A 72089-nucleotide genomic window follows, 5' to 3' on the forward strand; every position below is an offset into this window, starting at 1 on the left:
ATGAGCGACGGTGCGAGTCGACAGAACCACCCCCGCACCCCTTACATCAAACGGTCCAGCGCTGGCATGATGTATCGTAGTGGCCGTGGTGCTCTTTCAGAAAACAGTCCATCAAGAGGTTTATCTCTGCGAGAGATGAAAGCACCGAGCTGCCAAACAAGAGTTAAAATGAGGGGCAGTCACGGAGGTCAAACCAGGCCCTCGGACCACATATTTATACCACTGCACCACAACGTGGTCCTGCTTGATCATAGTGTGGTGGGAAAAAAGTACAAGAAAATAATTGTCGTCCCCCTTGTGGCGTGCAGATGAGTTAAGAATAGAATAACGATATGCTAATGGTTCAAGTGCAGTGATTTATCACCGCGTGTATGAGCAAATCGTCTTGGCACCATGTACGAGTCAGCTTGACGAGCCCCAGGTTTCTGTCCGAGAACCATTATTGGAGTCATACACGAATAAAGGGCGAAAAAGAAAAGCAAAATAAGCACTGAACTGAATCTGGCCTGGCTCTGGCCTGGAATCACCTTAATGCTCATTTTTCTCCATGACAAACCGCGTACATCATCGTTTCATTAGAGTCACATATAATACAAAACGCTGTGCGTCAAGTGATTCAGGTTTTGATAAAAAAAAAAAAAACAACATTTTTTTAAACAAATCTCTGCGAATACATCTTGCACTACTCTGTGCACCGTGTCCGTTGGCACTTTGGACTCATGTACTCTAAGAACAATAAAGTGCGAGTTACCAAGTTGTTTAGGCAGCCAGTGAGATCGCACAAGAGCTGCTCAGCACTCCGTCATACAGCTGACATTTCCCTGGCAGGAAGCAGGATTCCTTAGACATGAGGAAATCGTTTCCTGGTTGCCACGGCCGACATTTTGTCATCACGTTTGATCCTTGATTCTAATTTCAATCCAATAAGCCTTGATTATCGTCATTACGACAGTGCTGTTGAGCTCTTAGCGCTCGCAGTAGTTCCACCTCCGCGGGCAAATCGCAGGTTTGTATTAACGGGTTCGACCTGATACGTTATCGTTTCTATAGTAACAAATCGTTCATATGACGTGTTTAAAATAAACTATAATTGATGACACGGTGAAGCCTTCTGTAAGGAGACCCATTCGTCCATTTTCCATACCGTTTATAATACACAGGGTCGCGGGGGAGCCTGGCGCCTATCCCAGGGAACCCGGGTCACAAGGCGGGTGACACCCTGGACGGGGTGCCAACCCATCACAGGGCACAATCACACACACATTCACACACTACAGACACTTTAGAGATGCCAGTCAGCGTACAACGCACGTCTTCGGACTAGGGGAGGAAACCGGAAGAAACCCCCAAGCTTTACACACACAGGGCGGAGGTGGGATTCGAACCCAGAGCCCCAGATGTACGGGGCAAATAGAAGGAGTCTCCAGTGTCAGCCAATGTCTCTAATATTTCTGGAAAGAGTCTACACAAGCTGCGTTTCTTTCTTATTAACTTCAGGATTGAGGCTAGTAAGAGAACAGAGTGATGGTTTTGAGCTGCTCTAATTTAAGTGATGACTTGTTTCAAGGACTTCCACAACGTTAAACATAACTATAAATGGATAAAAAAATTGTATGCACTGTTTTAATAAATCAAAATAGTTAGCAGAAGAGGATCCCTTTTCGAGTCACGAGTTGTCATCTCAGGGAGTTTTTTTTAACCACTGTTTTCTCTGGATTGCTCGTTTGGGATGTAAGTCAACATCCGTATTTCTGTAAAGCTGCTTTGAACGACTCACTCGAATCAACTCGGGTTTCTTTCATCCGGAACATGATCCATCCATCCATCCATCTTCTAAAGCGCTTATCCTTTTCAGGGTCACGGGGAACCTGGAGCCTATCCCAGGGAGCATCGTGAACAAGGCGGGGTACACGCCGGACAGGGTTCCGGAACATAATGTTGAAAGCAATTTTGTTGGCGATTTGTTTGTTACTGCATGTTTGAATGTCTTTAAATTATTTGTTTTCATTCTCTTGTGTGGAAAAAAAAAAAAGAAAAAAAAGTGAGCCTGAGATAACATACTTGGCAGTCTAGCTCAGAATAAAAACATTTGTATTCATTTGAAAACGAGGGAGTTGTGGGCGTCAGCATTTAAGTTGGCATGAGGCAAGTGGTCTCTGCACTATGTTTATTTTCGATGGCTCTCGTGATTGTGCGAACGGTTTCACTCGCATCTTCTACCGAATCGTGATTCATCCCCCTGCAGCAGCTTCGAGAAGACATCATAACATCCAAACCTATACAAAAGAGATCATCATTTTCGAGAAATAAACACCGTCCCCCCCGACATATTTCATAAATACCAACGCGTTCTGCTCCGAGCGAGCCAGGCCGTTTGGATTCTAAAGTAGCGAGCAACAGCAGGATGAGGATAATGAAGTGAAACAATAAAGGGCCTCATTTGGGGCCAGAATGGGCTAGAGCAGAGGAAACATGAGACTGGATTTATGACGGAGGTCTGAGGTGAAGTAGCAGCAGCAAGTTCAGCCGGAGCGTCGATACGTTGAGTTCGAGTGCACCGAGTGTACAGTAACAGAGGAATCTCTGAGGAACGTACACGGGAAGCACCATGGGAAGCGAAGGACTCATGAGCAAGGGGAAAGGAACAACATAACAACATTATACACCAGAGAAGAAGTTCCAATCGTATACTGTAGAGAGAACGATTTGGGTTAGGTCTTCGCTTTGATGTTAACGTTACGCCGCGTATTCCTTTTCCTGCTAAAGTATGATGTCATAGCGCACGTGTAAATGACAGTTACATCATTTGCATGATATTGCATTCATAAAACTCATGACATGTGGTTAGAGCAGTAGTAGAAAGTGTTGCTGAGTTATATACACTATATGGTCAAAAGTATGTGGACACCGGATCCTCGCACCCATATGTGGTTCTTTCCCAAACTGTATAGAACGTCTTCGTATGCTGTAGCGTTGCAATTTCCCTTCACTGGAACTAAGAGGCCCAAATCTGTTCCAGTATGACTCCAGTATTGACCTGGTCTGTCAAGGACGCGAGTGTCCTGCACAGAACCCTGTCCCCAACCCCACTGAACACCTTTAGGATGAACTGGAACACCGACCGCACCCCAGATCTCCTCATCCAACATCAGTACCTGACCTCACTCTGAATGTTCACAAATCCTCACAGACAAGCTCCGAAATCTAGTGGAAAACCTTCCCAGAGCAGTGGAATGTACGATAACAGCAAAGGGGGACTAAACCTGGAGTAGGAGGACGGTCAGGTGTGTACATACTTTTGGCAATATAGTGTATAAGAAGGCTCGCTAATGCGAGATTACTCTGTCAAGTTTGAACCGTTTATTTATTTCAATTACGCACAAGAATTGAATGAAAACTCGTCCGGCTCAAGTCCATGAATTATAACAGACAAGACAGACAGGACAAAAGTAATGGCGCCGTATAAAAAGACGAAGAGTTAGCGTGTGTTTACGGTAGCTGACGCGCTGCAGTGTCCGAGTTGCATTACTGGAAGGTTTAGCACAGGGCTCTCTGCAAGCTTTGTCCTTTTATGGAATATTGTGGGCGTGGCTAAATGCAAATCGGCTGTGACGTGAATGCGCTTGGTAATTTATGGCTGATTGGCGTTTGGCTAATCGGCTGATCGGCTGATTGGCGTTTATTGATTACGAGACTTCTGTCGAGTTGACATTCACACGCAACTTTGAGGCCCAAAACAAGGCCCAAAAAACGTCAACAAACGTTCACTCTTTTTCTTAGTAAATTACCAATTAGGGACAATTAACAAAAGTAGACCTCCAAGAGAGTATGACAGTTGACATATGTGGCACAGAATATTACAGATATACAACTGCAGCAAATGAAGTGTGCAAACGATATAAATATAACTATATAAATATAACAATGACAATAAATACCTCTTCTATGAGGTAAAATCCTCTCAATACCCAGGAACTTAATGTCAGGCAAAGAATGTTTGGCAAACTTAACGTGACGATAAATTGTAGACGTGTCATCCGGTCTTCTCATGGCACTTGTATGTTCAGTGATTCTTGTGCCTAATTCACGTGTGGTTTTCCCAAACATATAGTAACGAACATGAACAGATGATAATATAGATCACACATGTCCTCTTGCAAGTAATCAATCGTCTAACCTTGTACGTCTTCGATATATACGGGGACGCGTAAACGATTTACGTTGGACGTATTTAGTGTGAGAAGTACAGATGGAAGATGGAAAATTACCCTGGGCATCAACAAGAGGAGTCGGAGAAGAGACACGAGTATCCGCATGAACAAGTTTATCCCTCAGACTAGAACTCTGGAGAATGTGCCAGTGACTTCATGGACTAGAAAGTGCGAGAAAGTGCTTACTGAAACTGTCCCCTTCATGGTTAACTCTTTTGACCTTATGTGACCCCTTTACATTAAAACGCATGCACTGCTGCTTACACCATTACAAAAACCATATGTTTTTCACAAGATCAGTTCCCTCTTCACTTACTGTCTAAGTCTCGCATGTTACGGAAAACCTTTACGCCTTTTAGAAACCAACTCCCTCCTGCGCTTTATCTCAGAAATCTTTTGGCGCACACACACATGCGCACACACACACACATACACATTTCACACATGAATTTATCGCAATAAACACGGGTATGCACATCCAGTCCATCTTTCGCTCCTCGCCCAGAAGAGGTGGAACTGTAGGAGGAGGGAGATGAGCGAATCCATCACGACTCAGGCCGTGCAGGGTCAGCGGCGCAGAGCCGGAGCTTCTCACCGTGCCTGGCACCTGCTGGAACCGAGCAGTGCTGCAAGCCTCAGGAGACGCCTCCAGAAGAGAAAGTATGCCTGAACACTCCTATTTCACAGTGCTCTCTCTCTCTCTCTCTCTCTCTCTTTCCATTTCTTTCAACTGAAGTCTGACATAATTAACAGCTTTAAGGCAATGCACGTAGTAGGCTCCTCCCTTTATTCTGTTTGAGGTCTTGCTCAGAAATGTTTGCACAGATGTAGATCACCGTGGTGTGCCGTAAATCGTGTAAGTCGTGACATTTTGATTTAAGTGGCTCCAAATTAGATTAGGTGGTGTGTAATGATTACAGTAATTCACTGTGTGTTAGGGAGCACGCCGAGCTGCAATAAACAGCACCAGAGTACTTTTCTATACTTTCCAAAGCAGAAGGCTTTTTAACAACCTTATTAATTATTATGATGATTTGTAAAAAAAAAAAAAAAAAAAAAAAAAAAATTCGAACGCCAGCATGGAAGCACATAGCCGTATCTTTGTTTAGTGGAGCTTTTTGACATCGCTCGAACCCCAGACTCATCCCGCTTGTATTTCACCTCGATAAACATGAAACACGTGCCCTTTTCTTCCCTTGTGTGACATTCCTGTGCTGTAAATGCTGAACTCCAGGTTAATCACCTACTAAAATATTGAAGTCAAAGCCTCAGAGCACGTTTAAGCATGCTGGGTTTTTTGGTTTTTTTATACCTACAATGTGGTTAGACGTTGGAGATCCTTATGTGCAATCAGACTACTTTAGATTGTTTTCAATTATGTGGGCTGTATGGGAAAATATATCACGATACTGAAAGACATTTCTATAATCCCCTATATATATATACTCCCTATGTATAGAAACGTGCCTTTTTCAGGAGACGGTATTTTAAAGATAATTTTATAAAATCCAAATAAGCTTTATTGGAAAGGGTTGAATAGTTGAATAGTTGAGTCAGTGAATGCAGGCTGTCCAGTCCCTGAGGCAACGAAGCATACATTTCCATCACCGTGCTTCACAGTTGGTATGAGGTGCTTCTCCTAAAAAACTGTCTTTGGTCTGGGCCAAACATGTCTACTGTTACTGTGGCCAAACAACTCTATCTTTGATTGGTCTGTCCAGAGCACATTATTCCAAAGGCCTGGTCTTCGCCTATATGCTCAATGGCAAACTGTAGTCTTGCAGTAATGTTCTTTTTAGATAGCAAAAGGACGCCTCCCATGCAGGTCAAATTCGTGCGATCTCTTTCCGATTGTAGAAGCATGCACTTAGACACCAACGGTTGCAAGACTTACTAGCAGATCCGGTGATGAAATTTTGCCGTTCTTGGACACTTCTTTTTGCATCAGAAGGTCTGCTTGTTTAAAATCCACGCCACTTGTAGATGATTTTCCGTACGGTGGAATGATGTCAAATGGATTTCAAATAACTTGGAGGTCTTTTTCTATCCCTTGCCATGCTCATAGGCATCCACAACCTTTTTTGTTTTTTTTCTGAAGGAACTTACAGAACTCTTTAGATCTAGGCACGATGACACCACACACCTCAAGAGCAAAAGGGAACACCATATGAGAGGGGTATAAATAAGACAGGTTCCACCTGCACTCCTTAATCAGGTTCTAATCACCGGCACCCGATCTTCAATGCCGAACTTACTTTTTCCATGTGACGGATCTGTTCTTTGTTCATTTAAATCGCGGGAAATACTGCAATTTTCTGTGTCATCGGATAGAGTGTATCACCGTCATTAATAGGTTTCAAAGAGGATCAAGTGCTTGCCTGTCCAAATATGTAAAAAATCAAAAATAATAAATAAATAAATAAATGAAACCAACAATTTCCATGGGTGTACTTCTTTTTTTTTGTCCTTTCTTTTACATGACTGTATATAACCACCTGCCATCAAAACGGTAATGATGTCTACAATGTAAAAAATGGTCATACAACAAATTCATCCTAACCATGTGAAAGGTTTCTGATATGATTTGTTCGTGCTGAACAATTTACATCCCATGATCATTTGGAAGCAAGCTTTTAGAAATCTTACGTACTTTATTTATGTATAAATAAATCTCACTAGCAGGAGAAATATCATTTTTATAAGGTTTCTTAGGCCGAATTTTGCCCTTTGATTAACATAGAACTAATACAAAATGTGATTAGCTAGCATCCTCGCTAATGACATGAAGAGATGAAGGACCTAAAAATCATTTACTTACAATACTTACAATACATTTGACTAATTCATAATACACTTTAAATCTATCAATCACCACTTGTATATTGTCTGCTGAATGAATAAATGTAAATGTAAATGTAAATAAATTTGCCAAATAGTTTCGAAGTGGCCTTGTTACGACAGCGTCACTGAAAGGAAAGAAATGAGAAAGAATAAGAAAACTTGTTTTTCTACTTCCTACGATCTTCAGGGAATTTGGATGAACATGATTGAACATGGAATATTGGAATCATTTCATGTTACAGGGTTGAATGCATGAATGAACTGAAATGCACATTTCTCATCAGCTATAATGGACAACCTGCGGAACTAGACAATTTCAAGACGTTTATTCGTCTGGATCAAGCGCCTAAGTTGTCGTGAAGGACGTTACGGCGTGTTTAAAACGTCACACACTCGTATTTTTCAGTGTAATATCAGTGTGAAACGGGTGACGCCTCAATCGTGGAATCACCCTTTAGTGATTTTTAATGAAACATCATCTCCTAATGATTTAAAGCTTTGAGTGATCAGCACTGCACTCCATCAGAGCTCAGACGATGCTGCCATTTTCTCCTGGTCTGGCACAACCAGTCTTCATGTGCTCTGGTGTGAAAAGGGTGGGAGGAGAAGTGGGGGGAGGTAAAAAAAAAAAAAAAAAAAAAAAAAAAAAAAAAAAAAAAAAAAAAAGGGAAAAGTGTGGAAGAAGAAAACATTAAGTCTCATTCCAAAGAATTCTACAATGCATTAGGTCATGGGAATCTAATCACACTGTGCTCAAAACTTTGAAACGATCCAAGCAACGGGGCCTGAACTGAGCTGAATAATTGGTCGCTCGAAGCTTGCCTGCATCCGTAGAGAGAAAGGATGATAAATATGAGGGGCAGAACCCAAATCATAGAATTTCATCCTAGCAAATGAGCTATCCTCGATGACATGTCCGATCGCTCCGGAACGAGTGTGTTTGGCGTCTGGGAATTTCATCTGACGAACGAAAAGAGCGAGTGGCGCGTGAAGAATGGCCGCAGGCGGCCGCCGTGCTTGTTTTTGTTTGTCAAAATTCAGAAGTGGTCCTGTTACCCTGGAGGCGGCTCGTGTTTTCCATGTAGCTCAGCCACTTGGCAGGGCCTGGATCTCCGGCTTCCCATTCTGTGCCCCCCCCCCCCTCCTCCTCTTCCTCCATCAAAGCATCTCTTTTCCCCCGTCATTCCCTCCTACTGGAAGGAAAAAGTGCACAGGCCGCAGTGGAGACAGACTGACTGCGCAGGCGGCCCGGCAGATGCACCGAAGATAAGTTTGTGTTCGTAAGTCGGGCCGCGACCCTCGGCGGCAGGACATTAAGCAGATCCTGTCAGATCCTGCCTCCCCTCAAAAACACCCACTCCATGCACCAACTAAAAAACAAAAAAAAAAAAGTCCCCTCCTACTCTCAACTGTATCTCCATCCACGTCCTCCAAACATCATAGCCGTGGGGAGGGGGGACAGACCCATGGAGCCGTCGCTTTCCTCCTTTCAAGCCTCGACACACCTCCTCCGTCCACACAATGACGGGCCGCATCGCTTCCTCTCTCGCCGCTGGACTAATGGATCGACACGGCCGACAGCGACGCCGGAGCTCGGCTCAAATCCCCCCTAGTCAGCAGTTTCTCATGGCTCTACCTCTCAGCACGGGCAAACCTACGAGCCGTCTGCAAAGCTTTCCTTTACTTTGACAAATGTAGAGAAGCTTAATGGGTATATCCAGCAGGAAAGGGAAGTCTCTGTTTGAGGGCTTTGTCACTGTTGTACACAGCCATCATTCAGCATTCCTTGTTGACATGACATCATGTAGTGCGAGAAAACACCGCTACTTTAACGTGGCACGTCTTACTCAAAGGCTTACCACCAAAAAGTAAATAAAGATCACCTGGTTGTCTTCATGTACCCTGATTCTCAGCTAATGTGTTCCAGAGCGTAGTGGTGCACCAAAGGCCGAGGCGTTCCCGATGACTTCCTGACTCGTACTAAAGAGCCGAAGCCCGCTGGGGGCACAGGACGAGATGAAAGCACTGGCAAGACTCGAAATGCCAAGGGAAAATCAACTTTGAAGTCGGCCTAATTGGCCTTTCGACGGATCCGTCGGCTTGATAGAGTATATTCGCGGGTCTGATGCAACGTGTGAAGGAGCTATAAATCAATTTTACATTCAAAACACTGGGAGGAAAGGTCTCGGAATTGGTTTAAAGATTATTCTGTCCGTTTTTGTTTTTGTCGTTTTTTTTTCCTCGAGAAATGAGCAAAGCACTAAGGGCTCGTCATCTTTTTTCCTTAATGCAGCACAGTCATTTGAAGAACATTATTTATAGGAAATTAACCAGGCGAAGTTTGCTGACAGAAAACAGGAAATCAATCCCAAAACAGAGCAAAATCGTGACTTGGCAACTTGACAACTCTTCCTTTTTTTCAGCTTCTAGGCTGTAAGACTGTTAAAGCGAGAGCGGATGTCGTACAGATTTATAACGTACTCTTTTCCCAAAAAATTCCTATATGTATCATTTCTTTTAGGACATAACCCTTGGACTAGCATATTTGTAGCCGTTAAAAATCGATGGTAGTAAAACCCTTGACAGGAGCTCTTTCGTGTAAGTGCAAAGGCCTCAGCGTACTCGGTGCAGAGACGATGTTCAGCTGGCTTCCCCGAACAATACGACACGACCGCAGAGCTTATCGTGTCACGCGTGTACATGCAGACGCTAGGCTAATCTGCAGACTGCATAATAAAACCTGCGATTGGCGCATTCGGACCTGGCGTCAGATCCAAAACCGTGGAGATTATTATGCTTTTATTTTCACGCAGACTTCATATCACGCTTAGCCACCTCTTTAAAGCCTGTGAAATCTTTCCGACGCCAGCCTTAGTTCAGCTACACTCAAGCATCTATCACCTTACTGCTTAGTGAATGGTGTTGGTTATAACTCTTCCAGGCTTTTCCTCTGGGTGGTACCACTCGAGTGCGAGTACTAGAGCCAGGCCACTCACCCTGGAAATGAAGGATGTGGGTAATGGATGTCCATTTAAGTGGCTCTCGTCCCACTCAGAGTGTTAGGAGTAAGTGAGAACGGAACGGCTTTCGTGCCGTAACACTTACCTATGTACAGTGAACCGTGGCATGAGGGGTTTGATTTATTTTTCACTTTGCTAAGCTAAGCCTTGCTGCATTGTATATCACCTTATATGGTAGCTGCTCTTACTTTTCTTTCCTGAGCTCGATTTATAACCCAGCGCACGTTCATGAAATCGGCGTCGTTTGTCTAATTCCTTTCCTGGAGCTCAATACGGAGAAATGAGAAAATGTGTAGCTAAACACCACCACCACCGCAAGCAGTGAGAACGTATAGGCCAAGATGTAGAGATATGCCCTGCTATTTGTATGCTGACTGTTGAAAGGATGAAACGAAGCAGACCGGTTATATGAAGTAGCCAAGAGAGATTTCAACCTCTTGAAAATGTTCTATGGCTCCAATCGTTCATACTCCGCATTCCTTACGCCGTGGCATAACTAGTTCGGATTACAGGCGAAAGACATGCACTGCTGCTAAAACCTGGCGTTTCTCACCTTTTATTACACTTTCTACCACACACTGTACGTAGCTGTCGAATCCTGGAAGCTGATTGGTCACACGATAATGAAGTTAGACAGTATGTTATCGTTTCTATAGTGACGGCTGATTCGCCGGGACTTGTACGCTGGGCGCGCCACATGAGCGAAATCTAATTAAGGACATGATGTTATAGGGAAAGAATCAACTTCCTGTGGTAACAGTAACTCCGCGTCGTCGCACCAGTCCGTTGTTGATTCGTTTTCCTAAACCAGCATACCAGGGTTGTGTTTTATTCCTTCCTTACAAACAAAAATGACAAATAGCAATTAAATCAGGAAAGCTACATCTGTAAATCTTTGTCGGGACGTTTTAACTGCTCGCTGTCGGATCCTATCGCAACACTAAACAAGTGCTTTATTAAAGACGGGAGCACTCGGAGTGTAAGCCTGTTAATTTTATAGATAAAGGACTCCTAGACAGCACTAGTGCTGAGCGTAAAACATAAATGTGTTACGTGTCACGAGCGCCTAATTAGAGCGATGAACGTTTTTGACCTATTAGATTAGATCTAGACTGTTTTAACTAAATAAATGTCTCAATTCATTAAAAATTTTATGATAGATTATAGATTTATAGAATTGTAGATTATTTCTTGATTCACTTATACCTCATGGTCTTGTTATACCTTTGACCATGGTAGATTAGAGTAAGAAAAGAAAAACAACGACACGAAACCATTCGGCATAGTAATGACATTTAGTCTGATCACTTTGATCAGATATACGTTTCAAACAGCTAGGCGTAGAATACAAAATCTGGATCCTGGCATCACGTTCCCTCCTTTTCATGTCAAGGAAAGACGAGAGCATCCTGGGATTATTCTGATGGACTGAAATTTGTTTAATTTTGCTCGCTTCTTGCTTTATGTGGAGAGATTTGCAATGTCTGAAATGTCTTGTTTCAGGGGATGAATTACGGCGCTCTTGAGAGATTACAAAACGAAAACAGCTCTTTTCGAAAACCTGCTTAGAAAAACATTAGGGATTTTGCAATTCTCTCCATATCCCTCACCGACATGTTCCAGGTGGAATATCGTCCATGCTCGATTGTTATAAATGTCTTATACCAGAGCGCTGCTGAAATCTCTATTCTGATTGGTCGGTTCGTTTTCTATAACAGCAGCTCTGGCAGTAAATGGCATGATCGTTGATACGTTGAAACTTTCTGTAAGGAGGGGTTTATTGAACATTTATGGAAGGAGTCTCCAGTGTCAGAGGTTTGAAACAGTCAATGGTTTAACCCTTTGCTGCATGGTGTTGCCAGATGGCAACACTTAATTGTTCTACAATTTTTAGAGAAGCAACAACACTACTATTACTACTATTTTCCTATGTAATGTAACTGGAAAAGGTGGTCTTTTAGCCTTGGCATAACAATAAAATACTATGTCACATGACCAGGAAGTGCCGTTTGCACTTCCTTTTCTTTAATCACATGGCATGGTGAAGGTCATCGTCAGAGGGCTCTCAAAATTGGATTATTTTTTCATCTGAGATTAAAGTTAACATTTATGTTTGGTCCTTTAAACAAGTTGATATATTTTGAGCGTTCTGTTAAACGGTAAAATGTAATCGTTGCCATATGGCAACGTCATGCGAGAACTGAACCGTAGTATGTGCAGCATGAATTTGAAACAGGTCTACATAGCAAAATAAATAAATAAATCAATAAATCAATCAATAAATACATTAATAATAGACACTCGGCTTCTCTAATAGTATATTTAATTATTTTTTCCCCCCCACATTTAAAGTAAGAGTTGTAATTTCAGACATTTTGCAACTGCACCTGCGTTCAAGAGAAAGAATTAAAAGATACTTCACCCAAAACATTTCTGAATCAAATTTTTGTATGTATTTTGAGTGAATAATGTACTTTCTTTCTAGAAGACAGGATTTTTTACATGCTTACTAGGTGGCAAAAAAACAAACAAACCTGTGTAACTTCTAGTCTGGAAAATGCAGTATTTGGAATTATAACCTCATACATTTTTGTGTTTAACATTTTTCGAAATCAAAAATTGAATGTAAAATGTAATAATCCGTGCAGTCGAAAGTCTTCAGAAAAGAGGAGTTTCTCGGTAACATGACAAGCTGCATATTTATTTATTCATTCATTCATTTTGGTTTTTAATGAACTTTGCAGTTTATAGGCCTCACTATAAAAAGATCAAAACGACAACAATAAATCAATCAATCAATAAATAAATAAATAGCAAACTGTCGTGGTATAAGAGGAATGAAACGCTTAATGACGTGGCGTCATTGTAAAAGAATCCATTTTCAGGGAAGTAACGGCGACTTCGCTTCATCTTGAAACTGCAAAGTATTCAAATGAAGTGAAAAACTAAGAACTAAGCAATGATTACGCGTGACGTGACGTGACGTGACGTGACGTGACCTGAAGCGGATTTACAGTTGAAATGTTTTTGTAAGAAACAGCGAGAAAATGTTGCCAAATCGAGATAGACTCTTACCCAAAAAGACGAGCGGTTCAATCTAATCGAAAGGCGCTTCAACAACGTATTAGCTTAGCTTAGGGGTGTGCACACTTTTGCAACTAGGTTACTGTAACTTTTTTTTTTTTCATTTTGCCTAATTTTCCCTAAAACGTTTGATTCATTTTCATCCGCTGTAATTTCGCATTGCGGCTGGAAAGAGTTCTGACACGACTGATGTTGGTTTCCCAAAAAAACCCTGCCGTTTTAACAGGGGTGTGTAGACTTTTTCATATCCGTTGTAGACAAGTAACGGCATGTTTATCTAACGTAAAGAATTTTCTACCTTTTCTACGCCTTTTTTTCAGACCTTTGGCTAATTCTTGTCAGCTCCAGACCGGTGTCTAGCCAGCCTACACCTTGATCTAAGGGAAAGGCAAACACGAGACGACAAGCTGAAAATGCCATGTGTTGACATTAACATCCGCCACTTAGACGTGCTCAAATACGGCCTTAACCTATTTACTCCGTGCTTGCTGCAATTTAATGTTTAATCCCTGATTAAGCTTCAGACAACGCTAGAAAACTGGAGTATTGTGTAGACTACCACGCTCTGTGTGTGTTTGTGTGTGCGTTTGGTGTGTTTGTGTGTGTGTGACCTCTACTGTACATACAGCTTCCTGTCACATCAAAGAACGTGCAAGAGCGTCTGCAGGTAATGGGTCACCTAAAGGTGAAAACCAAGAGATTGATTGGCTGATCCAGTGACGAGGGAACGGGCTCAACTGGTTCAGACGCCTCTAAATAACATTCGCTCTAGGATGTTTGATTTCGGTGTGATCAGAGATCGATGACTAAAACGATCTGGAAATGAAATGAAATGATCTTACGTAGACGTAGAAGACGGTGAGACCGGCGTTGAGTCTAGCGGAACTCCATATAAAGGTGCCTCCGTTAAATCAAACAGGGCCTCTCTGACTTATGATGGATGGCTGAGTAAACACACACACCAATCACATGGGAACGTGAACCACGCCGTCTAAGGGAGTTGCCAAGGTGGAGGCGTCTGGCCGGATTTGTGTAAGGCTTTAGAACTGGGTTCGGTTTGACAGATTTCACACCTAATCACTTGATAAGTGAAGCGACACCTCCCATCGTGCTAAAGACTATGAGAATAAAGAATTTCACAAATAATCCAAATGATTTCGCAGTTCCAGGCGCATGCACGTGTGTAAAAGTGAATTTACTAAAAGCATATTTTTCCCCCCACGTTATCAGTGATTATGAGTCCGTACAGGATTTCGATTTATCTGCGGCTTTTTTCGATATTGGCGAGTTTTCTTTGGCGAAATTGCAATTGCTTGATCATCTTTCGCGGTGATGTTTGCTGGTAAATGAGACCTTTTAAGCTGTACTCATGTTCGACGCAAGTGAATCGAATTTCCAAAGAAATCCGTGGAAAATCGCAAGCTCCGACGAATATTGCCGAGCTTCCTTGATTTTGCGTTCATTTCTGTGAGCGTGAAATCCTGGAGGGACTGGATGATGTGCGAAGCTGCATCGACACATGATACATGACACACGTTTGTTCTCGCTGTAGACAAACTGAGCCACATAGAACAACCTTTGTAACAAAGATGTCTGCAGATTTCGACATAAAGGAGGACTCGCGTTTTGTTTTTTTTTTCTCTCGCTCTGGTGCGTCCGAGATCTATGCGGAAGTGAAGCTATTTTGTGAATAAAGACTTACTTTGAGAGGGTTTTTTTGCGCACAAAGCATTCGTATGGCTTCATAAAACTGGGATTTAAACCACTGGAGTCAGATGGATTGCTCTTACGATGCCTTTGTGAACTTTTTGGAGCGTGAAAGTTTTGGTTACTGGGCTGTAAACGGAGGGACAGAAATCTCCCAGGTTTCATTTCAAAATATCTTCAATTGTGTTCCGAAGATGAACGAAAATCTTACGGGTTTGGAACGACACGAGGGTGAGTAATCGATGTCAGAAGTTTCGTTTTTGGGTGAACTACCCCTTTAACATTAAAATAAAAATGAATCGTGTGAAAAAATCACACGTGGGAAAAAAAAAAAAAAAAAAAAACCCCCGTGTGGAAATAAATGAATTCAAATGCACGCCCTACATGTGAGTTAAATGAATTGTGTGAGAAATCCCATATGCACATAAAATTTGGGGGGCGGGTCATGGGGGGGAATCCCATCTGAACAATGTGTGTGACAATAAATGAATCACGTGCACAGATATGACGTGAAGTGTCTAGAACTTTTTAGAAAGGGGTTCGTTTGCAGAGAATAGCACTGTATTAAATACAGATGATGTATTAAATGACGTCCACCGTCTTGTGTGACATCCTCCAAACACTGTCCTATTGAATATCCCAAATACTGAATGATTAATTGCATGGGCTCCTCTAGAAATCCGACGGTGCTGTGTTCCCATAGATGTTGTGGTTGCCGGTAAACAGTCGTGAGCCTGCGCTAAAACACGGGTTGCCATCGCCTGAGTCCCATCAGCCCTCGGGGACCACACAAAGTGTATTTACACCTCACACTTCTCCGCATAAACACTGCTGCTTATTAATTGAGCATCACCGGAGAACAAACGGTCGCTGGTGCTCCTGGGATTTGGACACCTCGGGCTCCTTGGAGGGTTTTTTTTAGGGGGGGGGTTTTCCCAGCATGCTCTAATTGAGTGATTCCAGTGAAGCCTACGTGTCTGTCTATCTCCCCGAGGTTATTATCAGAGCGTCTGTCAGCCACGGCTCCAGAGCGGCTCGCGAGGAATGTCCTCTACTCTGATTGTGGGTACTGGAGTTTGGAGCTCCACAGAGCCACCGAGCGTCCATCTATCACGCGTCTCAGCAGACCCCTTTTTAAAAAACAATCACTCTCTAAGTAGTGAAGAGGTGCCAGAGCTAATTATAAACAAATGGTGGATGCTCCGGGGACGTGGGACCAGCTGCGGTGAATGCAGGGAGCTGATCCGGGGGGGGGGGGTTAGTGTTCTGCTGGAGTGTTCTGGATGATGGAGTATTCGATGGGCTGTGAAAGTGGACCTCACACGGGGACAGAGGACTGACAGGTGTTTAGGAGTGCGGCCAAATACAGACAAGAGGACACCAAGTGGAAAAGCGAGGCCAGTCAAACAGAAGAAAAGAGGACGAGTGACGTGCCAGAGAAAGACTCAGTGAGACATGCATACTGGACGCAAAATTTGGCTAATATGGTTTTAAAATGCCCCAGCTAACACACTACATATAAATAATTTAGTCGTTGGTTTGTCCACCGATTACGACTTGTCACTTGTAACCTAGTGGCTAGTTTCAAGTCTAGTCATTTCATCACCGTTTTCCCTCATTCCTAATACACCGATCATGACCTGCTCACTATGTGGACTAATTACCATCCCGAATAGCTGCACCGAGGTCGTCATTTCAATAGGTTATTCACATCTAGGAAAATTATGAACGATGCAGGAAGTTTCATTTCAACATACTCCTTGTAGTGTAAAACAATCTGCTGCTATATCCTATGCAGACAAACAAGCTTAAAGAAATGCAGACAGTTATGGGCATGCAACTACTCGCAATAGTCAACAAAAGTAAATATTTACGTTACCTATAAGTTACCAATACGGACGACTATAGAGTTATGTCGCTACCGTGTGACTAGTACCGATTCACAGTGTTGTGGGGTTACGGTTCCACAGTGTGATTAGTAACAAGGGGGGAATGAAAGTGTGAAAGTGTGTGTGGTTGTCACACCGTCCAGGGTGTCCTTCGCGTCAGATCAGGGATCAGCTCCAGGCTCACCGAGTACACTTACATTTACAGTATTTTGGCAGACACCCTTATCCAGAGTGACTTACATTTATCTCATTTATACAACTGAGGGTTAAGGGCCTTGCCCAAGGGCCCAGCAGTGCTAGCTCGGCAGTGCTGGGGCTTGAACTCCTGACCTTCTATTCAGTAACCCAGAGTCTTTAACCACTGACCCACCACTGCCCCGGTAGTAACTACTCACAACCTTGTGATGTTTCATTGTCACAACATGCCTAGTATATATTCACAATATCGTGGAGCTACATTGCCACAATGTAACTAGCACCAGTTCACAACATTGCGAAGTTACTGTATGTTGCCACAACGTGACTGGTAGCAATTCACAACGCTGCAAATTTGCATTGCCACAACATGACAAGCAGCGCTTCGCGACCGTGAGAAGTTATGTTCCTACCATGTAACTAGTACTAGTAATAAGTAATTATGTTGCTACGAGGAAAGATTTGAAATAAAAACTTGTGGCTACATAACGATGGAGGAAACGTGCCTACCTGGGTAGCTTATTGTTTTTTTTGTAAGATCCTCTAGAATTTATGATGATATAATATAACTTCAAATTTTTAGCTTTGGCTCGAATTTTCACAGGCGGATTAGCTAAACCAACATTAGCTAGCTGAAACACAACCGAAGATGGATTTTAGGTTAAGCCGTACATAAATATGTAACGACAGAACACCTTTTTAAAAATACTGTGAACTTGATTTATTACTAACAAACCTTAAGTAACATTAGCTAGCTAAGAATAACTTCTTGGATATAAAAGGGGAGTTAAAATAGCATCGAGCACAATCAGGGATCATCGATGATGAATCAATCAGGGACTTTAAATGCTTTGAAGATAACATATTATTGAATCATTCTTTCATCCATTCCATATTTTTTCCCCCCGGTTGTTAAACCTACTTGTCTGCTCGACAATTAATAAAAACGAATTTAAAAAAAAAGAAAAAAAAGACAGAGACAGAGACAGGGAGAGAGAGAGCGAGTGAGAGAGAGCGAGACAGAGAGAGAGCGAAAGAGACAGAGAGAGACAGAGAGAGAGATACAGTGAGAGAGAGACAGAGTGAGAGAGGGTGAGAGAGAGACAGAGAGAGAGAGACAGAGAGACAGACAGTGAGAGAGAGACAGAGAGAGAGACAGTGAGAGAGAGAGACAGAGAGACAGACAGTGAGAGAGAGAGACAGAGAGACAGACAGTGAGAGAGAGAGACTGTGAGAGAGAGACAGTGAGAGAGAGAGACAGAGAGACAGACAGTGAGAGAGAGAGACAGAGAGACAGACAGTGAGAGAGAGAGACTGTGAGAGAGAGACAGTGAGAGAGAGAGACAGAGAGACAGACAGTGAGAGAGAGACAGTGAGAGAGACACAGAAATTAATAGCTCAGACACAAAATCTGCTACTGATAGTCTGCACCTGAATATCCCGAGCTATCCTGCTCCCATTACCACACTCTCTAATAGCGCCAACGCGTCGCATTAATGCTATCAACCAAATCCTGCTCCATCTCCAGCCCTGTGCCTTTGTGTGTTACATAAGCTAATGACAAAAAGTGTATTATCTTTGATGTTTGGGCCCACAGTGTGGGAACAACCCGAGTACAGTGAGCTAGACGTTCTCCAGAGCTAGATAAAGTGCTCCGTCTTCCTCCCTAGAAAAAACAACAGCATGTTTAAGTGATATCTACTGTAGCTCTGCAACTCTGCCTGGACCAAAGGCCCAGGATTTATTTCGGTGTCCGTGGCCCTGTTATTTTCCTTGCGAATGATGAATCAAAGAAGCGGGCGTCCCACCAGAGGAAGTGTGGGAGAGACAAGTTCTGCCCTTAACTGCACATCCAGCGGACCTCGTGGCTTTTTTAGAATTCTTCCCTCTGATGAAATCGACTTCCTCCGCTTCATGTGTCCCTCCCTGCGGAGCGAAGAGAACAGGGAGGAGACTGGTAGTTCTGGGGAAGGCGTCGGACGAAGCCAGGCGTGAATTTATACACATAAAGTGTATAAAGAGTGTGTCATGCGCAGGAATGTGTAGGAGAACGAGCTCCGGGCCTGTGTGAGTATTGTTGTAACCCCTGAGGTTGTACGTTTCCATCGTTGGAACTTGTGTTTGGGATGGTTATGGGTTATGAGTGGGTGTGTGTGTTTTATGTGTGTGTGTGTGTGTGTGTGTGTGTGTGTGTTGCATTCTGATGTAATAGCTAGGAAATGTGATATCGAGAATGGTTAAGAAGCCAGACGTGTCCTCCAGGCCCTACCGTCCTCTTCACCTCAGGAGGAAAGGGTTAAGTAAATGTTAGTCTGGTGATAAAAGGTTCTTAAAGGAGCCATCGTTCTTCATGGTGCACTGGGCCTACCAAAAAAAAATTCCACCGGGGCGATGATGTCATCAGATTCTACATCATTCCAACACCATCATAACCATCATAATCTTCATCCGTTCTGAACCTCAGGAACATCCTAGCAATTTCTCTCGCAAAGAGAGGAAAAAACGTTGTTTTTTTAATTAAATGTAGCTATATCTAAATGAATAAAAAGTTCTTTAATAAATAAAACGACGGTAACAGTAACTCCACTTAGCGCTCGGGCGACGTCGCCCCACCCCATCGTTGAGTATTTTCCAATAACAGCATGCTTCTATGTTTTAAAATCCGTTCATTATTAGGCTTAGATTATGTGGCGCGTTCGCCATACGAGTCCCTGTAAACGAGTTGTTGCTATGGAAACCACTGCTGTCAGAGCTGCTGTTAGAGAAAACTTCTGACCAATCAGATTCAAGAATTTCACCATGCTGCAGTATAGGCGCGATGTTGTACGCTTATTGAATCCTATAGTTCCAAACCTCAAAAAAGTGTACCGTAAATGTGTCTTTTTTTATTATTATTATTCTTATTCTTATCGTCCACCAAAATAAATTTTGTCGTTTCAATAAATAAATTGAATTTTTAAAAATAAATTTCGTCGCTTCCTTAAACCGAAAGGGTGGAGCTGGAGGTGAGTTTCAGTTCACAGGTGAGAAGGGTGAAAAATGCTGGCGTGCGTTTAGGAAAACAGCTGAAATGATTTGGAGCGCCGGAGAGAGCCAGCTGTTGATTTAGTGTGATTATGAGAGTGGTGTAGAAATGGGAGGGCAAAAGATAAAGTGTGTATCTACCGTCAAGGTCAATTGGCCAGGTGGTTCTGGGAGCGCAGAGCTGGAGAAATACTCTCAGAAGGCTTGGATTGTGACCAAAAACAAGCAGCAGAAGAGGAAAACATCACACTGAGATATTCTGAAGGAAACTTCAGGAAGCCGCTTCGACACCACTGGAACTCAGTGGTGTAGAGTTGTTTGAGTCCTTCTAAAAATACACAACAACAACAACAACAACAACAAAAAAAAAAACAGATTTCGGAGTAAAACAACAGTGATTTACGTCTGAACGTCATGTCCTACTTTTATTCTGTTCAGCATGTTGGGTATCTGGGTAGGATTATATTAAATACATTAAACCATGAACGCTTTTTTCTGGAATTTTCTTTATTGTGTTGTTTTTTTATATCGTTATTGTTTATCTTTTATACAGTAAGGTGGCCTATAAATGAAAATCACATGAACAGATCAGAAAACACAACAATAATACAGAAACATGAGCGCGAAGTCAGAAACATCTCTCAGAATATAGTGACGTGTTAGTGATTTGCTGTTTTGTACTTCATTGGCTGTTGTGTTATTGCTTTTTAACTGATGTGTATTTGGGTTTTCTGTTGTGTATTTGATTTTGCCATTGTGTTATTGGTCTTGCTGTTGTGTATTGACATTGCTGTTGTGTTTTGGTCTTGCTGTTGTGTTATTGATCTTGCTGTTGTGTTATTGACATTGCTGTTGTGTTTTGGTCTTGCTGTTGTGTTATTGATCTTGCTGTTGTGTTTTGGTCTTGCTGTTGTGTTTTGACATTGCTGTTGTGTTTTGGTCTTGCTGTTGTGTTATTGATCTCGCTGTTGTGTTATTGGTCTCGCTGTTGTGTTATTGATCTCGCTGTTGTGTTATTGGTCTCGCTGTTGTGTTATTGGTCTCGCTGTTGTGTTATTGATCTTGCTGTTGTGTTATTGGTCTTGCTGTTGTGTTATTGGTCTTGCTGTTGTGTTTTGGTCTTGCTGTTGTGTTTTGGTCTTGCTGTTGTGTTTTGGTCTTGCTGTTGTGTTATTGGTCTTGCTGTTGTGTTATTGATCTTGCTGTTGTGTTATTGATCTTGCTGTTGTGTTATTGGTCTTGCTGTTGTGTTATTGATCTTGCTGTTGTGTGTTTTTTTTCTTTTCTAATTTGTCGTTGTGATTTGGTTTTTCTGTTGTGTTTCCTGACTTTTTTTCCTCCGAATTTCCTTTTCTCGCACTTTTTTGCAGTTCATGAGTGTCGCGTTTACGAGTCGCCGTACTTCGATCCGAAATCTACTGCAGCACGTGCGACGACGTTCAACCTGAGCACAATCCTCGTCCATATGACTCCTCCTTGGAAAGTCACAACCCCCCCCCAATGAGAAGCGCTCATGCTTGTTTAAATGTTCTAAGCACATGCATTAAAATCCTCAAACTCAAACTCCCTTCCAGTAAACCCGAACTTCAGCTGAAGTGTTAACGGTCGAGGGAAAGTCTCAGGCAGAACAAGTCCCCAGCTCCTTCCCCTTCTCAGTGAGCGCAATAATAACCACGCTGGCAGAGACGAAGCTTTGGATGGCCCTGACCTTGAGCACGTACATCGTGACTCGGCCCTCGTCCGTGCCCACAGCAGCCGCCGTTCCCTCCAAAAATTCCCACATTCCCCTTCACGGCACAGGAAGAAATGACAGAGCTCATTTCCCTCCACGATGAAACGTTGTTGATCTTCACATTAACGCGACCTGATGCGATCTCGGACATGCCGAAAACGGGGAACTATTTCAAGCTATTTCCTGCTTTTTAAAACCGTACAGGCAGATTAGCCTAATTGAAGAGGGCAAAGCAGGAAGTTTTAAAGTCACATCGGTAATTAATAGGTCTCCTTGGCTGAGAGGTGTGTGTGCAAGGATTCAGGAAAGTGCTGGAAAGAATACATGAAAACAGGGTTAACGAAGCACGTATAACGCGAGAACTTCTGAGCACGGTTCTAGGTGCCGTTTAAACCCCTTGGAACTTAACATGTTCATTTTTATAGTTTTAGAAAACATACATTTGATCATTTTTTTATTAGCAGGTTTCTACATTTTGCTTTTCAACAAGCAGCAGTGAGTGTTTCAGAATAAAATACACAAAACGAACATCCAGGACATTCTAATGTTTTCCTTAAAATTATTATTATTATTATTATTTTTTTCAATTAAAAATAATTTGAGTTGTACTTTCAAAGCAACCCCCGTCCATCAATATAACAAAAATGAACTTGTCTTCTTGGTGTGATCTTCAGGAAATTCAGATGATGCAACTTCCTGTTGAACATTACTAGGTAACAGGTTTGAACGAATGCTTTGGGACTAAAATGTCCCTTTTTCATAACCTACATTCCGTAACACTGGACCTATGTTGGACGCCACATGGAAGACGATCTTTCAAGCACGAGATGTTAAACTTATTTACACGTTTATCTTTGAATTTTGATTTATTTATTTTTTTTAAAAAACATGATTGCATGCTTATATTTCAAGGTAAAGCGTAGTTATAGTGCTGTAGGTTTTGATGGAAGCGATCTGCACATATAACATATGTTGTTGTGAAGGACTTTACCTGTGTTTAAAATGCCTTTACTGTACTTTACTTTACTTTACATATTTGTAAACATATTTGTGAGTAGGTAGGACTCCTTCACACGGACCTATAAACGTGCACGTTTTGCTTATTAAGTCTTACCTTGCATCGTTTTTGGCCAAACTGCATTGCTTACACTACTTATCAGCTTATTATGTTCTCCCAGAGGGCGGCAGATGGAGGAAGATTGATGGGGAAGTCCCTAAACACCACAGCCGCTCACTATCATACTGTATAATAGCTTATGGAGCAAAAAATAGCCTCAGCGCCTCAAATCCTTGTGCCTTATTTGTAGTCGATGTGACACGAAACAGGATTATGTAACGCACGGGGGAACCATGCAAGCTCATTGCACAGAAACGATGTGGACAGGAACTTATACAGATGATGATTTTTAAAAACTAACAATAACGACTGATAGATCTGATGATTTGAACTCTGATCCACTCAGTATGAGAATCTCAGTCATGACCAAAATGATGCACGGACTCTAGTAGAGGTTTTAGCAGACGTGAGGTTGCAAATCTAACTTACAGCGTTCATGGATGTTTAAAAGCAATAACAGATCAAGCATACAGTATAAGGTTAACCTGCTTAATATCTTCTTGCAGAATTTTCTGGTTCAGCAGTAACCGAACAAACAGTATGGTTCAGTGCACGGAGGTGACTGATACCGGTTCGTTTACTTTAGTGACTCATTGAAAAAGACTGAATTGTTTGCGAACGAAACATGTCTAGACCTAAAAATCTTAAAAATGTATTTTCAAAGATCTAGAGTAATATACACTGATCAGCCAGAACATTAAAACTAACCTGGCTAATGTCGTGTAGGTCCGCCAAAACAGCTCGGACCCGTCGAGGCATGAGCTCCACAACCTCTCAAGGTGTGCTGTGGTATCTGGTTCGGCCGGCGCATCCTACAGACGCTCGGTCCGATTGAGACCTGGGGAATTTGGAGGCCGAGTCAACACCTTGAACTCTTTGTTATGTTCCTCAACAATTTTTGCAAGTGTTGCACGGTGCATTATCCTGCTGAAAGAGGCCAGTGCCATTAGGGAATGCCGTTGCTATGAAGGGGTGTACTTGGTCTGAAACAGTGTTCAGGTAGGTGGTACAGTACGTGTCAAAGTAACAGCCACATGAATGCCAGGACCCAAGATTTCCCAGCAGATCATTGCACAGATTATCACACCACCTCCACCGGCTTGCCTTCGTCTCCCATGGCGCATCCTGGTGCCATCTCTTCCCCAGGTAAGCAGCGCACACACACACACACACACCACACACACACACACACCCAGCCTTCCACACGATATAAAAGAAACCGTCATTCATCAGGCCAGGCCACCTTCTTCCATTGGTCCATGGCTTCCATGGTCCGGTTCTGATGCTCATGCGCCAATTATAGGTGCTTTCGGCGGTGGACAGGGGTCAGCATGGGCGCTCTGATCAATCTACAGCTACACAGCTCCATACGCAGCAAGCTTTGATGCACTGTGTGTTCTGACTCTCATTCGCAGTATTCACTTTTTCACAGTTTGTGCTACAGTAGCTCTTCTGTGGGATCGGACCAGACGTGCTAGCCTTCGCTCCCCACGCGCATCAATGAACCTTGGGCGCCAATGACCCTGTCGTTGGTTCAGCGGTTGTCCTTCATTGGACCACTTTTGGTAGGTACTAACCACTGCATACCAGGAACACTTCACAAGACCTGCCACTTTGGAAATGCTCTGACTCTATCCATCACAATTTCTCCCTTGTCAAAGTCGCTCAGATTCTGACCTTTGCCCATTTTTCCTGCTTCCAACACGTCGACGTTGAGAACTGACCATTCACATGCTGCCTAATACTGTATATCCCACTCCTTAACAGGTGCCAGATAATAATAAATGAGATCATCAAAAGTTATTCACTTTGCCTGTCAGTGGTTTTAATGTTAAGGTGGATTGGTGTCGATGCATGAGTGTCTCATCCTTATCAACTGAATCATACAGATCACGGTGTGATTTTAGCATATTTCCTAATCCTGAAGTCAATCCCAGGCTACACCACTGATGTACAGTACACTACAGCTGAAGTATGACATGTAAATTGATCTAAAACTTTAAGTGTCAAGATGAGAGGCAGCAAAATAGACAAAATGGATGTTTTGCTATAATCTCTTGTCCAAGAAACAACGTGACGTATAGTAATCGGGTCTGGGAATGTATGAAGGATGTCCTAATTGTGTTTTATGTATCAAATATGAGCCATTCGTAGATAACAGAGTCCTGTACAATAGCTCGCACATGACAGCAACCTTTCCTCTGCGTAAAGCATGTTTATATCAAAAAATTTGGCTTGTTGACATGAAGGTAATTGATTCAAATGGGGTTCCTACAAGTTCAGAAATTGCATTGTTTTTAAAAGGCCTTAGCTCTGACAGAAATACGCCGGAAAGTATTGCATTTGGCGGTAAGCACAGTTTCCCATAGACCAATCTGTTGAACTCAGCTCCGAGCCTCTTGGACGCGAGCTGACTGTTGAGCTAGTGGGAGAGGAGAGATAGCGGTGACCTTGCTCTGAACCCCTGCGCAAACTTGGATTACGTCTGGAGCAGTTGGAGAAAAAAAAAAAAAAACTTAAATGAACTTAGTGATTTAGTGAGGCGGCTTGCAGACGGGTTTTTTTTTTTTTTTTTTTTTAAATAATGATGGTAGGATGGGGGAAAATGAAACTAGGAAGCTAATGGGTTAGATTCTGCACAAAGTATCCAAACGCACCTAGAACAGTGACCTGTTTTGACCAACAAAAAAAAAATCTTCAACTGTCCAGTATCATGGTTTCTTAGCAGTTTGTCTGAGTTGTCTTTGGAGAATGCAGAATATTACCGACAGCCCATCTTTTCAGGCACACTGACATAAACATAAGTAACATGACACAAAGTAACATGTATTTTCTGCTTGCATGGGTTTCTAAACAAGCTTGTGAATGAGAATAGAATCTTTTCATTGACTCGAATCATTTCAGTCTGTTCAGTTAAATGGCTCGATCAGATTTGTGCATCAAGGCATCAGATTACGTCGCATGGATATAACACTCATGGACATGGCTTCCACAAAATGGTAAACTCATATCCAAAGCACTTTACACTGTGTCTCATTCACACACACACCAATGGTAGCAGAGGCGCTAACTTGCCATCGGGAGCAACTTGGGGTTCAGTGTCTTGCCCAAGGACACTTCGGGATGTGGAATCATGTGGGCTGGGAATCGAACCGCCAACCCTACGATTAGTGGACAACCCGCTCTACCAACTGAGTCACAGCTGCCAAACAGTAGAGAACACCGTCGATGAACCACCAATGTGACCAAGCCAGTGCTTGATTATCATACACGATGCTTGCTCAAACCGATTAATTCCCAAAAGGATGTCTAGACAACTAGTGCAGTTGTGGAAATGATCACGAAATTGTAACAGCGCCACCTACACCGTCGGAGCACATATACGACGGCTAATATGAAATAGCATTGAGACTTTCGCAGAACTTTCGGATGAACGAAGATAAGCCCTACTGAATCTTGGTCATGACCATACGTGCAACTGCAAATATGGTTTATGTGGTTTATTGACATAACCAGCTATAAGGACACCTCTGTATACCTCTGTAGTTTTGGAAGGTTTATAGGGTTTTATGTCAACCACCAGTTGCTTAGTGGAGAGAAACGCTGCGACTCGTTTGCATTAGCTAAAAAATTAGACACTTCAGATGTTTTCGTGGACAATTTATTATGAATTATTATTAATTGTACATAATATCTTTTTTTCTACAATAGAATATTCGTTTTGCATGTGGGGTTTTTTTTTGTTTGTTTGTTTCAGTAGGAAAAACACTACCTTTTTATGTAAATAAGCTTTAATATACCAAAATAAATAAAGAGAATAAATCTTAGTTCTAACATTTACGATAAAATAGAAATGCACTAATGGTAATATATCGACTATATCGTTATTTAATATAGAATCAGTTTACCGTGATAATTTTGTAAAATATGCAATTCTCTGTAAAAAAAATAATAATAATAAAAAATAATCATGATATGTCTTACAGTTGTTATTTTTTTTGAGGGGGAGGGGTGATAAAAGCCTGACCTGGAACATTCTTGTGAAGGACTTCTTCTTCAACGTGCTCCTTTAATATTTAGAAACAATATGAAAGCAAACTTGGGAGAAAGCTAGAAGATATTTTGACACATTCAGCCTTGTGATTTATTAATCATGACACATTTCTGCAGCGTGGACCTCAACAAATTTTTCATCCTGGTTACAGGCAAGGACTTCCACACCTCACAGATGTTTAAAAACCACATGAAAGTAAAACACATCATGTAAAAAGACACGAGTACCAAATTTTAATTCTTGTCCTCTGAACATGAGAGGAGCGAATCTCGGTCATGACGTCACGAAAAGATTCACTGAGTCAAGGGGCGTGGATCCGGTTCGCCCGCAAATACAACTCGGACTAATAAGACAAACAAATAAACGTCTGACGTTAACCTACGTAAAGTTTCTGTTGCGATAATCATGAAATTGCTGTGGGGAAATGTAGGGAAACGTAGTGCTTTGGTTTGCACATTTCAATTTTTCAGCAGCAACTCGGTGAAAGGAATGATTCGGTGTATCGCAGTGACTCATACTGATCCGTTTACCTTAGTGACTCATTCGAAAACAACTGAATCATTTACAAACCATACATGTCTAGCGATAACATCTTCCAAAAACATCTAGTCATAAAATTACAGTTTAATCTCGAATCCAGAGAACGCTTGTATTAGTTGGAACTTGGAAAGTATTCGAATGAAACAAAGTGAGTCAACATGGAATCTGAATCATGAGGCTTCTGGAACAAAAACTACCTCAGTGAAGAAAAAAAAAAAAAAATCTTGAGTAGAGAGGACCTGTCCTTGTACAGCTGAATCATCTTTGTTTTGCAACCACAGAGTATTCGGTAGTGTTTTTGCACTGAGACGTGTACCTGAAGGAATCTAGGAATGTTAGGAATGCTAATATACACGACACACTCTATGTCCATCAAGTAAAGATAGAAAGAATATTTTCACACTTGTTGGACTGGAGTTTCAAACACACGTGGGTTCAGTCAGGGGTGGACAAAAAAAGTGGACAAAAGTGTAGATAACGTGCCAAAATCTTACTAATCTTACTTAAGTTGCTACTTTTCAATGTTTTTAACTGATGAAATTAGTGGTGTTTTCATATATATATATATATATATATAAAAGTCACTTTTATTACTTAGAACTGTTTTTTCGTTGTTTGTTTGTTTGTTTGTTTTAAAGCAAGTACACTGTTTTGCCTAAAAATATCATTCATCCATCTTCTATACCGCTTATCCTTTTCAGGGTCACGGGGAACCTGGACCCTCTCCCAGGGAGCATGGGGCACAAGGCGGGGTACACCCTGGACCGGGTGCCAGTCCATCGCAGGGCACAATCACATACACACTCACACACCCATTCACACACTACGGACACTTTAGACACACCAATCAGCCTACCACGCATGTCTTTGGACTGGAGGAAACAGGAGTAAACGGAGGAAACCCCCGCAGCGCGGGGAAAACATGCAAACTCCGCACACACAGGGCCAGGGTGGGAATCGAACCCAAAATATCATACAGTTTACAATAATTACCATTACCTAGAATTTGAATCGCAGCCTAGCCAAAAATGTTAGCCACTGGAATCGATGCTAGTCTAACCAGGCATTAGCAAAACAAACAAACAAACAAACAAAAACAGCAAACGGATTTACTTAGTATAAATATAACCAGTTAATGTTAGCAAATTAGCAAACATTTACCTCAACATGATGGATTAGATTAGTCCATTAAATGGACCTAATGCTTTCTGGAGAGGTAAAGGACACAAGTCTTTTGTACAAGTCTTTATTTACTTCAGCATATTGAAACAATTTACTGAGGTAGGTCTTGGGGTGCTCATCCTCAAGTTCAAAACTGTAGATTATCCATATTCACACACGGATAGATGTACTAACGTACTAACTAACTAACTAACTAAATGTACTAACTACATTAGTACAGGTACATTCACTTTCAATAACAATAAATTCACCAAACTATTGTAATTCCTAAGTATAGTAGCAAAGTACAATTACTCAAGTTTCGTTCATCCCTGGGTTCAGTCAATTTCAATTCTTAGTCAAAAGACCAAACAGGCTGGAAAACTGAAAGGGTGGAAAAATTCTGGCAAGCTAACTTTCCTACAGCACACTGATAATGAGTTAAACCATTTCGAGAAACTGACTGACTTGTTCCCGTTCTCATTTATTATCCTCACCTGAACACTGAAAGAACTTCTGTTTTTGTTAGTGGAACTTATCAGTGCTGAGGGGAGTTCGCTTCCTCCTTTGCATTTGAACTTTTCCTCAGGGTTAGCACACACAAAACACACAGAAACCCACTACAGTCAAAGTCTTCAGAAAAAGGAAAACAGAGGTCTTAGTAACGTGGATGTCACGTACTCCGTATCATTTCTTAAGCCCACGATGGAGCCAGTTGTCAGTTGTGACGAATGCTAGGTCTTCCGCTTTCACAGAGTGAGGACATGGACTTTTGCCCTTCCTTCTTTTCCTAATGTACACCACAATCCCGTTCTGCTCTGCTACTCTGCTCTTTCTCCAAACTTTCATATGTTATACCTGTCTATTTTACAAATAACAACCTTACTATCTCTATAGACGACACTTTTACAAAAAAATCACAATGCTGATTTTTGAGTCGTAGTCATAGGGATCACGTGGAGAAAAACAACGTGAACTCAAGTAACATCATTTAAATAACACACTTAAAAAAAGAATTATGGATGTTAAAAATGAAACCACATGCCTCGCGTTGAAAATGAACACAAAAATAAATTAATAAGGTGTCAAAACTATTCAATTTAATTAGTCATGTAAAAAAAAAAACATGAAATGTATTGTCATGTAAAAACATCATGTGAAAATTAATTGTAAATCTAAATGACAGTTGAAATGAATTAGTTGTATAAAAAATAAATGAGTAATGTAAATATCACGTGCGAAAAGAAATGAATTGTGTAAAAGTCATATTTGAAAATAAGCTATTGTGTAAAAATCACATGAAAATAATCGTGTAAAAAATCAATTAACTGTGAAAAATCATGTAAAAATTAATCTTGTGAAGTTAACTTGAATTGTGAAAAAAATCACGTGAAAATAAAGGAATTGTGAAAAAAAATTACATGTGAAAATGAACCATGTAAAAGTCACGTGAAAATTAATGAATCATGTAAAAATCATGTGAACAAATTAATCTTATAAAAATTTATGGAAAATGAATTCATTGTGTAAAAAATCCTGTGAAAATATATTAACTGTGAAAAATCACATGTAAAAAAAAAAAAAAGATCTTGTAAAAAATAACATTTGAAATTAAAAGACGTGTAAAAACAACATGCAAAAATTAAAGAAATTGTGGAAAACAATTTTCACGTGAAAATGAAAGAATTAAAGTTAAAAAAAATCACATATGAAAATAAAAGAATTGTGTAAGAGTCACGTGAAAACAAACGAAGTATAAAAAACAACACATCCGAAAATTAATCAAATTTATATTTTAAAACTCGTGTGAAAATTAAAGAATTGCGTAAAAATCATTTGAGACTTAATTCATTGTAAAAAAAAAAAAACATCTGAAAATGAATTAACTGTGTAAAAATCTTACACGTGAAAATTAATTGTAAAAACTCAAGTACAAAATTTAAAAATTGTGTAAATTTTTAATCTTACATGTCTTACAGGTAAGACATGCAAAAATCTTACATGTAAGACATGTAAAAATCTTACATGTGAAAATGAACCGTGTAAAAATCACGTAAAAATGAATGAATTGTGCAAAAAATCACGTGGAAATCAAAACAAATGCATGTGAAAAATGTGTGAAACAATAAGTAAAGTGTAAAAAAAAAAGGGTCAGATTCACTTTTGAAATGTTTCTGTAAACGGTATATATATTTCCTGACAGAACTTGTTGCGTGTTGCCGTCTCTCACCTGGGCTAAGTTGTGTAATAGATGACTGAATATCAGCGCTCTTAGAAACGTGGACGAAACTGAACTCGAAGCACAGACGGCGATGTCTCTGCACTTTCTCATTTGCGTAGTAGCACTGATTCTAACTGATGGCTTGATTTGCAAGACTCATCTGAAGTGACCTACTTTGCTTAGATGCATCTGTGAAACTCCCACATATTACTGTCAGGTCACATCTGTTTCACATTTAGCTCATTGAGTGCATCGCTAATGTTACCCTAGAACCTCAATATTCCCCGAGAGCTCTGTAGTAAGTGTGTACTTTTTGCAGTTGGGCAATAATTACTTTTATGAAATGAATATTTAATGAATAATACTGCGTAGTAATGTTCATATCCACATGTTAATAGAATGTAAGTAATCAAAGGCATGAAATATTTACTGTCATTACAACGATACAGAAAAGGCAATGTAATGTGAAGGGGTGTAGGGCCATAAGTTTGGTCGTTATCTCGAGACATGTTGGGTATTGATTTAAACTTGTCTAGGATTTTTGGGATTTTTACTCCCAGGTCTTGGTTTCAATTGAGAGTTTGTCAAATTAATATTCGTGTTGTTCTTTCTTGTCACATGCACAAAGATTGACACTAAGTCATTCCATCCATCCATCCATCCATCTTCTATACCGCTTATCCTTTTCAGGGTCACGGGGAACTTGGAGCTTATCCCAGAGAGCATCGGGCACAAGGCAGGGTACACCCTGGACAGGGTGCCAATACTAAGTCATTCCTTCTTCTAGAAAACAGCCGAATCGTCGGTGAAATGCGCAAATGTTAATGTAAAAGCTTGGCCTGGATAAGAATTTGATAGTTTTCCATCTCAATCTTGACATGCTTTCATTTGGACTGGATCTTGACCCCCTTAAGACTCAATCTCAGCCATTCCTGGTCTTGGACTTGATGATGGTGGTCTAATGAGGTGGATGTGTCTAGGAGCAACAATGAACAAAACTGACTCATAAAAAATAAAAATAGCTAACTAAAAGTTTTGCATACTATGATATACTGTAGTTATTAACTGTATAATATAAGGTCATTATGTATCTACTTAACCAACTTTCTGAGAAAATCCATCAGATGTTGCAGAGGCTGAAATCTGGCAAACAGCCGGGATTTTTTTTTTTTAAACTGGTTTTAGCCACAATTTTGTTTGTCTGCCTATAACATAATTTGACAGTGTAACGTTAAGAAACCGTATATTTGCGGCAAAATGTCGTCGATGCTCGTCAAAATGAAATCTCGAAATGTCGTTTTTTCCGCCTTTGAAGGTAACCAGACATTAAAATGCTAGAACTTTGCTTGTGTCCATCTTTTCACATAACTCCTCTTTGACAACACTGCAAAAGAATGAAATGTATTCAGGGCAAAAGGTCAGCCTTGGACTATGAGCTAAGTAGATAAAAACAAGTGGTCTTCTGTCATGGGCTACAGGAAGAAATCCAAATGGTGTACTGTATGGTGAGCAGGTTTTATTGTGAGGAATACATGATTCATCATCCTAGTCCATAGCATAGGTCAATACACAAGCAGGCAGCAACAAATGAGGATATTCCTTATATTATATAAACAGAAGAATGATTGAGAATCAAAACCAGTAAACACAAAATAAAGAAATGAACCACTCTGGCAACCGTGGTATAGATGTTTAAAAAAAAAAAAAAGGAACTTATATCACAATAAGGTTTTGCGCTGAGGCAAATAAAACTCTGGGTGTAAATAAGCAAGACACAGAACAGGTGCACACATTTGGGGAACAAACCAATGACTGGACAAGGGGTGTAAACAAAGGCAGATTATACTACAAACAAAAGCCCAATTATCTCACACTTGGAATGACTGCCATGATGAGTCCATGTTCTTAGAAAATCTTATCTCCATTTCTATCCATTTCCATTCCAATCGAACAATCTACTCAAGAGCCTCCATGCCCAAACCCCTTCCAGCTTCATCCAGAGATCCAGAGATGGAATTTTTTTTTAGGGATGACTCAGCTAACTTGACAAGAAAGACAAACGTGCTTAAACTGAGGAGGTTCTGGCCACTGCTGTTGAGTGGTTTGAAAAGTTCAACAAGGCTCATGGGAGCATTAAATTAGTCTATGCACGTATATGAAATGTCACATTTCCAGCATATTCCTATCATTTAGATATCTATCATCAACACCTTTCAGCCCTGATTTGACTCCAGTGTGGTGGGAAGTTTTGTTCCAACTCCTCTGTCAGTCAGAATAGACTACCTGGGTTCAGGGAGCATCCAAGAGAACACCCTGACAATAAATCTTTACATAGGACACCGGAATATAAAGAACGTATCACTCCTAGTGACTGCCTCGCTAAAAGCACCTCATTTGACTTGGACGCCTGGGAGAAAGATAAGCCTGAAGCTCTTTATTCCTAGTTAACCTATAAATTCCCATCTCTCACTTTCTCCACTAGTGGCGACGTTTCAGCACCCAATACCTCCACATTTCCTCCGCACAATTCAACAAGTCCTACCCAAGAGGCTTTAATTTAGTAGGGTCCAAGTTCTCAGAGTTCTCCCAACATTTTACATTTAGACAATCACTCTCCATGCCGTTTCGTTAAGGACGTGGTCTGTACCTTCAAATAATCTTTAGACATCGATGGTTGTGTCAGCGTGATATCCCTTGATCCAATAGCTCTGGCTTCAGTGTACTTCCATCACTTTGCAAGACCCCAATTCCAACTAAATGTTTTTCATTCCTGGCGACAAAGACAATCAATCAGTTCTTCTAGAAATGACTGAAATTTGTATACATTTCATATTTTTCACGACTGATCTTTTGACCTGGACTGGCGACATGATGAATCAAGCCTGAAAATATACTTGGACTCGGTAACAAACCAACCATATGTTCCTCAAGAATCTTGAGGACAATCTTGGCAAGCCCTCCTATAAGAGTTTCAGAGGTGCTCTGTCCTAGTGCTAGCAGATTAGTACAAGAGGTTGCAGCTACATTGCTAGATTTGCTAAACGAGTCCTTGTCCTGATGAAAGGCAGAATAAGTTAAGGGTTTGCTTGTAGTGAACGAGCAAATATTCACTGCCTTTAATGCTCATGTCATTGTTTCAGAATCTGATGCAAATAATTATAATGATAATGAGTCTTTATTGGTCACACATACATTACAGTACAGTGAAATTCTTTTCTTCGCATACCCCAGCATGTTAGGAAGTTGGGGTCAGAGCGCAGGGTCAGCCATGATACAGCGCCCCTGGAGCACAGAGTGTTAATGCACTGTGATTCAACACCATCACAATGTAGTCTTTATGGATTATAAATTAAATTAGTACTTGTTGGCAAGTTGGTAACCAAGACATCCTTGATATCTGGGTAGGAACTCCTGGAGGTATTTGAAATGTTTTAAGTTCTTAGTTTTCTTTAGGATTGGAAATCATCTTGGCCAATAAAACATGTGTCAAACAAGTACACAAGAATGCTTACTGAGAAATTCCCAAGGTGACACGACTACATCTATAATCCTGTTAATCTTTACATCTCAAAATGGTTCAATTCATACCTTATAAATGGATTCCATGGTCTTTGTTAAATGGAGAAGCAGTTACAGCATGTGTAGTAACTTGCAATTCTAACAGCTACTGTATGTATTACCAAATAGGAATATGTGAAGTATGTTTATTTTATAAACAATTTGGTGGAAATGGAGCTAAATCTTTCTAGGAAACCACAAATGGCTGTGATCTTATCACATCCTCTGGCAGTTTAGAGAAGACTGAACTGAGATCAGGTAGAGAACCCTCCCGGGGAGCAGTTATAGAGCCTGAGGCTTCCAGCTTTAGCACAGTCGGTCCAGAGGTCGTTGTACTGTTTACCCTGGCTGATACGTGGTCTTTCAACCTGAGATGGGAGCGTAACGTTTTGACCTTCTTACTCACTGAGTAAATCTTGAGTTCCAAGTGCAGGAAAGCCAGGAAAGCTGAAATAAGCCAAACTATTCTCCTGTATAAGCAGCTCTAAGGCTGTTTTTTACATTTGCACAGTTTGGTCCGTTGAAGCTCTGGTGTGTGGTACAGTTCGTTTGGGTAGCTGGGAACGTTTTGGTACATGTGATCAATAAAGACTCATTATTTTGTTCATATTTTGGGAATTTGAACCAACAAAATTTGTTATTTGTTTGTTCATTAAAAATTCCATTCAAGACAAAGAAAGGCTCTTGATAGCTGCTATAATGAGTGATAACAGGAACTAACTTGTTTGGTTGTTTTTTTTCACCCCCACTACATTAAATGTATAAATAATATATAAATATATACAGTGTGCGAATTATACATTGACTTTCAGGGGGTTCAGCTTTTTTCAGTTAACTAGTTCGTGTAATGCAGATGTGCGCTTCAGTGAACCCCTGTCCTGTATGCTTAAAACAGCACATGAACACAACACTGTTGAATACAGTGCTGTTCAGCTTTATGTGACGAATATTGCCGCGAATACATGGCGTGATGAATACAAGATACATGTATTTCGCCTACTATATAGTAGGTAAGTACGCGGTTTGGGACGCAGCCCACGGCTTCAAGCAGTCGTCTATTTGCACGTACAGCACGACAAATAATTAACCGCACTCGAAGCGTTCGTAAAAATTCAAACTAAAAACACCCAAAACTGTATACGGTACCATAACGAAGACGAACTGTATGTTTATACGTGAAATTCTGGAGGGAACGTCAGACGGCGTGGCGCGGTGACGTAATGACGTGTGCCGTCAATCGATCTATGTTCTATAACACGTAAAACAGGAACATGAACGGAATATTCTAAAAGTGACTCATGTAAACACCTTAATCAGAATATTGTCTTATTCAGAATAAGGTCAATAATTAGATGTAAACATAGTCACTGATTATTTTCCTATAGCAGCATAGCCCGAGTGTTTTACTCCTTACATCTATATACATCCGTGTAATATCCAGCTGCAGTAAATGTATTTATTTAATCATTTATTGATTTAAATGTACTTATAGTAGACTGAAATGGAAAGAAACTGCATTAAAACCTTTCAACTATAAGGACGAACCTGTGTTTGTATGTGGCACTGGGTTCTCCCGGGATACAGGCGCTGTCTTGTGCCAACCATAAATTTCCACCAAAATAAATATTTGTTCTTTCATTTTGCCAGCCTTAAATATTCAAAGCATGGTTTGTAATTTGTCTCGTTCCAAGCCGGCACATACGCAACCTGGCAAGCATGTTTCCATAAATATGTGTTGCTTTAAACACAAAGAAATTCCTGCTCTGAAAACTCACGTCCTCAGCTCCGGGGTCAAACGCAGATAATCGTTCTGGCGTAGGCCTACATGATGGGGGTGGGGGTGGTGGGGGGGGGGTGTCCTTGAGGGAGCTGAGGGAAATGAGCATGCAGCAAATAAACAATTTTCTTAAAAAGGAAGCCACGGCTTTTTTTTTTTTTGCGGATATTATCATTTGATTAAACTTCATCGCCTATAGAAACACTTTTGCCGCACGAAGCACTTCCTCTCCGTCGAAGGTCTGGTGTTTATTTATGAAGAACACGCTGATTCGGTGAACTCTTGCCTGACGACCTCTGCACTTGTGCATGTCGAAGCTCCAAATTCCATCTCGTAGGCCTACTACCAGTTGTACGTTGCACGGCTTTCGCAAATATTTCAGGGGGAAAAAAATCTTTTAGCCTAAATCCCCTCACTGATCCTAACACTCTATAAACTCCTCTAGTAATATGTCATACAGCCCAAGTGCGCAGCTTAATGCTTCTAGATAAATCTTCTTCAGCTACAGAGCTGCGCGGTGACAGGAACAGGGAGCTGGAACACGATGTGACGTTACAGCACTGTAAGTGAGTTCTGTCCGCTTGTGCCAAAGTTGTTATTGATGCCGTGTGTTCCCAAGTTCCTGAGGTTTATGTTGTGGCTGGTACTTTGATTCCAGAGAGAGAGAGAGAGAGAGAGAGAGAGAGAGAGAGAGAGAGGGGGTATACACAGTTCAAAAGGGCAGCAAGGAGCAAGTGTTTACTCTGTGGAAACGCTTGTCTGGGCTGGTCTTATGACGGTGTTGCAATTGAACAAACAGAGACATAAATTGACCAATGAGGAAAAAAAGAGAGAAAAAAAGTCACTCAAAGTTGACCAAAATATAAGGTGTTTTTTTTTTTTTTAAACACAGCAATGAATGGAATTTCCTCCCAAAATATTTCATCACTGAATCACGTTCAGTCCACACACACATTCACACACACACACACACACACACACACCTCAGATTCTCTTTACACCACGAATTTCAACACAACACTGTATCTGCCTGTGTAAAAGAATGCACTCAGCTAGCACACAAAAGAGCAAGACGTCCTCGATCAGTCGTAAATCAAAGTGCAACCCCCGGGTCAAAGTTCAGTGCACTTATAAGCCAAAGTTCACATCAACCAATAACACTCCTAACCTTAGATCAGACGGAGGCCATAAAATCCAGAAAGCAAAAAAAAAAAAAAAAAAAGGAGTGGTGATCAATCTCTGGAAAATCGCTGTTTTTTTAAGAAATAAAACACTTGGGCGTGTGCTGTTATAGGAAATTAATTAACGGCACATCACGGTGTGATGAAGCAGAGTTCCTCTTACCCCGTACAACATTGATTATTTTCCAATAACAGCATGTTATGAAGGGTTTTATTCCTACAGCAATTTGCCAACGATTACAATTCTTACTATATTAACAGAACAACACTTTTTATCCAGTCTCAGTTCCAATTAATGTTGTGTACATTTAAAGCACAAGTTATAGCCACTGTAATCAGTCACTCCCTCACCAGCCTCTCTTTCCTGTCCCAGAAGGCTTACTGACACTGGAGACTCCTTCCTTAAATATCAAATCAATGTCTCCTTACAGGAAACCTTCACCCCTTTGATTATGGCTGATGACAGGTTTTTGTTCTTTCTTATGTAAAAACGTGTTTATTTCATGGTTTATCAAAAGGCTTCGATTATTATGCGGAGGATATGGACGAGCTGTTGCTATAGAAACAATATCGCGTTCGAAGAAGCACGGAGACGCGACTAAGCCCGAGAGTTGGAGTGTGTGCGAGTACTCGGATGTTTTGGAGTTTTTAGTAACGTAAATGTCAAATGATACCAACTGTATAAGTCGAAGAAGGCTAACTTACAATAATAATAATAATAATAATAATAATAATAATAATAATAATAATAATAATTCAAGCTGCGAGTAGTATTTTCGGGGCCCAAGCACTGAGACTCAGTGAGCCGCACGTTCACAGACACGCTACAATTGTTGCCTAAAATGCGCTCCAATTGTTGATTTGTTCATTTATTTATGTTTTTCCAATCAGTCTGGTCCTTTTTTCCCCCCTTTGTGCAAGTTTAGACAGGTCTCAAGATGATGTGAGCCAAATTTGGTGAAGATTGGGGGGAAAATATGGAAGAGGAGGAGCAAAAAATGGCACTTAGTTGGCTTTTAAATTTTGGACACGTGGTTAAGAAGTTATAACCATAAGTGTATTTCCAAATTAGGCCCAAATTTGACCCAGTGGTGGCACTAGAGCGCTGGCAGCACTTGGCCCCAAATTTTGTCTGAATTTTCCTTAGACCCTCCCCAATCAATTTCACAACTTTTTTACCAGACAGTTCTGCCAAACACACCCCAGCCAGAAGAAGAAGAAAAGGTACACACCTTCTGTGCTTGGCCCGCTAATATTCCTAATCATAAGCATAATAATGTACAATAATAACCGAATAAACGATGTAACTGAGTACTTAAAACAGTCCAAAAGATAACCACGTGTCAAAACAGAGCTTGCTTAGAGAGAGATCAAATAAAAGGAGATAGCCGAGCAAGCTCCAGTATCAGTGTTCAAATCTTAAAAGGGTGACTTTCAGAAATTCATCATTCATACTGCTCAGAAAGCCCTACAGCTACTTTTGTGATCAGATCTATCGGACTGCAAATGTATTTTTTATTATTCGTTTTGCTTCAGTCAGCAGGGACGACGGTACACCCTGAAGACGGAGCGATATTACAGCGTGTCACGTGGATCGTCGATTATTTCAACAGCTTATCTGTTGTTATCTGTTGGCCAGCATGATAACCAACAAGAAGCACTCTGCAAATGAAACATCAGAATCCAAAAATGCCTTCACATTTGCATACTAAAATCTGAAAAAAAAAATCAAGAAAGAAGAACCAGATTGATCAATTGAAAAACAAACAACCCCCCCCCCCCAAAAAAAAACTAGAAAAGGTTGTCGATTAAAGTTCCTGCTCTTGTTTATTTGTCCAGTGTGGGTGAATTCGCAGCATTTGCAACATTGGCAGTAAAACGCTCGGGTTTTTACGGGATTAAAAACAGTTGGCATGCCCTTTGCTCAACAAGTCTATTCAGCACACGGAAAAGGACGTGAAGAGACACAGTGTTTCATGAAACGCAGAAAAGAAATGTACAAAACGTCTTCCATGTTGCGGTCAAGACAAATCGGTTAAGGATCAAACACAACAGTGCAGCCCACTTGAAATTTGGTAGGGATAAAATAAACATCAACAGACTTGCTCTGGAAATAGAATGAAGCCTTCTGTGTTTGAAAATGAAACGATCGCCCCAAAAATACAGCCATAAAATACAAACACGCTAATGCGACATAAAATATGAAAACACCTCTAAGAAACACACCACATTTTTTTTTTATAAATGAAATAAATAACTCTACAGGATATAAAAAAAAAGAAAGGAAAAGTAAGGATTGTCGAATGTTGATTGTGTTACTCACACACACACACACACACACAACAACAACAACATGATAACTAAAAGTTCTTCCACTTTGGTGGGAGAGGTTCAGCTTCATTCGGGTCTTCTCTAAAGGTCCTTCTAGTGCTCCCGAGACGCTACTTAAAGTCAAAACACGTCTAAATGGATCATCCGGGGATAACCATATATCTACTCTGAAGCTCTTGAGCCTCCATTTGGATCACGACTCAGTGAGTCACTTGAGTCATGAATTATTTTAACAGCTTATTTGTGGCCAGGATGATACCCAAATAGAAGAAGAAGAAGAAGAAGAAGAAAAAAACACTCTAAATAATAAAACCAAAATCCAAACGTTTTCTTTCCTCAATGTATATATTTAAGTATATTTCATTGTGAGAAGAAAAAAAAGGATAAACAATTCAAATAAAAAATATTCTAGTAGTTGCATACCAATGTGTTACGTTAGGTAGTTATGTCATATCAAGGAAAAAAAAAAAAGAAAGAAACCTTTGCAGTTGTGTGCTGTAACCAAAAAAATAATAATAATAATAATAATAATAATAATAAAAAATGCACCAGAAAAGAGTTTCTGAGTGCGGTTTGTTCTGAGATATCGGTTATTGTTTTGTTTCTGTAATTGAACGGTATGAAATTTTCGTCCTCGATAATCAGCACAACAACAGTAGAAGTACCGTTTAACATTAAAGTAAAATCACACTTTTGATTTGACACGTGAAGAATCAAACAAGAAGCTAAAAAAGCGACGAGATACCCTGTTTTAAACCATTAGAATTACAGCCAAAATTAATAATAAGAGATTTTTTTTTTCCTTTTTTCTTTTTCTTTTTTTTTTCTTTCTTCTTTTTTTTTTTTTTTTTTAAACAGAAGATCCTGCGCAGACTAGGATCGGTCAGCTACACCGACAGCAAACACAGACATGCTCATAAACAGGGAGACTTCAAAACAAGGAGCAAGGCTTCGGTCCTACACTAACAGGCTTTATCTTTATTTGACAAATATAAGCATTAATCTTAAACAGCCAGCATTATAAATACAATTTAATTCATTCAGGATGGAGGGTGGTGGGTGGGTGGGTGGGTGGTTGGGGGGGGGAAGGCGGGTGTAGGGGGTTGGCACAATCTTCAATTCCAGTTTTAACGATTTTAAATTTAACATAAAAAAAAAAATACTTTCCGGAAAACTGATAAAAAGAAATTCTGACGGAAAATATTTCTCTTCTGATCATTTCAGATGCAATGAAAAAATCCATTAGAAGTCTATATATATATATATATATATATATATATATATATATATATATATATATATATATATATATACATACATACATATACACACACACACACACACACACACATATATATATATATATATATATATATATATATATATAAACACACACACACACACACACACATATATACACACACGAAAAAGCTGTTTTGATCCATATACTCCACGGAGCGATACTCGTAGTGCAGTGTGTGTTTCAGAAAAAGAAAAAGTACCAAAGGCACGTTCTGGATTGGGACTCGTAGTCTTCATTATCAACATCCAGAGAGTGTATTTCCAAAAAAAAACTGGAGTAGTAGGATTTTTTATTTTTTATTTTTTTGCACAAGCTCTCCAAAGCTGAAGAAAAGTCGTGAGCACGGAACGAGGGTTTTTTTTTTTTTTCTTCTCATTCTCAGGGTGACTCCAGACCCGTGATGAAAGCAGCCATTTTAGAAAACAAATGACAGGGATGATGTGGAGAGGTGGAGTAGAGCGATGAGGAGCTTTTTAATCCCACACAGGTAAGTGTCAGGCCAGAGCCATGGGGCACCACGTGTCACCACGTACAGACGCCGCCACGTCGCTGGTGGACATTAATCCCACGTTAGTGTACAGACCCTCCTGGCCAGGGTACTTCACAATGGAGCCTGTGGTGCCTGGAACTTCTATGTGACCCACCATAGTAGAGGAATTCACCTGGAATCAAAATAAAATACATATATTTAATAATAATATCAATAATAATAATAATAATAACCATATGTTCCATTTCACATTTAGAAATAACATATTTTAAGCCCTGTTAAAATAGTATAAAGAAAAAATGTCATTAATAAATAAATGTAAAAAATGAAATACTACTGATAATAAAGTAAATATTTAAGAAATTACATATAATTACATAGAATTGTTTAGAATTACCAGATGACCAGTTTAACCAGTTTAACCAGTAAAATTCTTTTGTCAGGTTCCTCAATAGAATCCACATAGAACCTTTAAAGTACAAACTAAAGAAACCTTAAAGAATCTAGATTTAACATACAGTGTATGGTGGACTGCTGCCATGGTAACTAAAATACAGCATATAGATCCTTTCTGAAAACAAAATCTTTCTTTAGATATTTTTTTTTACTATTTTTATAGATTTGATTTCATATAAACTGTAATTGCATGAGTGTAATAGTTGAGGAGTGTTGCCATGGCAACTAAAATGTTTAGATCATTTCTCATAAATAAATCATATTTTTTAACATATATATATATATATATATATATATATATATATATATAACATTTTTATATATTGTATTACGTGTTAAATGTGATTATATGAGTTGCATGCATGAGTGTTGGCATGGTAACTAAAATGCATGTATAGACCGCTATACATTTCTCAAAATGAAATTCGATTTGATATATTTGTTTATATTTTCATATTTCATTTCATATCAAAATGTGCTCATATGGAATGTATGGACGAGTGTTGCCGTGGTAACTACAGCTCGTAGATTATTCCGCATAATAAGATCATATTGTTCTGAATGTATATATATTTTTTAAAACATTTTTTTTTATATACTGTATTACAAATCAAATGTGCTTATATGGATTGTATGGAGGGGAGTTGCCATGGTAACTAAAGGTTATAGATCGTATCTCAAAATAAAATCATGTTTTATATATTTTCCAAAACATTTCTATACATTTTTGCTTCATAGCAAATGTGATTCTAGGATGTTTTAGAATCATTTTATATTTTCCTACATTTTTATTTTTAAAAAATTACATTATTATATATTATTATATAGTAGTTACAGTTCTAGTTGCGTCCTATCAAGGGGTAACATTATATTACATATATATATATATATATATATATATATATATATATATATATATATATATATATATATATATATATATATATGTTATATAACACATGCTATAACCGAGGTCACAGCCACCTGCGCAGATGGAGGACTGTTCTTCGAGTTCTCTTCTGAAGCAGAAGATGATGATGATGTTGGAGTCACGGGGACAGAGCTGCTTCCTGCTGATCAAAACAAACCCTCTGTTAGATTACAGGCATTAAACTCAACACATAAACTCTTATTGTGATCTTTCATTCCTGTCACTGACCGGACGACCCCTTTGTTTTGTTCAAGTTTTTCGGTTTTCTTTTTCTCGTCTGAATACCTTCCTTCTTCATAGCCAGGGGTCGTGGTACCTAATGAAACACAGGTGGAGATTTTAGCTGACGTTCTCGCGTTATTTCATGTAGAACTCAGATCGGAGTGTGTCGTTAGAAGTCATGTTTGTGGGCTACGCACCCCGTGTAATTTGGTGTAAAGTCCACAGGCGTTGCACACCGGTTCCCCCTCTGCGTTTCTGCGCCACAGGGTCGTAGTGCTGGTCTGGCAGTTTGCACAGGAAAGACCGACTCTTCTGGAAGATGACTGCATACACACACACACACACACACACACACACACACACACACAAAAAAAAAGCAATCGCCCGTTAACTTTCAACAGCTTTCGACTTTCAACAACTTTGATTTCTTTCTTATCTCACCGGAAACATTGATCACTCTGGCGTATCTGATCTATAACTGATACGCGAATAAATCTGCATCGTTTTAAGGTTTTTGTGTTCCGTTTTCAGACGGAAGACCGAAATAGCTTCTGTTACACTTTTCTGATAGCATTCAGAGGAATTTCCTATAGTTTTGCAGCTGCAGACTCCTTTACGAGTAAAAAAAAAACAACATTATTTTCTGAACTTCTTGAACATTTAACTCGTGATTCAAAAGTGTGCGAGAATATTTCATCTATTTATTTATTTTTTGAGCCGGAGAGCTTTTAATTCTTGAAATTTCCACTAACAGAACACGCTCGGTCCAAGATGACCAGCTAATAATAAATATCGATAAACTCGATCATAAATATAATATAATATAATATAATATAATATAATATAATAACTTTGATAATGATGGGTTATGTTTTTTCCACCACTATAACAAAATAAAATGACAGGCTATGCTTCACAAACTTTAATCACTGATTCAGAGGCTCAAAAAAAACAAATATTCAAAAATATAAATTACAAAAAAAAAAAAAAAAAAAAAACCTAATAATTAATTATTGAATGATGTTGCAGAATAAATTGCACTTCACAGAGCGTGCTGTAATCTAATATTTAGATAAGTATGTGCTGCAAATCACAACACACCATAAACCTTCCATCAAAAGTTATATTTATTATTGCTTTGTTATGATTATTAACCCGTTTTAACTGGTCTGTTGAAACCCAAAAAAACAAGTAGGTGTATGAATAATGTCGCTTGGACCTACACTCAGAAATAAAGGTACCAAACGGTACTTTTCCCTGTACGGTCGTAGTATTAATGGTACATATTTTGTACTACTTATCTTTCACCTTGAAAAGTTAATAGTTATAGTTCACCTTGAAGAGCAATTTAAATAAAATACATAATTCGACCTTATGGACCACTAAGCCAGTTAAATCCAGACCTCATGCACCTTCTACAAAGATCTACCCTGGATTACTTGCTCTAGACGCAGGGTAAAAAGTACAGTTTGGTATATTTATTTCTCAGAGTGTATCCAACGAATGTGTAGGTGGAACGTTTCGAAATTAGAAGCTCTGTCACATCAATAAATACTGAAAATATTACCACAAACGTTTAAATAATGAACCAAAAATAGCATTGAATAAGTTGATGGCGTTTCTAAAGCTGTACTGAGATCCAGGTCTAGAAATAAAAGTACTCTACCATCAAAGGGTACATCTATTGTACATTTAGTATATATATATTTAAGGCACAGCACACTAAATCTACCTGAACGTACACGATCTGTACCTTCCCAAATAATGCTGCGACAAGGAAATGTACAGTTTGGTAGCTTTGACTCAAAAACAAGTGAAATAATGTCGCTTGGATCTAATGTTTTCAGTTCAGGAAGAGAAATAAACGTAAACATGTAATAACGAGTCTAATATTGATAGAGTTGGGATCACGTTTACGAAATAAATCTGTACGGAATTTATTTTACAGTTAAAAGAGTCCTATAAAGAGTGGAAGAACCAGGTCTAGTGTATACTCTTTCAGAAAGAAACGGTACCAAACTATACTTTTCCTTGTCGCTAGAGTGGTCTCATCAAGGGTACTTCTTCTCTTTCATATGTTATTAAATAATTTAAGGTACATCACTACATACACTACTAATCTCCAAGCAAGTACACCACATGAACCTTTTCCTTACAGATCAAACACACACATTAAAGGTACTAAAGCTGTCCTCCACGTGCTTCCTCCTGAGCAACATGGGTGCAATTCTAAGGGTGCTAATAAATCCATTTTAAGAATATGTGTGTAGGTCATTAAATAAATAATAGGTCTTACAAAGAGTGTGAGAACCCCTGGTTTCTCGGGTTTGTTTTTTAAATATTACGCATAGTATTTTTGTCCTCAGTATTTGTCACGTGCGTTTTCTCCTCTAGCTGTGTATAAAAAAATAAATAACAGCTATTAAGGAAATAAATCTGTGAGGATTTTTTTTTTTTTTTCTCCACATGACATACCCCCCCCCCCCGCTTCCCCTCACCTCCACCACCCCGGGAACATTGTGTGAAATGAGGAGGCTCACCATGCGCTTCTGCGGCTTAATTAATGGTCGGCTCAGGCCGTTCATTTTGCTGTACAGGCCGCAGGCGTTGCAGAGAAAGTGACCGGTGCCGTCGCGCCTCCACAGCGGGGTGGAGATGGAGCCGCAGTTCACGCACTCCCGACTCTCCATCGCGTCGTCGAGGAAATCTAGCACACACACACACACACACACACACACGTGCACGTCAATGAGGCGTAAATTAATCGGCGCTGCGTCTGCCTGCTCTAATTGGGTTCGTTTGTTCCGTCTCGTACCACCTGTGACCATCTTTTCAAGATTTTAACCTCAACCACAACTCATCTGGAAGAATTTATTATATATATATATATATATATATATATATATATATATATATATATATATATATATATATATATATATATATATATATATATTTAAAAATTGCTAATAGATTTGCCAACATCACCTAGCAAATATAACCTTTTACAGAAAACATTTATTTATTTATTTATTTATTTTTAATATTTATTGAAACATTTCCTATATTTCGGAATACGTTGTTCGTTTGGGAATCGGACCTAAAAGAACGAACATTAAATTATATTAAATTATAAAAAAAAATTCACAACAATTAGAGCAGGCCTCAATCGGCTCGTTTTAGAGCCCTTTGGAGATTTTAGGTTAGAATAAAATCCGACATTAGGTTTAATAAAGCTGTTTTGCGTAAAAGTCGGGTAAAATTCATCTCTGCTCGTCTATATAAATCTAGGCTGTATGAATTCCATATTTAACCCATAGTTACTCATATCAGTTATTTAGAAATAAGGATGACGAGGGAATAAAACGCAGTTTTACTGACAAAAAAAAAAAACGAATTCTTTCAAACCTGATTATAAATCGAGCTTTTCACATCCGCGTTATTACATCAAATCATTTTAATTAGACGCCTTTAGTGTTGAGCATTACTTCTTAAATCTTATAAGACTCAGATTCAAACTGAGTTCACAACACAAGCGTCTATTTACATTCTCTTTTACCATAGGCTATATTATTTTCGATACGTTCGATATATTATTCTCACAAACTCTCAAAAAAAAAACCCAAAACTATTCAGAAGGAAGCTTTGTGGTTTTTATTTGGATTATTGTTGTTGTTGTTGTTGTTGTTGTTGATGTTTTTGTTGTTATGAAGGAATTCTAAAAGATATATTAAGAAACTTTGCATGGTTCATGGAGGCACTTTTAAGAAGCTCTGAAATAAATTCTTCCAGGATAATTTTGTGTTCAGAGAGCAAAATTGACACACGCAAATACACACACACACACACACCAGACTTTGGGAGAGTGTGTATCCTGTACCTGCAGGTCCGGGTCGGATGGAGAGCGGAGACGCTCGGCTTTGTAATGAATGCAGCATGGAGTTATCGAAGGGTCCCGCGGGCCACGCGGTGGGTAACTGGGGCAGTTGAGCTCCCACGTAGGGCGCGTACGGCCCGGTGTAGGAGCCGCTCAGGGGCCGCGACAGATACTGCTCCCTGCCGCTGGCGTTCAGCGCGGTCGGGTAGCTCGAGTCCCTTGCCGTGCCGTTGTTCACGGGCGGGCTTGGTGAGTAGTGAAAGCGGCTGGAGGTCGCGTGTGGGCTCCCGGTGCTGTATGACGACGGGCTCTCGGGCGCGGGTTGTGACCACGCAGCGTGGCTGCTGACCGCGTGGCTCGGTTGCGACACCGCCGCGCTCGACTGCAGGTAAGGCAGACTCGGGATCATTGGGCCGACCCGTGAGGTCGGCACGTACACCGGCGAGTTGGGACTGGAGTGCATGTAAGCTGCCGACGGCGACTCGTAGGCGGCCAACGTCGAATACATGTCGCCGGGGTCCACCACGATCCCTGCCTTGTGCGCGCCGAGCTTGGCAGCCTGGTCCAAGTCCGCGAACAGCGGCACGTCGTCCGAACTCAAATGGTGGCCGAAGGCTGCGTAGGAGGGCAGCGGCCGCGTGTCTACGCGCCGACTCCCCGCTGCGTCCAGAGGCGACGTCCTTAACTCGTCCCTGCGCTCGCCGTGAACGCAGCTCTGCTCGGACGGCGAGCCCGGGTTACTGGACACTTCACGCTTGACTGTGGACCAGCTGTGCTCGCTCAGGTCCATCCAGGAACCGTGTGGTAGCTCGCGGGGTGTGGAAAACGGATACGAGGTGAGTTAGCCTGCAAGGGAGGAAACAAACTTCAGAACAATGTCGAAAAAAAAAAGAATAAAACAGTAAAATGTACGGCATGCTCACATGGAATCAGGTCTAGTATATCACCACACTAACTAACACTGACACTTTCTCAGGATTCTTGCAAAAAGATCTAGATCTAGAAGAAAACTTGCAATATATATATACATATATATATATATATATATATATATATATATATATATATATATATATATATATATATAAAGCAACAGCTAGATATTCAGTTGTCAAAAGTAAACCATAACGCACTGCGCTTCCCAATTATTGTCTCACATTCCCTTGTTTTCAACGCCTTGTTTTTTTTGTCCTTTTCATGATACATTTAGTAACAGTCGATAAGAGTCTGGAATCGGAGGAAAGTCCAATAATTTTACACTCTTCAATATTTTAACGAAACTCTTCAATATTTCAACATCAGCCAATTCAAATGTTTAAAATAAATAAATAAATAAATAAATATTAAGCCTACACAACACAAATGAGTGTCATTTCCAAGATTATTTACAATTGAGTAAGTGAATTGTAAACAATACGAAAAAGTACCCATGGAACAAAATGTCGCTTTTTGATTTTCAGCATTTTAGCATTTTTAAAGTATAAGAATATGTGAACAGAACTGCACCTCATTGCAGATTCTTAGTATAGTCTCCCTGTCCTGCTGAAGAGACTCCAGAGAAGAACTGAATCCATCCGTGTATGACTCAGTGGAGTTGAGCCTCATCATTATTGCAACCAAAAAAAAAAAAAAAAAAACCCACCCCACACACATAGTAATAGATAGGAAACCAAACGCAATATGTCTTTCCAACAAGGAGATAACCGCGTGATAAGACCCTCAGGAGATAAGAGTTAACGGTGACGGCGCACCCAAAGTGCTTTCCAGCAGCGCAGCAGCGCGCAAACAACTTTTACTCAAACATCTGGATAGAAACTCGATGCAAAACTCGGCGTTTATGAAGGAAAAACTTCACCACTGACCTTCTACTGGTGTTTCTCCATCGGTGTGTTGGCGGTATCCAGTGCTCATGTCACCACTGCGGTTCTCCAAGAACATTTCCGAATGAATGCTTTAGTGGACTTGAAACGACGTTTACAAGAGGAGGGGCCTCCGAGAGTCTGCGTGCTGATTGGATGTGAGTCTGCGCATGCGCAACGGTTATAACGTTATAGGTAGGGGCCGGGACTTTTTATAGTGTATTCTTTCTTTCTTTCTTTCTTTCCTTTCTCATACCTTATTATTCTTATTCATTTGTAAACGAATCAATTCATTTCATCTTAAAACCTCCAAAGGTTGTGAGATTAAACACAAAATATGACATATTTATAATGTTATTTAAAAATAGATTTAAAATAAAAAAGCTAAAAATTGACATTATTCCCTATATTAATCCCTTATAGGAAAATGTACATTTCCAGATTTTTATATAGGCTGTAAAATGATTGTATGATTTTTATTTCATTTCATTCCGTTTATTCAGATTCAGGTTCCTACACAGGCTATTAATTACCGTTAAATTATATAGCCTATAAATACAATATATAAATATAAATATTAAGTATGTAATAAATAAATAAATAAATAAATACATAAATCACGCTCATCAGTTTAGACGTGAAAGTAGAAAAAAATTAAACACGTTTGATTTTGTGATTTAAAAAAAAAAAGACATCATGGGCTGGAAATGTGTTCATAATTATCTAGATAATTGCAAATTTATGTGTGGATCAACCTATCGACTATAAATAAATAACTACACAAACAAACAAACAAACAAACAAACAAACAAACAAATAGGCTACGAAAATAAATTTTAAAACACGTTTATTTAAATAATATTTAAATAATCGTTTATATTATTTTCATTTGTGAAATTATGCTGTAGAATGTTTTTTTTTTAGATGTGTTGTAATATAAGCTATATTATATTATATTATATTGTGTGCGTGTGTGTGTGTGTGTGTGTGTGTGTGTGTGTGTGTGTGTGTGTGTGTTTTAAAGGTAAAAGGTTAACTCAGAGTAAAGGTATTACACACACACACACACAGACTCAGTGATGGAATCAGTCTGACCTGCTCTGTAGTTGAGATGTTTGAATGTTTGTGGATGCTGCTCAGTGTGATGTAAATGAACGCCATCGTTAATTAGTTTATGTACAGTACGCCGCCGGGGCTGTGTTTAACAGGTTAGCAGGGTGAGGGATTGAGCACAAACACTCAGCACGGGATGGCATTACACACACTCCGCCTTTGAACAGCAGATAATTCATTCAGGCCCAATAAACATCAGCGCTTTATGTGGATTGATCAAAAGATGAAGGAGGAGGAGGTCAGTGTGATGAATCGCTCTCTAACCACCTGAGCTCTCGAACCTGTGAGCTTTACACACACACCCCGCCTACAGCATGTGATCATGTCGTCTCATTTATTTCTTTTTATTAAAAAAAAAAAAAAAAAAGGACTAAAACCAGCACATGTCATTAATCGCGCAATCTGAAATACTTCTCAGTGAATTAAAAGGTTTATGTTTAGACGGTTAATTGCATCGCTAGGCCTTCTAGGTAAACTATAAAATATAGACACATTCTAAACATATTATGTTTATTTTTCGCATTTTATAAGTTTTCATATTTAATATTTTTCATTCGGTCAAAATATGGTATTATTTACTTACTTACTTTATTTATTTATTTATTCGTTTTCTTATTGGTCACTTCAGGTACCTAATTATTCATTTATTTTGCCTATTTATTTATTTGTCATTTTAGGTATTTTTATTTTATTGATATAGTTATTTAGGCTATTTATTTATTTATGAATATATCTTTTGGTCACGTCAGGTACCTATTTATTTATTTATTTGTTTGTTTGTTTATTTGTTTGTCATAAGGTACTTACTTATTTAACTAGCCTATTTGTTTGTTTGTTTGCCATTTTAGGTATTTACTTATTTGCCTATTTTTTGTTTGTCATTTTTAGGTATTTATTTACTTACTTACTTAACTATTTACTTATTTATTTAGTGGTCACTTTAGGTACTTGTTTATTTATTTATTCAGTTACTTACTTACCTTTCATGCTATTTTGCCGTATTATTTGCTATGACACTTTTTAAAGTTTTAAACTCATAAAATAAATTAAATCAATTCTGTGATTGATTTTTGAATCATTAGTAATGATAAATAAAAAGAGTAACACTCTGAGAACAGAGGCCTACACTACACTACACTACACTACACTACATTACATTAAAATACACTACATTACACTACACTACACTACATTACATTACACTACACTACATTACACTACACTACACTACATTACATTACACTACACTACACTACACTACACTACACTACATTACATTACATTACACTACATTACACTACACTACACTACATTACACTACACTACACTACACTACACTACATTACGTTACATTACATTACACTACATTACACTACACTACACTACACTACATTACATTACACTACACTACTCTACACTACACTACACTACACTACACTACACTACACTACATTACATTACATTACACTACATTACATTACACTACATTACACTACACTACACTACACTACACTACATTACACTACACTACACTACACTACACTACATTACATTACATTACATTACACTACATTACATTACACTACACTACACTACACTACATTACATTACACTACATTACACTACACTACACTACATTACACTACACTACATTACATTACATTACACTACACTACACTACATTACATTACACTACACTACACTACACTACATTACATTACACTACATTACACTACACTACACTACATTACACTACATTACACTACACTACACTACACTACACTACATTACGTTACATTACATTACACTACATTACACTACACTACACTACACTACATTACATTACACTACACTACTCTACACTACACTACACTACACTACACTACACTACACTACATTACATTACATTACACTACATTACATTACACTACATTACACTACACTACACTACACTACACTACATTACACTACACTACACTACACTACACTACATTACACTACACTACATTACACTACATTACATTACACTACACTACACTACACTACATTACATTACACTACATTACACTACACTACACTACATTACACTACACTACATTACATTACATTACACTACACTACACTACATTACATTACACTACACTACACTACACTACATTACATTACACTACATTACACTACACTACACTACATTACACTACATTACACTACACTACACTACACTACATTACACTACACTACACTACACTACACTACATTACACTACTCTACACTACACTACACTACACTACATCACATTACACTACACTACACTACACTACACTACACTACACTACATTACACTACACTACACTACATTACACTGCACTACATTACACTACACTACATTACACTACACTACACTACACTACATTACACTACTCTACACTACACTACACTACACTACATTACACTACACTACACTACACTACATTACACTACTCTACACTACACTACACTACACTACACTACATTACACTACACTACACTACACTACATTACACTACTCTACACTACACTACATTACACTACTCTACACTACACTACACTACATTACACTACACTACACTACACTACACTACACTACATTACACTACACTACACTACCTTACACTACACTACAATACACTACATTACATTACATTACACTACACTACACTACACTACATTACACTACACTACACTACATTACACTACTCTACACTACACTACACTACCTTACACTACACTACAATACACTACATTACATTACATTACACTACACTACACTACACTACATTACACTACACTACACTACATTACACTACACTACAATACACTACATTACATTACATTACACTACACTACACTACACTACATTACACTGCACTACACTACACTACATTACACTACTCTACACTACACTACACTACAATACACTACATTACATTACATTACACTGCACTACACTACACTACATTACACTACACTACACTACACTACACTACATTACATTACACTACACTACACTACACTACATTACACTGCACTACACTACACTACACTACACTACAATACATTTACATTTACATTTATTCATTTAGCGGACGCTTTTATCCAAAGCGACTCACAAATGAGAAAATACAAGCAAAACGGTATATCAAGCAGAGAACAATACAAGTAGTGCTACTGTACAAGATCCGTTAATTAGTTCCAGAAGAAGCAAAGTGTGCAGAGTCGAGGTGTAAGTGCCAGAGTAATTTTTTTTTTCTTTTATGGGTTGGTTAGGTGTTCATGGAAGATGTGCGTCTTTAGCTGTTTTTTGAAGATGGTGAGAGGTTCTGTGGTCCAGATTGAGGTTGGAAGTTCATTCCACCACTGAGGAACAGTTAGTTTGAATGTTCTTGAAAGGGACCTTGAGCCATGCTGAGTAGGTAATACTAAGCGTCGGTTGTTGATTGATCGCAGATTGCGTGAGGGAACGTAAGCCTTCAGGCGAGAGTTGAGCTAGGATAGTGCTGTTCCAGGCAAGGTCTTGTAGGTGAGCATCAAGGACTTGAATTTGATGCCGGTGGCTACAACAAGCCAGTGGAGGGAGATGAAGAGGGATGTGACATGGGTTCTCTTGGGCTGGTTGAAGACGAGGCATGCTGCTGCATTCTGAATCACACTACACTACACTACAATACACTACACTACACTACAATACACTACACTACATTACACTACATTACACTACACTACATTACACTACATTACACTACACTACACTACATTACACTACACTACACTACACTACATTACACTACACTACACTACATTACATTACACTACACTACACTACACTACATTACATTACATTACATTACATTACATTACACTACAATACACTACACTACATTACACTACATTACACTTCACTACACTACATTACACTACACTACACTACACTACATTACATTACATTACATTACATTACACTACAATACACTACACTACATTACACTACATTACATTACACTACAGTACACTACACTACACTACATTACATTACACTACAGTACACTACACTACACTACACTACACTACACTACAATACACTACATTACACTACATTACACTTCACTACACTACACTACATTACACTACACTATACTACACTACACTACATTACACTACACTACACTACATTACATTACACTACATTACACTACACTACACTACACTACATTACATTACACTACATTACACTACACTACACTACACTACATTACACTACATTACATTACACTACACTACACTACACTACAATACACTACACTACACTACATTACACTACACTACATCACATTACACTACACTACACTACACTACACTACACTACACTACACTACACTACATTACACTACAATACACTACACTACACTACACTGCATTACACTACACTACATCACATTACACTACACTACATCACATTACACTACACTACACTACACTACATCACATTACACTACACCACACTACACCACACTACACTACATTACATCACATTACACTGCACTACATTACACTCAATTTAGTTAAATATAAAATACAATCAGTAACAAAAAGGCTGTCTAACATTAGCCAATAATAATAATAATAATAATAATTATTATTATTATTATTATTATTATTAATATTACACGACACCATTCATTATCGACACATGATAAGTTTTCAAAACACATTTTATCATATCAGATAGTTTGCTCACATCAGCGATACCGAAAGGTGATACACAACACCTATATCATAATTACAGATAAACAAATAAAGTAAACACTTAATTACAGATAAAACAGGTTTCAGAATAAGTGTGTGTGTGTGTGTCTGTGTGTGTGTAACATTATTAATATTAACATATCATATGAGTGTATCCTAGTGTGGAAAGCAGAGATTTCGTTTCCGGTTTCTTTTTCATATGTTTATTTACTTGAATGTAATTTTCAGCGTCATTAGACTACCGTTGAAAGCCTAAACATCTGCACACAGCTGGGTTGTGATGTTGGGATGTTAGGATGTTGTGATGATGGTGATGATGCTGGTGTTTGTGTATTGTGTCTTTGTGTATCTGCTCATTTGTATGTAAAATCATCAAACCCCAGCAGCCCAATTCTCTGTAAAGACATGTGTGTGTGTGTGTGTGTGGGGGGGGGGGGGGGGGGGTGTTAAACAGACGACAGACACTTCATTATTTTTGTAGCTGAGGGAAGACTATTAAAACTTTAATCTCTATTAATGTACTTTGCCCTTGTAACGTGTAAGACATGCTGGAAACATCGCGGGACTTTGTTACAGCCGACAACAAGACACACTATCACTCCTCTTCTTCCTCTTCTTCTTCCTCTTCTTCCTCTTCTTCTTCCTCTTCATCTTCCTCTTCTTCTTCCTCTTCTTCTTTTTCTTCTTCTTCTTCTTCTTCTTCTGCTTATTATTATTATTATTATTATTATTATTATTATGATTGTGGTTGCCTTAATTATTATTATTTTTCATTTATTCAGGTTATCCATTAAGGCGGATATGCCTGATATATTTAATTATTTTTAATTCTTACAACACATCACTAAGAGTTTTTGTTCTACAATGCCATATGTATAAAATGTACTCTGGAACAAATCTTGACATTTAAAGCATTTATTTGTACATTTTAAACTTTTTTTTTTCTTTTAGAGGAAATCGTAGTGAAAGTAAATAAAGCGGATCAATAAATCTGCATTTTTATCTGCTCTTTATTGGTGCAATAGCAACTTAGTCTGAGTTTACACTCGCTTTCCATGGGCTAAACTAAGAGGTGTCTATCTATCTATCTATCTATCTATCTACCTATCTATCTACCTATCTATCTACCTACCTACCTAATTATCTATCTATCTATCTATCTATCTATCTATATATATATCTATATATTTATTTACCTACCTACCTATCTACCTATCTATCTACCTACCTACCTACCAACCTATCGATCTATCTATCTATCTATCTATCTATCTATCTATTCAGCCCCGTTAAAATCACAGGTTTTTGTGATGTAAGAAATGAAACCAAGATCATTCATGTCCACCGTTTTCCACCTTTAATGTGTTTAAGCATGTTTTGCTTGCAATTCAGAGTCTATCGACAATTTTATTCCACTCTTCCTTGCAAAAAATGCTCCAGATCCGTGCGAGCGTGGGGGGATCTCCTGTGTCTTCAGGTCATTCCACAGGTTTGCAATAGGGTTTAGATCTGAAGTCTGACTGGGCCGATCCGAAACCCCGATCTTCTTTTTCTGAAGCTGTTCCTTTGACGACTTGGATTCGTCATCATGCTGGAAGGTGACTTTTTCTTCATCTTCAGCTGTCTTACAGAGGTCTGGAGGTTTTGTGCCAAATTGGTATTTGGAGCTATCTATGATTCAGTCTATCATGACTAGAGCCCCAGTCCTAACTGAAGAGAAGCAGATGCTGCCGACACCGTGCTTCGCCATGAGTATGGTGTTCTTTGGGTGTCTTGTTTTTGCACCAAACATATCTTTTACAATTATGTGCAGTAAGTTCTAACTCGGTGTCATCAGACCATACCACATCTTTGCACATGGTACGGGCTGATTCAATCGGGCTTGGGTGTTTTGGGGGGTTTTTTTCATGAGAAAGGTCTTCTGTCCAGCCATCCTACCCCAAAGCCCAGACATGAAGAATTCAAGAGATTGTTATTCCATTCAGAATCTGACCAGTACTTGCCAGATATTCCCGCAGCTCCTTTAATGTTGCTGTAGGTCTCTTGGCAGCCTCCATGGTAATTTTTTTTTTCTTGTTCATTTGCCAATTGCAATTTTGGAGGAACGTCCTGTTCTTGTTAGTGTCACTCTGCCTCCCCATTTTCTCCACTTGGCCTTCACGGTGTTCCATGATACATCTAACGTTTTGGAAATTCTTTTGTACCCCTTTCCTAATCAATACATTTTAACAACGAGATCCTGTACATGCTTTGTAAAGCTCTTTGAGGATCACGGCTTCTTGAAACCAAGAAGATGTCGAGAAACTCGTACAGAAACCGTTGATCTTAATTCGGTGCTAATCAGAATCACTTCATCGATGACAGGTACTTCTGATGCATTTTTTTTCCCATTTTTGTGTTCGTTCTTTGTATAAGAAAGTGTGTCGTGACCGTGTGTGCTAGCTCCACACTGATTTGTATCAATGAAACCCCTTCCATTAAACTTTATTGGAGTCATTTCCTGTATTCGGTATTTGATGAGTTCTCAGCATTACAGCAGACATGTCGTATTTACACGGCGAGTGTTAAAGTAAAGTCAGTAAAGTCTGTCGGAGTGTCAGGCCGAGACACAGAGCTGCTGCTGGCGGTCTGAACACGACTGTTGGAAATGGTAGATGATTAAACTGGACAGGTGTAAAAGAAACCTTTGTGTGTGTGTGTGTGTGTGTGTTTCTGTGAGAGAGAGACCTTTGATAGCGAGCATGTTAACAACCTTCCCACAGATCATTGCAGGCTGGGACACACCCAGTCATGTGATTCGCTGTTGTTCATAACAACTGGACATTATTTGCTTCCATAACCTGCAATGAACGTTGCTTCAGTTTGCTCAAACGTACACGTGAGTCCTATCCGTAGGATACACGTGAGTGATATTCATACCGTAACGTCCCTTACAACATCCATTAAGCAGTTACTTGTCCTGAAGAGTATTTTATTTTATTTTATCTATACACAGCTCCTCAAGCTAGCTGCACACCAGACACTGGAGACACCTAATCGCTCCGAATCACAAATATAACGGATACCAGATTGTTTTAGATCTTCATATGTGTGCTCTTTCACCTGTTGAGGATATACACACCCATGGTCTCATATATCGCTATTATTCGAAGTCCTTTCCGTCATAATTTCCTTCTTTACACTGCAAATAACGGCGTCTTAGCAAGCAAAAATATCTCGGATGCAGTCAATTAAACGCAACATATCTTATTATCCAATTACGATAAAGCGAAATATTATTGAGCTGACATATTCTCGACGTATTTGACTCGTTTTAAGGTGAAAAATAGTCGTAGACAAGATCGGAGATCGTTCTTTTCATTTGATACCTTTGGTATTTTTTAGAAAGAAGCAAAACGATCAAAAGAAAATGCAAAGCTTGACTTGAGTAAAAGCGTTTTTTTAAAAAAAAAAAAAAAATAGGCTGAAGAATCTTATATGTGATTTATAATAATCATTCTCATTCACTAAGAAATATAAAATAAATCTGTACATATTCAAGATATTCTCTTCCAGGGCTTCCATCTTGAAAACTTGTGCCACGGTGGAGAACGTTACAGCTTTACTACTGAAGTGTCGCGAAGCACTGACACTGGAGACTCCTTCCATTAACGTTAAACGAACGTGTCGAGGAAAACATCACCACATCAAGGATTATACATCTTTCCTTCTTAAATAACTACAAACCCCTCTGAATGAGTTGTTACCATAGTAACATATTACTATGGCGCACAAGTCTCAGCTGCTGTCCAATCAGAATCACGAATACAACAGTGTAGCGGCGCGAATAATATTATTCGGAGCTGGGAAAAGTTTTTTTTCTGGAGCCGAAAAGGAATATCTAGAGAATTTGTGAGACGCTTACAGTAAAAAGATTTTAAACATCATATTTATTTGTAATATTTTTATTATGTGCAATTTTTTGGGGGTTTGATTGATTAATTAGATTTAGCTAATTGGATCAATTCTATCCAATAACGTGACATTCATCACATTATACAATATTAAGCAGGATGAATAAAACGCTTTATATATATATATATATATAATATATATATATATTTTTTTAAGTAAAGTTCACAAGAAATGTCGATTACAGAATCGTTTTCGAGTGAGCTGTAAGTGTAGCTTTAATTCCACACTGATAATCGATTAAAACCGTACATTAAAGCACAGATTATTACACTATCCCGATAACACTGATGAACTTAAGTGGGGGAAAAAAAAAGAAGAAGGGCTTCTCAGCTTCACCATCTCCATAAGATCTGCCTTAAATGTTATTACATTTTTACGAGGCGTCATTAGCAGTGAATAGGAGGCGACTGGCCGTGGCTCTCCGAGGCCTGGAGGCAGTCAGGCTTGTGAAAGCGCCTGCAGAAGATGTGCTGGAATAACAGATAAGAGCCTCAGTCATCAGTCATTAGATTCAAGTGTTTAAAAAGCCATTAGCGCTCGCTCACATGGCCATTGGGCTCCTTCTGCTCCATGTACTCTGGGGTTAGCTATATGGCAGCTATATTTAGCCGTGCACTGGCTCACAACCATTTTCCACCTCTGGAAAAATCCTGAATCGTTCACACCGGAAGCTAATCTGAAAGAAAAGTCATTTGTCATATTTAATGCAATATATTGGAAGAATGTACGTAAAATAAAGTACGTTGAGAATTTAATTGGCTCGAGGTGTTTATTATATAATTAACGACTTCATGACAGAATCCAATTAAATCGACGATTCTCACGAAGCTCAGGAGGTGAGTGCGATTAAATTGACCCGTTGCCGAGTTTTACGCCCTTACGCTACCATCGATACTTTGTGAAACCTTCTAGACGTCTTCTGCTGCTGCTCTAAAACGCTCCCATTCTGTAGACCTTGTTGTTCTTTCTGTGCTTCATCCACTCAGCCTTCATCCTGTTGCACCCAGGCCTGTGTTTTGTCTAAAAAGAGAAGGTTATCCTTCACGCTGCAGACCCTGCTACTTTTCCCTGAATCAGCTGTTTAAAAGCCACAGCGGACGCTATCAGCTCGAACACCCACTACGTCACCTGGTGCCAAGACTCGGAGACTCTGAGACTCGGAGAGAGACGGAGAGAAGCAGACGTCCTGATAGGCAGCGTGACGAGGCTGAAGGACTCTGTGTTGTCTCTTACAGAGGAAGCATATCAGGGTTAGGGCTACAGGCCTGGTTTTTTTGGGGGGGGGTTTTTTTTTTTTGCAAATATGCAAGGTCATTGTAATGCGTCTTGTTATACAGGATGGAGGTCTGACACTAGCTTTAAAAAAAAAAGAAAAAAAAAGCTAATCTGTAAGAAGAGCGAACTCCGGCTTCTGTCTGTCAGGCCTTATCACGCAGAAATGACAAGCATATAAATAAACGAAATAAACACTGTATATGAAATATGAATAAATATGAAATAAACATCGTTCATTACATAACAGCTTGTAATATTAATACTTTAAACACCCATGGGGTCGTCAGTGGGTCTAGACTTTTATTCCTCACTTTCCTAACCGCACACCTTTATATTGAACATTAGGCCAAATAATAAAAGTAAATAAGGAGCCAACCAAGGCTTTAAGCTTTAGCGAAAAATTTGCTGTCAGTGTGTTGTCTGTCTCTGGCACTAAATTATTCATCGTGTTCATTAATAAATTGACTTTCACTTCATTCCACACGAGGTGGATAAACACCAGCATTTTACTTTTAAGAATACAAAATAATCCAAGCAAGGTGATCCTTTATCTATGCATCTAACAGATGATTATAGATACAGAAAATCATCCTAAAATTTTTATTTTTTTAAAAAAAATCTATAATTTGACAAAATCGATAATAATAATGTAATAAACCTTGGAAAAATGTGGGGGAAAAAAAATGCTCAGTCGTTTTTCAAGGCCATGGAAAGTTACAGTTAAATGTCATTAGCAATAAATAAATAAATAAACAAACAAACAAATAAATACATTAGCAAGTCCATTATTGTTTATTTTAAAAAAAGTATTAATAATAATATTTTAATATTCTTTTCTAATGTTCTTTATATTTCTGCCTATTTTTTTTTAAATGATTAAACTAATGGTGGTTTACTTCACCTCCTTCTATCTATCTATCTATCTATCTATCTATCTATAATGCTTACCCATGCACATTTATTTTCAATGATCGTGCCACATTATTTTCTTTTTTATGTCGTTTTGATAAAAAGAAACAACCTGAAATGACTTTTATAATCACTTCTCTAAGCAATAAATCCATTTCATATTGTATTCGCTTGTTTACATTTGCTTTAGGTTTCAGCTATCACGGTGATTCGTTTATTTATCTAGTTAAATGCTTTTATTGACCTTACTTTAATTGGAATTCATTATTGAGAGGTCCTGATAAACAGCGACTTTCTCGTGGACGTTTACCTTTAACATTACCAGCGCCGTGCACTTCTCCATGGAAAATCGCTGTCATGCTTCACACGTTTTTTTTTTTGTTTGTTTTTTTCTTCTGAACCTTTTTGTCCACAGAACAAATGATTTCACTGCGGTCGTGATAAGACTTCGCCCCACTCCGCTGAAGTGCAGACGCAACAAACATGTCCACTGCGATACGGCTTTATTTCCCCTTGTCCTTCAGTGACCGCATGAAAAGTACCGAAGTCTCCTGTGACCCCGACATTTGCTCCTACTCTCGCAAACACACCACGCCTTTCGCCTTTTCGAGTGTTGTGCGAACACAGACACACAATGACTCACAATGACAGATTCAATGGTGTGACAAGGGCTTTGTTCGGGCAGAAATTACATACACATTCGACATTCTCCAATTATGGTGTTATCAGGTGGGGTTTTTTTTTTCTTTTTTTCTCTCCTCGTGTGAGATTTGTACCAGCGCTGTACCAGGCACCATTTTAGCCAGCCTCATTGTTTGCCTCTCTGTTTACTCATGGCGGGAATGGAGTGTTTGAGCGCACCTCTGGTCCCTACTGGAAAGAAAACGAGAGACATGACTCCATTGATAAACAATGTGTCATTCCCCTCCCACTTCTCCCAGACTGATTGGTTTTTAATTTCGACTTCGTTTCATAGTTGAAAATGTGCTTTTTGGGTGTTGTTGTTGTGGTGGTTTTTTTTTTTTTCTTTTCAGAAGGTTTCTCAAGGTCTCTGAAAGGAGCAGAGTCCTAGAGCATCTCGAGGTCGATCTTGACGGTGGCTGGAGGACGGTGTTAACATCGTGCTCTTATTTGGTGGCTGGCTTTTAAAAAAGCGTGAGAGATCGGAGTCCTAAGCAGCGACAAACTTCCGTGTAGCGTCTGTGCAGCACGTATAAGCACTCCGTATTGTTTTACGATACCTCCAGCAATCCTTTACCTGAAGCAAAACGTTTAATGACGTAAATTAGCGGCTTGCTAAAGAGGCTGGTTTACCAGCCTAACAAATCTCACGCTCACGCTCTCACGCTCTCACAATTGTTTTCCTGTTGTTGGTTTTTTTTTGTTGTTGTTGTTTTTCTGTCTTTTACAACGCAAAGCAATATTTCTCATATAACATTCTCAGTTCTCACCAAGTTCCTTGGGCTGTTAAAGTTACACCTGGTTTCCTTATAACATTTCTTCACAGGTTATCCTCATTCTTCATATATATGTATATATATATATATATAGATGAAAGAAGGGACGTCTCAGAGTCACTGTTGTAAATTCATTGGAGGTGATCCAGGTGAAAGAACCTGGATAATAAAGTTCATTATTAACTACGTCTCTATGGTCTATTCACTTGAACGATTAGAAATGAAGCCACAAGTGATTATATTTGGTCATCCGGGACTATTAAATACTTAAATAATTATTGACCTAAAAGGTGAAATCATTTGTCAGAGGTATCTTTCAAATATGCTTGAATTTTTGTCTCGATTAACGGAACGCCTTTTACGTGGTACCGTGAGCTTTTGTTGGTCCAGAACGGACCTGAAAGAGGGGACGCATCTCTCTTGTCCTTCTACCAAGTCAGATACAGACACCTGAACACCTGATATGCGGTTCAAACTGTTACCACAAACTACACAATATTATAGAATGTCTTTGTACGCTGTAGCATTACAATTTCCCTTCAGTGGAACTAAGAGGCTCAAACACTGTTCCAGAATGACAATGTGACTGCACACAAAGCGAGCTCCATGAAGACATGGTGTGTCAAGATTGGACTGGAAGAACTCGAGTGTCCTGCACAGATCCCTGACCTCAACCCAACTGATCACCTTTGGGATGAACTGGAACGCCGACTGCACCCCAGACCTCCTCATCTAACGTCACTGTCTGACCTCACTAATGCTCTTATAGCTGAATCCCCACAGCTACGCTCCAAAATCTAGTGGAAAGCCTTCCCAGAAGACTGGAGCTTATTATAACAGCAAAGGGAATGGGACATTCAGCAAGCACATATGGGTTTGATGGTCAGGTGTCCACAAACATTTGGTCTCCAACGCCAACCATCTCTGCTCCCATTCTACCTCAAGACCAGCTGCTTTTAACTATTCGGCAGACTCGAATGAGGTTTAAATGTAACCTGTTCCATCTCTGAGATTATGGAAGAGTCTACTAGTCTACTATGGTCCCCCCCCCCCCCCCCCCCCCATGAAAGCATTCTGTACAAAATCCCCGTTTTTAAAGTCCAATTAAAAATCTATTTATTCTCCCAGAGGTTTGAAACTTTTTGAGGTCTGTACTATGAAGTCTTCGATTCTGATGCAGCTTGTCATCTGTGGTTTCATCTTTTTTACGGCTTTTTATTGCTTCATTCAGTTATCAAACTTTATTTTGTATTTTACTTCATTGATTTTTGACGTTACTTGACATTATTGTGCAGCGTTTTGGCAGACGGGTCAGGTAAAGGTGACTTGACTTGATTTGACTTGAAATGTCCAGGTCTTTAGGAATAAATATAAAAATAGCTGAATACAATGGTTTGAAAAAAAAAACAAAAAAAAACAAACAACAACAACAAAAGATTGTCTTTAGAAAGTCCATGAGCATTCATTATGACCTATCCCCACTTCCCCTCCACCCCAAATCCATCCACCTTCTGAGCCCAATAATGACCCCCCTGCCAATTACTCAATGGTTAACACCTCTAAAACCCTCCTCCCATTCACACCCACGGTTTGTTTTGATAATCTCCTTCATCTAGCCATCGTGCTTGCTCTCCAAGGAGCCTTGATGTTTAGAGAACACCAGAACCTGATGAGATCTGGGTCCTGCAGAGAAGGCCGGGGACTCTCCGTCCATCCGATAGCGAGATCCCACAAACAAGATATGCAAATGATCGTGATGACGCAGTCAGTCAAGTGTCACGCATCTACTGTGATGTGACTTTGTCCTGCTTTAGGAAAGATTATCCATGGAAGGGAGATTACATGTCTGTCTCCAAGAAGACATGACATCATGGCTTGGGATATCTAGCTTTTATAGCTATATCTATTCAGAAATAGGACACGATATTCAAGCACAGAGATGATAAAGGTTTCACTACAAGGCTTGATTTTCTTCTGGTGGTTTAATCTGTTAGAAGGTTAGAATAACAATTTGCACAGACGTTTAACCTCTTTAACCTCAAACATGTTTCATTCCATATATATATATATATATATATATATATATATATATATATATATATATATATATATATATATATATATATAATAAAAATATGGAGTCCACCTGACCCTGGTGTGAGCCCAGGTTTCTTTTAAACATTAATCCCTGATGCCTTTCAGCTCAATTGTTCCCGAGATGTTGACATGAAAAACAACACATTCTCACCTTGTGCACTTCAAAGCTCCATCACCTAGGAACAATTGGCTTGCTTGTAATGGCAGTAGCTCTGTGTACCTGGCTGTGTTTGCTCGCAGGCCTGCAAAGCCAAGCCAACAGACGCTCGCCCCCCCCCACACACACACACACTCTCTCTCTCTCTGAAACCTGCTTTTGTGCTCTTGTGTTACGTAAAAGCGTCTCTCATGCCAACAGGGCATAATGGGGACCAGTTGGAAACGCTGTTCCAATAACTTGGATGGTTTTGTCAATGGAAAATGGTGCTTGGGTCATTTATAGATCGATAAGTAGAGTACATTTCAATAAACAGACATCATAAAACATTGTAAAAAGTGGTCCTGAAAATGTCAGTCTGACACACAAAGATACAAAAGCAATAGCAGTAACTCTACAGCGTGCCCCAGAAGTCTCCATACAGTAGGGGACTGTGTTCGCCAGAACCACGTCGGTCGTGCCTTCGTCAGTGGATGTCGGTGGACGTTCACTTCTCGGTCGGGCCGCTCCAGGCTTTTTGAATTTGTCAGTAAGTTTGGCAGTAGTGTCGTGTGCGATGTGCTTGCCGTGTTTCCTGTTAAAGTCCATCGCAACCTTGGGGCACTTTATATATATATATATATATATATATATATATATATATATATATACAGACACTTTATATACATATACAGAAAGTTTATATATATTAGTTTATATGCAAACATTTTTATATAGTCTATGTACAGACATTTTATATATATTAGTTTATATACAGACACTTTATATACATATGCATATTAGTTTATATACAGACACTTTATATACATATCCATATTAGTTTATATACAGACATTATATATATATATATATATATATATATATATATATATATATATATATATATATATATATATATTAATTTATGTACAGAACGTTTATATATATTAGTTTATATGCAAAAATTTATATATATATATATATATATATATATATATATATAAAATGGCTGTATATAAACTAATATATATGTATATATATATATATATAAATATATATATATATATATATATATACATATATATATTAGTTTATATACAGCCATTTTATATATATACATATATATATATATATATATATATATATATATAGTCTATATACAGACACTTTATATACATATCCATATTAGTTTATATACAGACATTATATATATATATTAATTTATGTACAGAACGTTTATATATATTAGTTTATATGCAAAAATTTATATATATATATATATATATATATATATATATATATATATATATATATATTAGTTTATATACAGACATTTTTCTAAAAGGTGTGAGACACCCTGTATTATATTAAAAAACAAATATAAATTTGCATAAACTAAATTACATTGTTAATTATCAGGAGCAATAATACACCATCATAACTTATTGCACTATTTGACCATGTAGTATTAGCACAGTTATAGAAGGGATTTATTTATAATCGCATATAATCCGGTGTCATCCAGTTGAGGATGGGTCATATCGCCTCAGGGAGTTTTTCCATGCCGCTGTCCGCTCCGGCTTGCACATTAGGGATAAATACATACATTTAAATTCCATATCCTGAATTGATATGTTTCTGTAAAGCTGCTTTGGGACAATGTCCATGGTTAAAAGCGCTATAGAAATAAAAGTGAATTGAATTGAATAACAAGTCCTGAGTCAATAACAGGAGTAAAGACACAACGAGTAATATGATACCATTTAGATTAAAATCTGCACCGTCAAAATAATCTGAATTAGGAAAACATACGCAGATGTTCATTTGGAATAGTTTACTGCATGCTGGAAAACCGCTGTTGAATTCTTTACTTTGACTGGTCAGAAGGTGTTAGTTAGTTACTGCTAGTTTTGGCAGTAATTCAAATTCCCAGGTTTCTATTAATGCGTTGGTTCTAATACATTACAATTTTTTAGAGCTCATTCACAAGGACGTGCGTGGCAGATATTGAGCATAATCTAAGGCTAATAATAAAGGGATTATTTGAAAAATTGTACAATTAAAAGTGTACAGTCGTTGATATGGAATTTACGGAATGAGTCTCCAGTTTCAGCGCTTTGTCCATCGGTAAGGTTTCCGTCACAGAAAAATCTTCAGGAGTAAGAGTAAGTCCACTTCGCGCCATGCCACTTCACTCCACCCTGTCGTTGATTATTTTCCTATAACACAACACCCCCAAGTGTGTTACTCCTTACATATGATTAATATAATAGTCCTTATACTGGACTTTGGACTCGACAGTAATAGGCAAGTCACTGAGTGCGTCACTGAGTGCACACTAATAATATTATATAATTATTATACAATTATGCTTCGGATAGTCATCATGTCAGGTGATCTAGAGTAAACAGCACACTACAAAATGTTATATATAATATTAAAGCTGTTACTCGGTGTGGAGAAATCTGATAAAGACACCTGGACGTTATCCCAATAAGCAGGTTTTTCGTTCGTGCGATATCGATTCAAACATTATGGCGTACAGAAGAACCAACCTGGAAGGAGTTAACACCAACTTAATGAATTCAGTTCAAAGAAAAAGAAGGGGAAAGAAAAAAAAGAGTTCAAAAGTCTAGCACCTTCAGTCCCTTTGAGGTAAAGTTATATAATATGCGCATATTACAATTTGGTGAAGGCTTCGCTTCCAAGTAGAACTTATTCAGAAAGCTGGAACTCTTCACCACTCAAAGAAACCTATTATTAGACTGTACGCACAACCAAGCCACTTTTCTTTCTCTTCCCAACAAAATGTTTAGAGATTGTGAGTCAATAGCTTGGCCAAGCTTGAACAAATGCTCATATATCAAGACAACTTCTGCCCTTGAGGAAAACAAGAAGGCATTAAAACGTCAGCCAGGACTTCCTGCGCTTTGTGAAAGGCGTCTTTATTCCTGGCCGATTACAGAAGACAGGATAAGGAGTTGCTCTGGATGTTGTGGCGAAGGGAGTGAGAGTGGACGAGGGGATGAGTGGCACGAGCTGGCGGAGGACTCCGGTGGATAAGGAGACACCTGCGCACACGGAGGACACGGTCCAGGTCAGCATGAGCATCGAGAACATGAGGCGTCAATCAGTAACACGGTTATACGAGACGGTTAATGGTTCACACGCCCCAGACCCCCCGTACATGTTTACACCCCTCCTTCAAACATCATACCTTATACGTGTTTAGGATAAAAACAAGCACACATTTCAATCTTTCACTTTTTTAGCATGCATATTACTAATTTGGAATGAATGCTAAGGGATAAGGATGATTATATAGGTATTTAAAATCAACTAGAGCTTACAAAACACACACACACACACACACACACACACACACACACACACACCGCCACCCTCTCTTGCCTCCCAGGGTCAGCAGAACATGATTACGGGGCTATTTATCTGCCGCGCTCCCCCGAAATGGCCTTGCGGCTCCGTGGTAGAGAGAAAGGAGCGCCATCCTTGACAGACACCTTCAGTAAGCTCCTCCACCCCCCCATGGCGCCCTCCTGCCCCCTGCCTCCTGCCCCTCTGCCTTGATAAATACTGTGGCTGAGGCTCAAACGAGGGTCAGGATAACCTCATGCTGACCCAGAGGCTCCGTCTTTCCAGGTCTCTTTCTCAAACACACACACACACACACACACACAACATCTCCATCCCCCAAACCATCCAGGCATCTCTGCTTGCTGGGCCACTACACACCTGTTATCACCGACAGAACAATCGAGCAGATTAAAGGGCAAAATGGGGGAGAAAAGATCACATAGCGAAGGAGTAACATGATGCAAGGTTCTATGTTATACTTCTTATGTAATAAAACCTACTAAAATTGTAAACATGGACAAATTGCTGTGGTGTAAAAGGAATAAAACTCTTCACAGGTAAAGCTGCTCCTTTACGTTTTCCACCATGGACAAGGACAAAGAAGGATCTCTCTCTCTCTCTCTCTCTCTCTCTCTCTCTCTCTCTCTCTCTCTTAAACAAGCTGCATTTTTAAATATATATATATATATATATATATATATATATATATATATATATATATATATATATATATATATATATTTTGCCTTTGTTTACAGTTGCTACAACAAGTGATAACAGGAAGTAACCTGCTTGGTGGATGTTCCACAGCATTAAATATAACTACAACTGGATAAAAAGTACAATATAAAAGTGTAAATTGCTAAGTATAAGAAGAATAAAACAGCACGGGACGTGTCGTCACGTCGCATGACTGGTGATGATTTCCCTCAAGTGTTTTATTCTGTAAATAAAAGATAACAATATCCATTATCGTAATAGTAGTGTGAGTGAGAATCGGCTTGGAATTCATCACATCATCAAATCAAACATCCGACGTCTTTTACTATGTTTTATATTTTTACATGCAGGTTCTTCTAACTAAACAAAACGATCGAATGCACTAGTTGGTCGCATCAGTGATTTTCAAACCAAAATACGAATATACCTAAAATTCCTAAAAATGTTCTTTCAATTCTGGAACTTCCTGCAAATACAGAAACTCCGCCCTCTTGCAGAAAAGAAACCGTGGTCTATGTATGTGGTTCTACAGGCTGTTAATATTAGGAGGATAAAAAACTACAAAAAAAAACAACAAAAAAAAAACAATATCGTGGACCACCAACATCCAACCAATCAGGACGTCAAGGTGCGTCTGTTTGCTTGTCAATCATGTTGCTTGTCAAAAAAAATCCCCTCCTCCTGCACTAGATTTCAGGTGTTTCAGCTTATGAAGCACTTGTGGGTGTGTTTTAGAGGTGTGGCTGTTTGGATTTTCAAAAAAATTTAACTTCAGCTAACTTGCAGCAAAATCGCTGACTGCACCTTTAACAAACCTTTAACAAACCCCATGATGGTGCACCAAAATGATGTGCAGGACCTCAGGTGTGTGTGTGTGTGTGTGTGTGTGTGTGTGTGTGTGTGTGTGTGTGTGCAGAGCAAACAGGACCCTTGTACCACAGGACAGAGAAAATCTACACCAGTATCTGTCTCTGCAGCCAAATTGTTTTTCGATAAGGAATCATTCAGCGATAGCACTCGTCTCTGATTTGATATGAAAAGCGGAAGCGTGCACTTCACGCCATCACCACTTCCACGTGTGTGCTGCAACACAAGGCAAATCACGAGTGAAGCGACAGAAAATATTGTTATTACATTGTTATTATATGTATATTCCTAAGTGGAATTTGCCTAACGGTCACCACTCTTTGTCATGTTCCTCAAACCGTGTTTTCCTGAACAGTTTGTGCAGTGTCTCAGGGTGCATTGTCCTGCTGAAAGAGGCCAGTGCTATTCGGGAATACCACGGACATGAAGGGGTGTGCGACAATGTTTAGGCAGCAATTTGTGCAACAGCAGCTCAGATCTTCTGACCAGACGTGCTAGTCTTCACTCCCCACACGCATCGACGAGCCTTGGGCGCTCATGACCCTGTCGCTGGTTCACTGGTTCTCCTTCCTTGGACCACTTTTGGTACCACCGCGTACCCTGGACACTTCACAAGACCGGCCGTTTTGGAGACGCTCTGACCCAGTCGTCTAGCCATCACAATTTCTCCCTCGTCAACGTCGCTCGGATCCTTACGCTTGCCCATTTTTCCTGCTTCCAACACGTCGACTTCGAGAACTGACCGTTCACATGCTGCCTAATACTGTATATCCCACTCCTTAACAGACCCCACTGGAACTAGATAATCAATATCAATCACATCACCTGTTAGTGGTTTTAAAGTTATGGCTGATTGGTTGCTAATCATGTTTATTTATATATAGGTAGTAGCATTGGTGATAATAGTACTACTAAATTATTATTATTGGTCGTATAATTAATCATTGCTATTACAACAACAACAACAACAACAACAACAACAACAACAGAGCAGTTATTTGGCGTTTTTGGGGGACTCTCGAGGAAGGGCAGTGGAGAGTATAATTTAGGGTTTAGTCTATGATTATACTTGATTATTGTATTTATTTATTTATTTATTTATTTATTTATTTTTTTGATATGTGAGTTTATATTCTATTGACCACAGGGGTGTTCGTGGGGGGACCAGGGTGGGGTGGGAGCTTGGTAGGGGGAGGGGTTATAGTGAGGATTTATGTTAAAATAGTTTGATTCATTATATATGTTGTTTGTCTATTTGTGTTAACTTGTGAATCAATAAAAGTGTTAATTACAAAAACAACAACAACAACAACAACAACAACAACAACAGCAACAATAACAATGTGTACAATATGTAATTATACGGCAATTATTGACCATATATAATAGTATTTTGACTTATTAAATAATTATATCTAATCAGTTACTGCTATTATTATTAATATTATTATTTTTATTATTCGTAGTAGTAGTAGTAGTACAGTAACTACAGTACCATTCTCCTCAGAATGTCCGGGGAACGTTTTGTAACAGGGCAGCATTATCTACTGTATAGTTATAAATACTTAGCAATTTAGCAAACAAATATCCAAATTTACTATTTTAAACATTGAAATTACACATAAAGCTAGGGCAAAAAACAACAACAACAACAACAAACACTGCTCTAAACTATGAGTCATAAAAGGTAATATCATGTCCAATATCTGGATTTTTCTAAATAGATATCGTCGTGATGTAGTTAGCATTGCGCTAACATAGTTAGGCAGTTTAGCAAGTCATGTCTGCCCATGTGTGAGGTGGAGAGAGTTAACCTGGTGCTAGCTCTGTGCAGCGGTCACACTTCAGGGTCAACCTGACACGACCGGTAGAGGTCAAATAAGAGAAATTAAAAATGCTTTAATATATTTGTATGAACTATAGTATGGTTAAATCTCAGGTCTATTAAGTATTTAAAAAAACAAAAAAAAACAAAACATTGCCCTAATACATTGATGCATTAATTTGAACTAAAAGAAATTGATTGTGTTTGCACTTCTGGTGTTTTGTTAAATGCTTGGCATACCCATGTACGCTGGTGTAAATTAGGACTGCTTCACTACCTCTAAGCTTCTCGTTCATGTTTTTATATGATGGTATACCGTACCGTGTGAAATCAATTGACATTAGGAACGAAAAAAAGAGGGTTGTGAGTGGTTTCAGAATTTGTTGTGGGTGTGTGGGTGGCCTGGAGGAGTGTGAGACTCCCGGCCTAAAACTACGTCCCATTCCGGCCCTGATTGTGTGTGTGGGATGAGAAAGAGCTCAATGTGAGTGATTATGATGTAAAGAGAATCTGAAAGTGCCTGAGACCAGAACATGTAAGATTTTATTTTTAACTCTGCACGGTGTGATGTGTTACATTCCTCCGTCCTGCTCTGGCCAGTCTCGATCAGCAGCTCCGAGCTCCACGGAGTCACCCTATCACCTCCACAGCTCATCTGTCTGCGGGCTGACACACACACACACACACAGTAGAGTCACACTTCTCACACACTAACAGATCTGAATGGATTAGCAGTGTCCAGGCTGTAAGCTTTGCCAAATACCGTCATACCGTAAAAGAGTGTGTCAGAAATATACG

The 72089-nt window shown here is 39.2% G+C and overlaps 1 protein-coding gene across 4 annotated transcripts; it reads right to left on the reverse strand.

The window, feature by feature from the left end:
- Positions 1–41037: 41037 nt before the first annotated feature.
- On the reverse strand, positions 41038–49324 carry gata6 (GATA binding protein 6). 4 transcript variants are annotated; one of them, XM_053651879.1, is made up of 7 exons: positions 48785–49324; positions 46926–47768; positions 45586–45752; positions 43243–43368; positions 43052–43139; positions 42877–42965; positions 41038–41608 (listed from the first exon to the last, which is right to left on the reverse strand). In XM_053651879.1, exons 2-7 carry the CDS (start codon positions 47710–47712, stop codon positions 41441–41443), a joined length of 1425 nt encoding a protein of 474 aa, XP_053507854.1. In that variant the 5' UTR covers positions 47713–47768; positions 48785–49324; the 3' UTR covers positions 41038–41440. The 4 variants fall into 4 exon arrangements, with proteins under 4 accessions (XP_053507854.1, XP_053507857.1, XP_053507855.1 ...); XM_053651882.1 differs by having other exon boundaries at positions 42877–42962; positions 48785–49320; XM_053651880.1 differs by lacking the exon at positions 48785–49324 and adding an exon at positions 48429–48763.
- Positions 49325–72089: the final 22765 nt, after the last annotated feature.

This window comes from Ictalurus furcatus, chromosome 20 (genome assembly GCF_023375685.1).
Source record: "Ictalurus furcatus strain D&B chromosome 20, Billie_1.0, whole genome shotgun sequence".
In the NCBI taxonomy this organism is placed as follows: Eukaryota; Metazoa; Chordata; class Actinopteri; order Siluriformes; family Ictaluridae; genus Ictalurus; species Ictalurus furcatus.

Excerpts from the sequence above, each read along its gene's own strand:
- gata6 (XM_053651879.1), bottom strand. The coding sequence starts at position 47,712 with ATGGACCTGAGCGAGCACAGCTGGTCCACAGTCAAGCGTGAAGTGTCC. Across the intron at positions 45,753-46,925 it reads CATCCGACCCGGACCTGCAG|ATTTCCTCGACGACGCGATG; the intron begins GTACAGGATACA and ends TGTGTGTGCTAG. Across the intron at positions 43,369-45,585 it reads TTAAGCCGCAGAAGCGCATG|TCATCTTCCAGAAGAGTCGG; the intron begins GTGAGCCTCCTC and ends GTGTGTATGCAG.